Raw genomic sequence first — 72,089 nt, forward strand, 5'->3', positions numbered from 1 at the left:
ATGGTTTCCCAGGAAGACCTGGTACCCGAAAAATCACTTTGCCTTGCCCGGGAATCGAACCCGGGACCCTCTGGTCAGCAGTCCAACGCTCTACCCACTGGACTACCGCGACCCACGATATGTTTATTAGAATCGGAATTTGATAAGAGAGAGGAAGAACAGAGACGATTCAGCGAAGAAATTTATTTCCAGGATTAAGGCTTTATTTAAATGCGTATAAGATTAGGGTAAAATGCTTGAATTCAAGAAAATAATAATTATATCGGCCTATGACCGTAAAGGAATCAGACCTGGTCTCGTATCATTGCAAATGGTCACGGCGTATGGCGGTTGTGGTACAAGAGCTCCTATCTATTGCTATGAGTAGTATTTTATTTAGGGGAGGCGACCGACAGCTGAGGTCAAATGCGTCATTAGGGATGGATAAGAAATGGATGATTGTTGGAGAGAAACCTGGCATTGGCATTAGCCTACTAGGCACCAAGGGGTCTGCAGCTTAAAGTCCCATCCGATGGACGGCTCACTCAAAGTGCCCTCCACAAAGCACCTCCAGTAGGGATCGAGATACCACCGAAAAATATTCAACACCGCCGGGATTTGAACCCAGGTCCCCTGAGTGAGAAGCCAGCACGATAGCCATCGCACCATCTCGATCAAACAGTATTCCTCTTTTTCGAAAACCCCCGCAATCTGTTAAATCCATGGGACATTTCTAATGAAATTTTATTTTCATGTCTAACGGTGGAGAACTGGTGAATTCCACCCCGAAAAATTGGGAAATGCTGCCGGTGATATCCGAAAATAAACTTTATTTTAAATGCTGATAAATGCTTCATATTAAATGAGTTTCAATACGGCCATCAAACAATTCCACAAAGTGAAGCCTGAAAGTGTTAAATATATAGCTGAGAAATGCATTAAAAAATAACACAACGCTTTTGTGCCTGACGTAATATCAGGTGGTGGAGGAGTCACGTAAATTAATCTCTGAAAGTGTAACTGACACTTCGCGTAACAAGTAAGTATCATAACATAAAATATCTCATGCACATTAATTTCACCATGCATTTTGTATTCTTTAGTTTAAAAACCCCGTTCCGTGAACTGCAGGTCCCGATGAAACTAAACTGTAAAGCGAAAAATTCCTACCTTTAAATGAGAAATAATGATTTTAAAAACACTAAAAATGGAAATAAAGGGAGAAGAAACAAGAACTCTTCAAATCTAGCGAGTGGATACAAGAAATTCTACAAGTAGTCCAGTCTGTGAGGTCGCAGCTATGTATAGATGCTACAGGCCAATTAGTAAGGTCCGACGCAAGGCTATGCAGACGGATTTCACCATGAACTTTAACTAAAATATGCATCAGTTAAATGTTTGGTGGTCGAAATACTATCCTCTCCCAATTGGTTCCAAAGTGGTCTCGCGGGAGGAGGGGGAGAGGGGGCCCACGGAGTGATTTATGGGAGGGTAAGGCCAGTGGCACTCATTTATTGACTGTCGGGGGATTGAAGCCAGGGCCCGAGAAGTGGCAACGCCTGGGGCCAGAAATACTCAGTTATTCATTCCAGGAAGCAAGTGTGTATTATTATGTATGTGCAACAAAAACCTAACTATTACTCCGCTGACCGGTATCTTACCCACGGATGAAGTTTTCATGGTCATTTAACACATACACACAAACACTGGTATAAATTCTTGTAGGCCTTTAATCAGAATACGTATTTGATGGGAAATGTATGCCACAAGTCCTTAAGACAGTAGCCAATAGGTATACCAAGTTGTGTAGTAGACAGGGAAGCACTTTTTTGCGCAATCATAACAGAAACTGGGAAGCTTGATTTATATGTGGTAAATTCCAAAGAAACTGCGGGAGATGCCGCAACAGTAACTTTTAACGGAGTCATCCGCTAATGTGCATTTATATGTGGTAGACATGTCAGAAAATAATGGAATGTTAGCGAGCACAGGGTTCACTTCGGATAGCTAACCCTAAAATTATAATAGTGTTTATATTTATATAAACAAAATAAACGTTTCAAAAGAAAATGTGGCCTGGTAAATGTAGAAAGAGGTAGCAATATTTAGATTTTTAAGAAATGGAATCAGCGAATGTAGAAATTGATTGAAATGTATTTTCTTTCTCTAATGGCAGTTGGTAATCCTGAAAATTTCCCAAACTACTTGAGTCATTTTTATTTGGATTTCCAGGAATTGCTAGAGAGATTGCGTCACGCAAATTACGGGGGCAAGTGCACTCGCATTCGAGAAATACCGAGTCTCCGCTCAGACTAGTTAAGCTCGACACACCGCGTTAACTGCCTCTTATCTAATTCACGGGAATATTGAAAAGCGCCCGGGTAATGAAACATCGAGGGCATCATAAATGAGAAGATTAGCGAGAGATAAAAGGCCATTGTCAATAAGAGCTGGGCAAACAGGATTTAGAAAATATGAACTCCTTCTCTGTCATCCGGGCCCATCAAGTTTTAAGATAACGTAGGGGTTTTACCCACGCCTACGAAAAATTCCCTTAACCGAACTCACTTCGTAGCACCTCAAACAATCCCTGGGTACGGAAATTTTGGGACTTTGGCCTTGATGAGATGACGGCGAGTAATTCATGCAAATTGTGAAAATATATTAATTCCGCGTGGGGGACATGAAAGGATAATTGATAAGGTTGATGCTCCATCAGGAAAAGGTTAATTTTCCCATCATCAATTCATAAGCGCGACGATTCGCGAGTAAATTCGTAATAATGAATTAATAGAGTGTTTAATTTGCACAGTTATGCTTAGTTTTAGGCGAGGACAACAGAGTTTTGATCAGCTTACCAAAATAAAAATATAAATATTTTCTCAGGACATGATAGTAGGTTTTGCCAAATTGTAGATATTACGTTGTGCAGGGATGAAGACACACGCCTGGATGTATATTCTGCAGGCACAATTTACCGTGAGAGTGTCCTTTTAAGTGTTACTATTTTATTTGTGTTCTATTTTCCCAATATTATACTGCTGGTGTGAGTCTTTCCGTATATGTATATATATATATATATATATATATATATATATATATATATATATATATATACAGGTATGTATCCTCTCCCCGGACTATAACCTTGACGTAGTGGAAGGGCTTGTGCGTTCCGATGACCCCTAGCGCTGTGCTGGCGGGAGTAATAATAATTGCTCCTGGAAGGGACACACATGCCAGATTGGTCGAAGGTTAGGACCCAGACGAAAGGTAGTCCACGCAGCGTATGTTCCTCAATGAGCGGCTGCAATGGCGTCTGACCCCAGTGGGGCGGCCAGTAAGTGATGGTGTCACGTTAAAAACACTATTGAGGAAGGCAACGGGAAACCACCTCAATTATCATTCCCAAGAAAAATATGATGCACAATAGAGATATTTTGAGTCCTGGCAACCACGGGGCTCGGCCCAATCGGCCGTGTGTCGTGCCCGGCAGCGGGGGAGGCAAGGCTTCCGCGGTCGTCATCCCACGAAACCCTTGCAAGGGAAAACCGACAGCAGCAGGAAAGAAGACGCAGGAGAAGAAGACCACATTAGTTCAAATTGGAACATAGAATGTAATGACAAGGATGAGGACGGGGAAATTGGAGAATGTTAAGCGAGAGATGGAAAGGGGAAATATAAATAATTTAGATCTATGCAAGGTGAGTTGGAAGTATAGCGAGGATTACTGGAGTGATAAGCATAGAATAATATACAGCGGCGGGGACGAGAGCCAACAAGGGGTTGCCATAGTATTAAATGAAGAGGTAGGAGGAAGCGTATTCAACATAGAGCAGGTAACGGATAGAATACTACCAGTAGAGATAAAAGCAGAACCGACGAACTTGGTTATTATTCAGGTATACATGCCACCGAGCAACCATAAAGAAGAAGAGGTCGATAGGATATACGATCAGTTAGAGGACATAATCGCGTGTGTTCCTGCAGGGAAACATTTCATAGTAATGGGGGATTGGAATGCAACGGTAGGCGAAGGAGGAGATGGTTATGAGGTGGGGGATTATGGTTTAGGCAAGAGGAATGACCGCGGGGAGAAAGCAGTTGAGTTCTGCAGGAGACAGGGGTTAGGCATAACCAACACTTGGTTTAGACACCACAAAAGACGCAGGTATACATGGAAAATGCCAGGTGACTCAGGAAGATATCAGCTAGATTATATCCTGGTTAGACACAGGTTTAGGAACAGTGTGATAAATTCACACAGCTTCCCGGGAGCGGATGCGGACTCTGACCACAATTTAGTTGTTATGAAATGAAGCATCCGTTTCAAAAAGATAAGGCAGAGGCGGAGAGTTAGAAAATGGTATGTAGAAGCATTAAATGGTTTGAAAAGGAAGGAATACAAACAGGCGGTAGAGGAAATCATGGAGAATGGTAAAGAGATAAGTACTATCGAAGAAAAATGGGAATGTATCAAGAAAGGGTTGTCTAAAACCGCAAAAGACACTATTGGAACCGTTAACGCGAAAAGGACTAGGAAACCATGGAACACGGATGAGATGATTACAAGGATGGATGAGAGGAGCAAATGGAAGAATGTACACACGGCGTTAGGAAAAATGAAGTACAAAGAGTTAAATAATTAACTGAGGCGGGCAACAAATAAAGCAAAAGAAGCATGGTGGAAGACGCAGTGTGAGGATATGGAATGGTTGCAGAGGAAGGGTGAAATTGGTGCGCTCAACGGCAAGGTTAAATCTTTATCGGGAAGTAAGAAAAGAAGATCTATGCTGACAGTTAGAGATAAGGAGGGTAAGATAATAGTTGATACAGGAAATATTCAAGAGAGATGCCCACTGTCCTTTCCTTTCCTTGTGTATTGTCTATTTCTCCTTTGGTGGGTGAAACAGCCCCCTGACGCCATCTCTTGGCTGAAAGAATCGGGGCGCTTGGCGACATATTAGACCCACGGATCTCAGGGTAAATTGACTATCCTCGATAGCTCAAGTGGTTAAGAGCATCCGCCCGGCAAGTGGAAAGATCCGGTGTTCGAGTCCCGGTTGAGGAAATATTTTTACTCTTGTGATCCGTTCGATTCCGCCTTCCCCACCTCTATTGTGTTCGTCCTTTATATGTGTTCCTATCCCTTTTCCTTATATCTGTTTCTGTATATATGAGTATATATATATATATATATATATATATATATATATATATATATATATATATATATATATATATGTGTGTGTGTGTGTGTGTGTGTGTGTGCGATGGACCGCACCTTTTAAAATGCCTACTATATCTGCTAGCTTGCGCACTTACAGTTAACGATCATCCGGTATCACTTTGTGGCTTTTCTTCACCGTTCCTGGGGTCGTCACGTCATTTGGTCGACCAATGCGATGCTCTTCTTTACAGCTCGTACGGCCTCGTTTAAACACTGCTACCGAATATTTTACTGTTGTATACGAAGGAGCAGTCTCACCCAGAGTAGAATTCAGTTCAGCTTTAATATTGGTTGGGCTTAGGCCTTTTTAATAAAAGTATTTTAGCACATTACGATGACCAATTTTCTCCATTTACACAAATTCACTGAAAACGTTTGCCATTGATGGCTGCCAAACAAATACGAAACAAGTTAGCCTCTTCAAACTTGAAACATATGCTTTATAGATTACATACTTTATAATACAGTGATATTTTTTTAAACAACTACCCCCATCTTTAGGTCAGTCCAAGTACTTCTGGGACCACCCTCGTACATATTCGAGGTCTGTTCAAAAAGTATCGCGACTTTTGTGTTTTTTTTCCAATATTATTTATTTATTCCTGAATATCTATTTTTTCCCCTTCAAAGTAATCCTTATTAGATATTATACACTTGTGCCAAAGTTTTTTCCAGAGCTCGCAGCACTTCAAAAATTCTTTTTTATTTTCATCGGCTTCTCCTTCTTTATCTCGGCAATCGTAGCGTAGCGTCGTCCTTTCATGGTCCTCTTCAGTTTCGGGAATAAGAGAAAGCCACTGGGGGCCACATCTGAATAATACGGTGGCTTTGGCATCATTAGTGTGTTGTTTTTGGCAAAAAACTCGCGCACAAGTAACGGTGTATGAACAGGGGCGTTTTCATGGTGCAAAAGCCAATTTTTGTTCTTCCACAAATCCGGGCGTTTATGGTGGATTGCTTCGCGCAAGCTGCGCATAACTTGTAGGTAATATTCCTTATTTACCGTTCTACCCTGTGGCCAGGACTTATGATGCACCATGCCCCTGTAGTTGAAGAAAACTGTAAGCAAAGCTTTAACATTCGACCGAACTTGGCGCACTTTTTAAGATCTTGGCTCGTGCTGCACCTTCAATTGGGATGATTAAGATTTAGTTTCTACGTCATAACCATAAACCCACGATTCGTCACCAGTTATGGCCTTCTGGAGTAAAGTTGGGTCGTCGCGGACAGTGTCATTAGCAATGTTAATGCGTTACTGTTTTTGGCCGAAATTGAGCAATTTTGGTACGAATTTCGCGGCGACCCGTGTGAATGGCATGAGCCAATCGATATGTTTAGGTCCTCAGCATCTTCCCTAACGGTGATTTGACGATTGGCCAATACTATTTTCTTCACTTTATCAATGTTTTCGTCTGTTGTTGACGTGCTCGGGCGTCCGGCATGTTTTTCGTCCTTCACATCTTCTCGGCTCTCTGAGAACATTTTGTACCACCGATAAACGTTGCTTCGGGCTAAGGTAGCCTCGCCACAGCCAACATTCGGAATGCGTCCGCGCCGTTAATTTCATTTTTCACCCAAATTTTGATACCGATTCTTTAATCCATTTTTTGGAACAGGCAAAAATCAAAGACAAGCCAAAACACGTCCAAGCAAAACAGAAGCAAAAGCAATGAATTGTTTTCCCACAATTCCGGAGATTTTTTTAGCATTGCTTCTCGTAAACGGCGCAAATCTTCAAGGTTATACTCCTTATTGACTGTACAACCTTGCGGTATATATATATATATATATATATATATATATATATATATATATATATATATATATATATATATATATTATATATATATATATATATATATATATATATATATATATATATATATGTGTGTGTGTGTGTATACATATGTGCATATAATTTTTTAATTGCTATTTTGATGAAAGGGAAGACTTAGAAGTAAGCACACACCAAAATAATAATGTCACTAGTAAAGGACTGTCTTTGTTTTAGCTTTTATCTATACGTATAATGATGGAATAATAGTAAGAATTTTGAATTAACAAACAAGAAATATGCATGTGAAATTCTACTTCTATAAGTCATCTATTTATTAATTTAGAAAGACTATCCTAGCATAATATCCATCACCATCGCAATGGCCGCCTTATTAATCTTGTAGAAGGCATCCCAACATGTAACTGAGCTTAAAACCACCGAGTAGGTTAACTGGGGCACAGGGTGAAGGTCTTGTGCTATCTGACAATTGAGTGAGTGCGCATTAGTCACCCAAGTAATCCCAAATACTTGGGTGACTTGAAAGGTTGCCGAAAATATCTTAGAAAATTTTCTATATTTTTCTTTATTATTGAAACAATTTGTTCCAATGAATCCGAAAGACTCGCGGGATATTTAATTCGGCATCTAACTGACAAAATAACAGGAACTATTTTCTTCACTTCTTCATATTTTTCCATTTTTGTTATTATTCATTGAATGCTTCGTCAGGGTTGTGCCACATCGATTTACTTAATATTATTTTCCCCAAGGGAAGTTCAATCTGACGGTCGAAAACAAATATTTGGCATCGTTAACTACAATGTCCTTGGCAAAATTCTTCTTCGACGTGCTAAACTTAGCATTGTTTCGAAAATATTTCCTGTGCTCCTTAAAATTCTCTGTCATCGAATGAACCATTGAAGCTAATAATCAATCCTTGGTTTTTACATGTATGCATCTGCATGTATCGCCCGGAATGTTTACTTTTAAGCCGATTGCGCAGTGGAATTTGGAAGGTTTGGCAGGTGCGACCCATACCATTGAGCACGTAACTCAATATTTTTTAAAAATATTAATTGAAAAACGCATTATAGTAAAAGAGTATTCTAGCAGATAAAAATAGTTTAAGTATGGATAAGATTTGTTGTGATGAGATGATATTCATGACCGCGTCATGACAGTTAATTTTCCACCATTCTGTAAATTTCCAATCTTTTAGCGATTCGATCCTTTAAAACATTTTTCCTAGATGTCCAACGAAAACCTTATTTCAGGCCAAGTTTCCGTTATTCCAGTCGGAAGAAAAAAATGTAAACCGTATCGTTCGAAGAACGCCATCGCGGTGACGACAGATGCACGCACTCCTGGGAGAGGCAGCAGAAATGATTCCTTAGTTTCCACGGGGTGGAATGAGAGGGCAGCTCTCAGGGTGGCATCCGCACAGAGAGCAGAAAGGCCAGCGGGTTGACCTGGATGCATGCTCCCGTTTCGATGTTTTGCTCGATATGTCTCCCGTTTTATTCTAATTGTAAGCTCTTGGGAAATGGGAAAGCTAAACACATTAGCGGTGCATTTTCGTTCCGCCGAGGAGCAAAAAGAAGGGTTCCACATTTGCGATAATGAGAAGAAAGTGATGACGTGGAAATACTGCAACACGAATGGGAGGTCTATTGACAAAATGATGAAACACGGACGGAATGGCGTTTTTGATTTTGTAGCTATTACATCAATTAGTAAAGACATTACATTACTCGATGCCCGTAAGGTAATTTTCCTCTTAGTGGTACAGTGACTGAAAAAACAGCATTATTTTGCATTCATAAACTGGTAAAGGATCTCTATTCTCAAAAGAGATTCCCGGAAGTAGACGCATTTTCAGTTGCCAATCGACCCAATTAGAATCCTGTGAACTAACTGGTTTCAACTGAAAATCCCTAATGGCGTTCATGTCGCATCCTGCGCCGTAAACCACACGTGATTCTAAGCCCACCAACTATTTAAAATCATGTTTTGAAATATTAAAAGCCATGTTCACCACAGTCGGATTAAATGTGACAGAGTTCAGAATTACTAACCTCTCTGATAAGTTTTGGTAACTTTGGTACCCTCTGTATTAGGACAAAAGTTGATACAGATTCTAAAATATTAAAATAAGTATGCATTCCAAAGCATTAAATTATTAACGTCATTTTTATTTAAAACAACTTTAACAAGAAAAATCCTCGACAAGTTATCGGAAAACAAGGTTGAATATGTATTTTTCAACTCCGTGAAATCATAAATGGAAAACTGTCGGTTCAACGGAAACAAACATATCATAACAAAAGAGGCTGGAAACTAACTGAAAATATTTTATTGATGATTAAATATTGAATTTTTCAAGAGATATCGATGTATTCAAAAAATCTATGCATGCCAGTGCTTTCAGTTTTCATATTATTGTCGTGAAATTGTACCCACTCCTATTAAGACATTTTATATAGAAAATAATGAAACAAAGTACCTTTATTCGGAGATTGTTAGAGCTTCCGCGCCTTTCAACGACTGCAGCCTCCCAGTGAGGCTGGGAGATCGGCAGCATTCATCGGTGGCTGTTGCAGGACGACGCATTTCAGAGTAATAAGGGAAATCGTTTTTGTGGAATCAAGCGTGATGGTGTGGAAGGCATACATTATCGATTCGTGGAAAATAACAATTAACTATTCAGGAGACAAAGTAACGTCGTAACCTAGATCGAAATATATTTCAATAAGCGGAATAGAGCATTATTATTTGCTACGAAAGGAAATCTTAATAAATTATGGGACGGCGACGTTCGAATAAAAATATGTAAATTTTTCTCAGGCTCATAAATTCATGATTATCTATGATTTGGCTTTTAATGAGAATCGTTAAGGTTATCTTTGTCTTAAGGTAGAGGTGAAGTATTTTCATTCCATTTTAAAACTTATATGGGAATTTATGAAATTGTGTGCTCGATTTATGAGTTTTTCAGAATCTTTGTCACTTCATCACTTTCCCATTACCATTCCATTAATTCTTTGCCAGAGATATATAAATTAGTAATTTCTACGCAAAAGGAGAAAAGAATAAATGAAGGTTCAGAAGACCGTAATGAAACTGAACTGTGCTGCTAGAAGAATGTCTTTTTAAAAAGACAGAAAAAGGAAGACGATTCGCATAGAGGGCAGACGGTAGAAATTAAACGTGAACAAAGAGAATTTTAATTCAGGAATAGAGTTGACGAGAAATTCTCTTCCTTAGGCTGTATTTTTAAAGCACGCATTTAGTTTTATTCTATTTGAGAAAAATAACATTGAAAAGAAGATATATGTATAATATTGATGAAAAAATAAGTATGTTGAAGCTTGTGGACGGAATTGCTTTAGTGCCAGAAAAGAAAGCTAAACTGATGAGGATATAATTCCAATATGAAGGAGGAAATGCATAATCTCCTTAAAATAAACAAAAACAGAAAACTAATCAACTAATAAACTAATCAAACAATAAACTAATCTCACGCAGTCCAGCCCGAGAACTACCTCTGCAAACAAATTTAAAGTTAAGATGAGGAAAATTGCGAAATTTATGAAGATAAATGCCGAATAAAATGAGGAAAGAACACATTATAACGAACTGCCTAATTTCGTTACTTGGGTGGCAGAATTTCCAGAAATTAGGGAAAGATGAAGTTAGAGAATTCTTTCTATCAGAAGAAACAACTAATAATGGCAAACAAAATGCGCTAGTCTGTAGATAGGAAACATTAATTTATTATGTCTTCCAAGGTCGGGAGATCAGGAGGATAGCAAGAGGAGAAGACATTAGGAACAACGGAAATATGGTGACACTAAGGATGTAGAAATTCACATGAATGGTTGGAGGGACTAATGAAGTAGCACCTTGAAGAGAGAGTAAAGACAAAAGAGCATGACGCAAGTGACACAGTTAGAGAAGGAAGGGAAGGAAAGAGATTGAAAGCAAAGAGGACTCGTGCGTATGCACAATCGCTTTAAAAAGCCAATTTTGAAATCTGGCGGTGCTGAGAGCAGCGAGGAAAGGAAGAGACTCAGAAGATAGAATGATTAAAAGAGCTGCGATCAAATGATTGATGACCTATGATGAGGACTTTACGTTTGTTTTTCAATTTCACTGATTCAACAGGAAGAGAGACGCCGTCCTAGGAGTCAACGAGGTTAATAATTTGCCGAATTCCTAACTGAATAAAAGAACAAATTAAATTGTAAACTATGATTTCCCCCCAGAGTTTTCATTCAAAAGGAATAAATTAACTGTTTAGACATTGCGCGTCGCTAAAATTGTGTCATTTCCTAATCGTGGAAAAAACAACAATTGATAAGGGAACATTTCGTTTCGAACCAAATAATATGCCAACTGAATTGATGAAATCCAGAAGTTTTTACTGTAAAATACCTTCAACTTAGAGCAGCGATTCATCACATAACGAGCAGTATTTTATGAAGAGTGAGTTCAGTGCTCTCAGGGGAAAAGTTTTTCCTACTTCGTTAACATGACCGGATTTTCCCACATTTCAGTTGCAGGTGAAATTTGGTAACACCGAAAATAAATTTAGGCAGGGAGTCGCTCAGAACCGAACTTTCACACCAGTAAAACAAATAATCGACCAAAAATATTAAATCCCTCGCAATTATTTTTCCTCCGAGGCGACACCACAATGAGCAAGCATTTTTAATACTCTGCGCCCTGAGACTTGGGGCCGCTTCCCCTCCGCCCCTCTCGCCCCGGCTCATTCAAGCAAAAAATACGAGAAACTCGAGACAATGGCATGAACGAGTGTAAGGCCGCAAAGACGAGCGCGGAGGGGGGGGGCAGGGAGGAGCGAAGGGGTCGGCGGAAGGGGGAGACGGGGGAAACAGGGGCGTCAACATTGTCACTCCCTCGGAGGAGGGGGACGGCGGGGGAAAACGCACGCAGGGAAAGAAGACGCGAGGGTGAAAAAAAAGAAGAGCGAAACCCGAGCATTAATTTCAGAGTACAAAGAAAATAAGACGCTACACCTCTGAAATCTCAATGCCTTCTTTATTTTCTCTCACACAAGGGTTCCTTTTTTTCAATTCCCCCATTGTTTCTTCCTTTCGGAGCAGCACCCGTCCCCCCCCTTCACTCCCCCTTCTCCCCCCTTCGCTCCCCCCCGCCCACTAAATCCCACGGCGTCCGCCGCAGAATGGAAACCGCCCACGTGTTCCTCATCGCAACTCAATTGTTCTTTGACGGGGGCCGCATACAGACTCGCTCGAAGGGCAGGTGGAGGCCGTGTCGTTGGGGCTGGAGGGGAAGGGGGCGAGAGAGGGAGGGAGGGGCGAATTTGCCTCGGACTCATTCCACACACGCCTCTGTCGCCCGCCCCATCTCACGACTCCCAAAGACAAGCTTTATTCAATCATATTCGACCGCACCGCGTGCTCATACCCTTGGAAAAACCCACTGGAGCCCAGCCACTCACCACTGGGGGGGCGGCGTTTCCCTCCGCTCCCCCACCCCCCTCCATTGGCGATCGCTAGAGGTACGGAGGGTGTTGGGGGGGTGGGGGGGGCGATCTCTTTCGCAGCCGCTCCGAGTGCTCGATCCATTGGGGAAGGTCGCGCATTTGAGCTCCGATGGGAACGAGATTGCATGTGTCCCTCGCACTCGGTCTACCTGCTAGGTACCTGTATTCTTAAAACCCATTGACTACGAATGAATCAGTAAATGAAATGAGAATGATAAAAACTTTTACGTTTTGATGTGTTATTTACATCAAATGCCAAAGCGTTATGATGGGTTAATCTCCATACTGTGAAAATTCATCGATAAATTAAGAATCAACATCTAAAACCAGAAAAATCTTCAGATTTATTTCGATAGCTTCATAATATCAACTACAGAAAAAATTGCGATCTTTATGATCAAAACCACTCAAATCAACCTTTAGAGTCGTCGCTGTGTTTTATTATTCTGCCGCTGCTACCATACAGGTTCCTGTTTCCCAGCTGTGTATTCCTTCACTCTCTCAGCACGACCGAATTCTTTGCGAACTAAGGACTCTGGCATAATTCTTGGTTGCAGTTGTTTAAAAGTATTCATATCGGCCTGGTTTCCATGATCAACATATCGACCCTCCGTCGATACGTGCATGTAGCCAACCGGCTGGTGCCAAGGCAAGGAAGAACGGCTCGAATTCCTTCACCACAGCGCCCCATTCACCACTCATGAGAAGCAAAAGTATTCTTAGGCCATCGCAATCATTATATCCAATATTTTAGCATTAACTGAAATGCGAATGTGCTCATTTCATGCCAATCACCCTGCCTAATATATCACCGGGCAAGGCGATTCGGGGAATAGCCACTGTTTTGGCGACCTACTCGACTTCGCTCTCATATCAACGCAATTCCACCCCTCTGCCCACCCCGCCCTGCCCTAATCCCCGCCCTGCCCTCATCCCCGCCCGGCACTCCTCCCGCCACCTTCGCCCTTCACCGCCCTGGAGGGAGTCGTCCCTCGACCCATTTACACGGATTCCCAACTACACGCAGGGGGGGACGGTCGCCTCCTCCCCCTCCGCCCACCGCTAATCGACGACATGTGCACCATTGTGGAAGAAGCTAAACGAACCTAGAAGTCTTACCACCATGAATGTGCATCTATCATTGTCAGTTAGACGCATATCAGTATTTCATATGTGTTGTCCTATTTCATCCAGGTATGTGCGTATATTTCAAAAGACTTGACGTCCGGAGGAGATCCGTTTTTTGACTAAATGAACGATAAGGATTTTTCGCAGGACACGCGTATTCCATACTCTTCCGGGGTTTTCTTGCCGCTATCGCCACGTATAAGGAACAACTTTGGAAAATTCAAGATTCCCATTTTAATTCCAAATGTACATTAATTAATGACGAAACCCCTAGCTGAAGTAATCGGCATAAATGCCAACGATGTCTACCACCGAAGTGTAAAAAAATTACAACTGGCAGGTTATTTCAATTATTCTGGTTTCTGAGCGGTAATTTAGTAAGAATTAAGAGCAAGGATGACTGCGAAGGCCACAGAATTTTAACGATAAATCTCGGATAACAAATTCAAAGTATTTGGCGAATCATAACTACTTTTTGGGAACAATTTTATAAATTATTAGAATTCATTATATTCAATATAGAAAATTCTTTCGAAAAAATGTAAACAGAAGCAAACATTGGATCCAGTTGAAAACAATAGTTGCGTTGTGGCTTCTGTATAATAACTGTGTAAATACAAAAATATGCATGTGACTTTACACAGTATCCTATTAGCCATAAAATGAGCCTTTATTTCCTTCAAAATATGTAAATGTACCTTCAAATAATATAAAATTATGTAAAAAAGTATGTCAAGAGTATGTATGTAAAAAAGTATGTCAAGAGAAAACAGAAATTTTTAGTATGTTAAAGATGCATGCATGGCATTAAAATAAATTAACGTGCTAATGGCCTACTAACTATTTTCGTTTTCCAATTAGGTGGAAATGAAAATAATCTATGATCATTATGATACGATAGAGTATGTAATGTGACTCTCGACCTGACCACCCGTAGTATAATTTATTTCTTTGATATAATCATCATTATATAATTAATATTGATCTATGAAATTCAATGTTAAGTGCGTTCTTCATTATATACATAGGCAGTCGGAAAAGTTTCCGCCTCAGAAAATTTCAGAAAAAATGTCTTGTATCTTCGTTAGGTCAGAAACTTTTCAGACCATCCTCGTACATAGTCTAAGCATGGTAGTTAGTTTTCATAATCTAAAGTAGCCGTTCATATAATTCACAGAAAATATATCAAAGATAAGATGGTATTACCATCTTCACAGAACGAAACCGTGATGAAAAGTTAATACGTCAGCTCGTGTGAACGTGCTAACTGTTAGGAGATGAAATGCTTCTTCCAATTGCGGCAATGAGTACTCATCGAATAGTTCTGCACGAAGTATTTACACGTTCAGTTACATCATACAATTTTTGCGAATTTCTTCGAACATTTCCACAGAATTTGACTCAAAGCATACACTTTGCAATTTCACAAAAACTATTTAATCAGGCGACAGGGGTTACAACGCGTAGCGTCACCGTCAGTTCAATGATCACCTGATGAGGATCAACTCTAATCGAGAATCCTAATCAAATACTTTATTTGGAAGTTCAAAGTGTATTCTTTAAGTCATGGATCGCGTCCAGAGGAAGCGCTGGAAACTACATACATCGTATTTGCAGAATCTGAAGTAAAACAATCAATCGGAGTCATGGGTAGTGCTTGATCATGCAAGCTTCCATAAAAGAAAGGAATTACGCAATCTCGCTGGTCAGACAAGCTGTATCCTTACTTCATATCCAATTTCTCCAGCGATGAACCTCAATGGAGTAGTGCTCCCAAAAATTAAATCCTGTGCAAGGAATGGTTTGACTAATTCTTCAAATAAGGCCACTTAGGTGAGATGATTACTTATTCTGTTCCAACAATTATTCCTGAAGCCTTGAAGAATTATTTTCTGACTAAGTATTAGCCATTAAGTAAGTAGGACGGTACCCCCTTTACTGCAATAGAAGAAGCATCATACGTGGTCTGACCAATAAATACGCGAACCCAGGCCATAAAAACTTTTTTGCCCTCAAAAGTACTCTCTATTCGTTGCTATGGACTTATTCCATCTTTTTTCCACCATTTAAAACACCCTTGGAAATCCTCGGCAGTTAGGCTTTTTAGTTTTCTCGTCGTTTTTTGCTTTCTTTTGCCCACATCTTCCTAGTGATGTCCCCTCATCACATTTGTACATTTTGGGAATAGGAAAAAGTCGCAGGGTGCGAGATCTGGCGAATAAGGAGTATGATCAAGGATGGTGATTGGATTTTTTGCCAGAAACTCACGATCAATCAATGCTAAATGTGCAGGTGCATTGTCATGGCGAAGGATCTATCCATCGTCTTGAGTCAAATTTGGTCGCCTACGATATCTCAAACGCTTGAGAACTGTAGGATGGTAGAACTCAGCATTTACTGTTTGTCCTTCAGGAAGAAATTCATAATGAACAACCGACATCAAAGAAAACTAGGCGCGTGACTTTGATTTTCGATTAGCTTTTTCTTGATATTTTGGATTGATTTAATCCACTTGAAAACGGATGCTTTCTTCAGAGCATTATCATCGTAAACAGCTGCAGCCAACATTTCAGTAATTTATTTTTAACTTTTACAGCACTTCACCAAAAAACTTGATGTTGATTCGTTGCTCCGTGAGTTCGTCAATTTTCATTTTCGGAAAACAGTAAAAACAATATATTCTATTGTTTCAGGCTTCACTTCATGGAAGTATTTAATATCCATACTAAAAAGAAAGACTTGTACTTTTCCACAGATTTTATTATAAGGTACAACGCGTTTCACCGACTTGCGGCATCATCGCCGCAAGTCGATGAAACGCGTTGTACCTTATAATAATATCTGTGGAAAAGTACAAGTCTTTCTTTTTAGTATGGATAATAAAAACAAAGACAACAGAAACTAACATAACTGGCACCATACGCACAGCTCGACGATCCGCCAAGCACAGACACGGCTCATAGGGTCTCAGGCAACTAGCGCCGCTAGTGGGCGTCCGCCAGGTTGCACCAGTTCGCGCATATATTGCACAGACCGCGCATGTGAAATGGAGAACATGTGTAAAATATTATTTATGATAAATAAGCATGTTATGTTATTTGAAATTGTTTTATATTCATATGTTAATGCACATATACGTATACTAAAGTTTGCCATCGAAATGATACATTTGGATGGCATATATTTTGTTGTCGAAGAATTTGAGTCGCGAGAGGGTGACTTTGAATAACAATAAGGTGAACGTCTTTCGCAAAATGGGGAATTTGGAGTGCAAAATAAGTATCAAATATCTACATGATGGTATCAGTCATAACAGAGGGATTTTTTCCTAAAAACGCTTAATAAAAACCTTTTGTTACTACTAAACCAGCCACAAATAATATTAAAGATATTTATTTAATTTAAACTTAAGCTAATATCACTCTTCGGCTGACTCCCTTGCATGGCGCACGAGCCATTAGTTTAATTGGGAGAAATGTTGCCCCCCCCCCACTTGCGCATTTGAAGCCACTCACCCCTCCTGCCGCAGTCTAATCCCCGTCCCGCCACACTCCCCTCCCGGCTTTCCCAAACACCCACCCACACACGCACGCATGCACACACACTCGCGATCGCGCGCATTACCCCCATCCAAATTAGTACAGTGGTTAGCGAGAATCAAAGGCGCGGCACTAACTGAATCAGTCGTATTCAAATGCGCTACATTCGATGAACGCAGCGAGAGCCTGGAAGAGAGGCATTCGATAAGCAGCGGAGCCCATTTGCATCTGAATCAAGGGTGGGTGATGCTTCGTTGCGGGCTCTAGTGATAATATGGCAAAGGATGGGCTCGGAATAAAATGATCTAAAGATAACCAAGAGATCACGGAAACTTCGCATTAGAAGACAACGACTTACCTCCTGAGGAGCAAATGACGGATGCTGTTACGAAATATCGATCATCCGTACAGTGACTATTCAATGCATTTGAGGATTTATAGAAGTTAAAGAAACAAAGACGTAAATGAAATTCGTCAAATTTTAATAATTTTTTTAGTGGTAAAATATCCTTTGCTGTCTTTAATATTTTCATCATTAAATAACAGTGAATAAAAATGAGAGCATGAATTACTAGCAAAGATACAAGTATTTCAACATAAACAACTGAGATTTATCCATTTCTGCTTATCCATTGGGATTAAAATCTTAGGAAAACACTTGCGTATAGTTGATTCTCCAAGCAACCAAGTGCTTTAATACCTGCGTGGTGATCGTGACCATCAATTAATCTGATTTACACGAGTCACGTTAATCAAATTTTCCATCCTTAGGGTGTATTCTAAGCTGACGTCGAATTATGGCAGGTGATGGAACGAAATTTAAAAATTCATTTTGTTGGTCGATCGATTGTTAAAGAAGACGCTGTATGGATGTATTCAACTGCGAAGAGAAATCCTTGCAGAAGGTATTAGTTTAATTTAAGATTTACAACTTCGATATAGACTTCAATAATCACAGTCTACGATAAGCCAAAGATACGCCTAGTTGGTTTCCTGGGACTAAGAACCACAGCAAAGATTCATCAATGGAATGAATCCATATCCAGAAATTCACACGAATTGAATTTTGCTAAAAATTCCCCAAGGCATCGCTGAATTTGAAACAGATACCTTCCATCCAATATTCAATTTGCGTAAATATGTCTAACTATTCAAGGCTAACTTTTATCAATACTAAAATATTTCATAAAATTGAAAGAGTTCAAAATAGTCCTGTGTATGCGAGAACACCATTGTTAACTCAATTTCAGTAGAGAGGGAAAAATTAAACTTGCATTAACTTAAGCATGTCCATGAAAATTTAAATAATTATTCTTACCTCGTGAGAGTGCAGAAATGAATGACTATGTGTCTATCGTCATAAGCTGTTGCCACGTGAGTAAAAACGGGGCCATTCGTCTATTGGAGGTTTTAGCATCTTAAAAACTTCCCCACAAAACCCTTAAAAATTTTGGAAACGAGGACATTTCTTAATTAATTATTGTAAATGGCAGTAATGATTCTTTTAAAATGGTTTAAAATTCATTTTCTTTAATCAATGATGATAGTGATTCATTATTTTAGATTTTCAGCGATGATTTTGATCAGGGGACAGAGGGGAAATTCCTTTTCCGCCTGTAATTTCCCAGGACGATCTTGTACCCGAAATATCACCCAGCTTAAGCGAGGCCGAGGGTACCCAGAGGCGTGTCCGGAAATCAAACCCGGGTCCTACGGCTGGCAATCCAGCGCTCCATTCACTGAGCTATCACTCTACGCTTTTCAATTAAAAGATGAAATTAAACAGATGCATCGGTGTAGTCATAAGCTAGTGCATCCATGGACACAGGTTTGGGAAAAATCACTAACTAAGGAGCTTTTGCAAACAGATTTTATATTTCGGTCAGCGAGAGCAAATTTATGATGTTGTGAGATGCTATCTTGAAAAGTAAAACGTCCTTAAATCTAATATGTTTTCCTTAAATTCCGAGTGCCTACTACGAAAATAATAGGGTAAGTGCTTGCAGAAGAAGAAAAAGCTAAATTCTTTTAGATTGTGCAAAGGGTAGATAATTTAAGTAATTCACATGACTTACATTGACTGGCTTTCTCTTCAAAATCGAGAGAAATTTCTTTTGGCAATGAATCCTTAGTTCGACGAACAATTACATCGAAACCCCATTCATGTGATCCCACACCAGGATCTATTCGATTCCTTAAACCTCATCGGCGTGAAACCCTAGGACCATCCACTGGCCCACCGCGTAATCCGACGAAGTGAATTTCAACCCCGAGATGGATAAAAAAATATCGAATATGCCGTCATCTTAAAGAAATCTCCAGATCCTATGGAAGGAAAAATGATTTCAGGCGAATGGTTGGGTGGGAGGGAGGAAGGGGGTGTGGAGAAGCAAGAGAGGCGCCCCCCCCCCCCCATTCGGGCACCAGCTCACCATTCCGAGGGCGCTCTCAAGAAGAGTTTAGGGCACGCGGAGGATGAGCGCCAAGATTTTCTCGATTGTTAATGAGGCTGTCCAGAGAACACTTGAGGATCGTAAGAGATGGACTACGAAGGCATCCCTTTGATGATCTGGTTCGGGGACGAAATGCTGTAATGTCGGGGAAAAACCCGCCCCGCGATTTCCCGGGATTAGCCACGGGACGAACGATAGCCTAGTCCGGTCGCGTAACGAAATATCGAAGTTGGGCCCCCGGAAACGCTTCGTTTCCGAGTCTCAAGCGCCCCCTTTCGCCGGGGCGACGTGAGGGCGGAGGCGACGGGTGAACGTGAGGCCAGAGTATGCAAATGCTGCGAGGGCCGCCCTCTCGTCCCCCGCTCCCCTCCCTGCCACCCCTATGCACGAACGTCGCCGACCACACACGTTCACGCAAGAACATCCGCCCTTATATCCCTGCCTCAAGTCTTCTTTATCATTTATTCAGTCACAGATTTTGAGAATTTCACCGATCGAAGATTTCATATTATTGACATTCTTTCAAATTTTGGATAAATTGTATTGCAGGAAATAAAAATTTTAACGTCGCGATAAAATTATATCGCCAAAAGAACATTATTGATAATTTCAGCATCAACTGAATAATTGGAGCTTCAATGATAAATAAGCTTTCATTCGCATGTTGGTGACCTTCAAATATAGAGAAATACGAAATCACCAAAAAGAGAAATTGTTGAAACATTTACTAAATACCTGTTATGCTCAATATTTGTCAAACAGACGCATTCAATATAAGCAATATCCCAAAGAATGACGCTTTACTTTCCTTCACTCGTAAAAATAGGGTAATCATACGGTTCACAGGATGGCATGGGTATGTTACGAGCAAAAATGTATTAAACAAAATATTCATCAAGTACATCTTCCAAAAAATGTGATCGCTACAATGGAGAAATTGACTTATTTAACGCTGGCGATGATTCTCAGCTTCCCTATTGATTAGGTAAATAAATACTTACATCCATCATTCACATGAATGGGCATCAGCTGTCTCTATCTGGAGGAACGGTTCCCGACCACTGCAGGGGCTAGTCATTCATTAATTGACGTGAGACTACTTCCATGAACCAATAATCCCTTGATGATCGATACAACTTCTGAATCCGCATCCCATCAATCGCAAAATACCTGCTCCCTCGTCCGCTGGCTGAGGGCAGGCCTACATAATCCGTGCGGCTGGAATACCTTGGAATAAGTCGAGAGGGGAATACGATCGGGGGGGGGGGCGTGCCATGGAGGGAGGGGGTGGCATCTTCCGATCGATCTCATAACCTGGGGTGTCCCCGCGGCCCCCGTCGCACGCCACGGCCGGAAAGCGTCCGGGGGCTGGAGAGTCGGCGTGGGGGCGGCTTCGGGGGCAACGGAGTGCGATGATTTTGTGGGCGGAGAAAAGATGATGAGTGGGGAGGAGAGAGATGCGGAAGGGAAGCATACGATTTAAACGACATAAAAGTATAAACTTGTGACTGGGGTTCGGGTTCCTCACGAGGATTTCCGAGGAATTAACAGAGCGCGGAAGCCGTGGATTTTATTTTTTAGTAATTGGCGAAGCAGGGATTGGGCATTGGGATTATGGGTTCCAAGTTGATAGGAATTTCGAGTCTTTCTCGTCAGGAGAAAGAGAGGTGGTGAGGGGGTGGTGGAGTTAAGGGAATAAAAGGGAGGGTTGGGAAGGGGTGGGGAGGATTTAAAGGAATGTGGAGGGGGTTGGCAGGGGGGTGGGGTGGAGTTAAGGGAATTGGGGGGAGGGGAAAGGCGTCTGCATGGCACAAAGACTTCATCAAGGCAAAGAACTTCATGTGCGTGCGTGCGTGTGTGTGTGTGTGCGTGTGTGAGGGTCCCCGAAGGGCCTCGAGGCCGCACCTCAAAGTTGCTCTGTGGATGACGCTGCGCTGAGAGCTGTGGATGTGCTACATGTAAGCCCTCTCAAAAAAAGCATTTGGATTCTCCGCGAAATATCCTTTAATCACGACACACTTGGACTAAAAATGTCAGAATAACACGATTCACGTCGTGACGGCACCGTAAGCAAAGCAGCTGAAAAGACAAACTTTCGTGGCACCAGAAAGAAAAAGTTTCTGTCACTTGCTCAGCTATGAGGATCCAATTACTTCGGATTAACGTTTAATGAAGGGATTAGGGGCGCTTTATAGAAGTTTTTTACTCTGCCAAACCAGATAATGTACTTCTATTTAACAAATCGAGGAAATATTTCAAGATCAGTGGGTGGAACAGAGAGACTCCCTTTACACTAAGGAAAAAGGTAAAGGCTACACCATGTGAGGACTACAGGACAATAAGTTTGATATTCCACGCAGCTAAAGTTGTTCTCAGGATCATAAACAAAAGGATAGAGAGTAGGGCAAATGATTACTTAGGGGATGATCAGTTTGGGTTTAGGAAGGGCAGAGGTACGCGTGATGCCATTGCATTAATGAGATTATTAATCGAGAGGAATATAGAATACAACCAGGAGGTATTTGCCTGTTTCGTAGATTTCGAAAAAGCGTTTGATAGAGTGAATTGGGAAAAACTAATGAGTATATTGCAGAAGATAGGAATGGATTGGAGGGAAAGGAGGCTAATCCGCAACCTGTACATGTCTCAGACTGCTCAGGTGCGGGTGGGGAACGGGGAGTCCGAAAAAAGCGTTTGATAGAGTGAATTGGGAAAAACTAATGTTGATATTGAAGAAAATAGGAATAGATTGGAGAGACAGGAGGCTAATCCGCAACCGGTACATGTCTCAGACTGCACAGGCGCGAGTGGGGGACGGGGAGTCCGGTTGGGCAGTGTTGGGAAGAGGTGTAAGCAGGGTTGCCCATTATCACCGTTGCTGTTCAGCCTGTATGCAGAGGAAATGATCAAAGAGGCATGGAAAGAGCTGGAAGTAGGAACTGGAGGTAGGAATGAAAGTAGGAGGGGAATTCGTAAAATAGTTACGTTTGCTGATGACCAAGCTTTAGTTTGTCAGTCAGCCAAAGGGTTGCAAGCATTACTGAGTGAAATGGAAATTCAGTGCGACAGGTATGGGATGAGAATCAATATCAATAAAACAAAGGTTATGCGATTTTCTAGAAAGAAAAAGGCTAACCTAAACATTAAAATAGGAGGGCAAAAACTAGACCAGGTAGACCAGTTTACGTATCTCGGTAGTGTTTTGGACCAACACGGTCAAAGTAGTAGGGACGTAAGGAGAAGAATTGCGCTAGGCAAAGAGGCTTTCACAAGGAGGATGGAGTTGATGACAGGGACGTTGAGTAAGGATGTTAAGAAAAGACTCGTAAAAACTTTGATACGGAGCGTAGCTATGTACGGCGTGATCATTGAAGCAGGAGGATAGACGTAGACTGGAGGCTTTTGAAATGTGAGTGTGAACACGAATGGAGAAGATGAAATGGGCCGAGAAGAAAACAAATGAGGAAGTACTTGGTATGGTGGGCGAAGAGAGGGGTTTGTGGGGAGGAAAAGTGGATGAAGGGGGTATTGACTGGCAGCGGGATGTTGAAGACTGTAATTGAGGGGAGAATGTTAGGAAACGAGGAAAGGGCAGGAATAGGGGATAGAGATGTTGGACGGGATGAAGGGAGGAAGGAAGTACTCAGAGATGAAGAGGGAGGTAATTTATGTAGAGTAGTTTGCTGGATTGTATTTTTTTGGGAATCACAATATATTTATTTGGTAGTAGTGTCCATCCAATGACCTACCTTTACCGGTATATTACCTAATAATAAATAATAATATATTTGAACGGCACAATAAAACACAAAAACAAAATACGTAACACGTAAAAGGACACTCACATTTCAGAAAGTTTAAGCTTTCGCCCTTCTTCAGGTCAGACCCAGATGTATGTAATCATATATACGATATATGGATATATATATACTGTATATATATATATATATATATATATATATATATATATATATATATATATATTGCCTGATTCCTCCTTCCCCACTTCTCTTGTGCTCGTCCTTTATGTGTGTTCCTATCCCTTTTCCTTATATCTACTTCTACGTAAATGAGTATTTGTTCGCCGTTTGGCGGGATTTCATGTTTGAATGTGTGTGTGTGAAAATATATATATATATATATATATATATATATATATATATAATATATATATATATATATATATATATATATATATATACACACATATAAATCCACACACACATATATGCATAATAGAGAGGAAAAAATTAAACACGATAAAAATTGAAGCAGCTTCAAACGATGACAAATGACTGGACGCCATGACCAAGTGACTTGCGTTTTGATGCCTGCTGATCAAGCACGAAATAGCAAAATTCCTGAAAAATACTAGCAGTGTGTTCAATGAGTATTCATTCAGTGGGACACAACGCCCCAGTTGATTGAAAAAGGTAATTATTGTATACTAAAGCAGTTTCTATAAAATAAATTAGAAATGAATTTGAAAATTACGAAGGGATAGTACAATGAAATAAATAAATATGATACATTCAAATTGAAGAATTGAGAAGGAATACAAATTGGATTCCAAATAGGCCGATTCTTTGTGTAGTATAATATGCTCACGCTGAAACATATGGCGAAATAGAATGTGATAAGCGGAAAATACTCTAGATCACCCTTATAGATCTACGATACACGTAACTCAGTAATTACCAGGAAACTATGGGTTGCCAGGAAACAGGGAGAAGTCAACAAAATACTACACATGAGGGTCAAGGAGGCTCTTTAGAAAAAAATGATGCATCTAATCGGTGGCGTACTCCAAACCCAGGATCCCAGGGCTTAAACCAGGATTTTAACCTTACCCTATCATATTTAGGATCTATCTGAACTCCTCGATGAAAAAAAAGACGAGAAAAGGTGGGCCAGCAGTATTGTGGATGGAAAAAGGCCCAATTTACGCAACTAAATCCGCAAATGATTACTTAGTCTCTGCATTAAACAGAAGATCAGATATATGCTAAACAAACTAGCATCAAACTATATGGGGCTAGATATAAACAATGTATACATATATGTATATATATTTTATGTATATATATATAACCGTGTTTGTGTGTTTATTATATATATATATATATATATATATATATATATATATATATATATATATATATTATCTTTTCCTTTCCTTATACCTGTTTCTATATAAATGAGTATTTATTCGCCGTTTGGCGGGATTTCGTGTTTGAATGTATATATATTATAAACACACAAACACGGTTATAGTAGAAAAATGAGAGAGTAAAACGGAGCGATAAAAATGGTTTCGAACACGAGTATTTGGAGTAATAATTATCAAAGAAGGTGAAGGTCATCATCATGCATACCGAAGACTAAAAATATAAGTTTGGCTGAGGGCGGATAGTATTCTTTACAACCTCAAGTCTTGCGTGGACTTCCTCTTTCAACCTTTATTTATCTTTTCTTCAGATCTTCATATTTCCTACCTGCTCACGTGCCGTCTAAAAAGTCTCCCATCTCCCGCTTACCTTACATTCTCCCTAGTATATTACGATTTTTAACACCCTGCTACCCCTCATCGCTTCCCCTACCCTCTAACGCTATCCTCATCAAATTTCATCTGATAACTAGTTCTAATCTTCAACCATTTGATAATATGTGGAAAACGATCAATGATGGGTATCATTCGATTTCATTTTCAAATTATTTGAAGTCAAGATACTGACAAGGAACAAGGGCAGATATAGCAAAACAGAATAAATACACAACTACATGAGGGTTTTTAATAAATTCAAGGCCTTTTCAATAAAGAATAGATCAAATCATTTAACTCGCATGATTCATTTGCAAAAATTTTATATTATGCTATATTGTTAGCTTAGTGTTTCATGTACATGAGGTACAAGTTTCCTTCATTTGACTCCAGCATTGTGTCAGTGGCAGCAGCTGCAATGAAAGATGTTCACCCCGCCGACGGCAACGTTGGAGGCAATGAACACGGTACATGATGGAGGCAGCACGCGACGCCGCTTTGAAATTAGGACTTAATTTGGAGAAATGATTTGACTTTGGTTTTTGACGACGATGATTTACAGATTCAAACTTTAGTCGCCTGATTTGCGCGCAGCGGAAATCAGTTTTCAAATAAGACGATCACGCGAAAAATAGAGCCCTTTACGATTTATAAGTTATGATTTAGTCGAAGTCTAGATTGTCAGGCTTGAGATTTAGATTTTTTAAATTTTCCCATTGCGAATGACCGTTAGTAAGTTGGAAGGTTTTGAACTGAAACATGGATATTAAGGCTAATACGGCTAGTTTGGTTTAATTCCTGCATAAATAATTTTGGAACTAACATCCGCTGGTGGAAGTGGTTCGGAAGGGAAGAGGCCCTCATTAGCCCGTGACGAGAAAAAGTCGGCCGGCCTATTCGTGCGTGAAAAGTTGGAGGACATGCTACGCTCCCTATTAATTAGACAATTCACAGAACACGCAAGTGTTGAGCGAAAGTAGAGCGATAAGGAGACTCTACTTTTGATTTAGTCCTGACAATAGAAATATTTCTTCGTGGCCCATCATCCCACAGTGTGTCAAGTTATTGCAGGCTAGCAGATTTTGGAGATTCATTCCTTCATTATAGCACAGCTAGGTTTAAAATTTTTAAAAGAAAAGAAAATTTCTAAGGACATGGGGCACGCGTTGCCGTTCTTACGGAAGTAAACTTCAAAACGTCTGCAGCAATTTCAGGCATTTTAAAGCGGCATGCATGCACATCATATGGCATATATTTCATATCAAAACCAATTTATTTAGTCACAAAATTCTAAATCGAAAAAATATTCGTATTCCTAACAATTTTATTTAATTATATTAAAAGATACCTAAGAAGATTTTGGTTTTAGTTCAAATGTGAATATTAGAAGGACTTTGAAAGGGTTGGTTCCAGTTTACAATTCAAGAGGTGAAACAGTACATAATTCTTCATGGAATTTGTAAAAATCTTCATAGGGAAAGTAAAAGCATGATATAGACGTTGACTACGCTGGACATAAATTCTCATGGAATATATTTAACTCGCATGAAAGTAAATTTAAGTGGATTTATATTCTGCTCAAGTATAAGAACTCGAAAATAATAATATAAACATCATAAAGTTTTTCTACGTGCATATTTTATTTAAAACGCCTGATTTCTCATTTAAATTAAAGTTCAATATTGTGATAAAGGTCCTCTTCAGAGTTGTTAAAATAATTTTTAAGGAAAAATCCTTTCCGTGGGCCCCCATAAAACAAAAGCAGACAGTGCTGAGATAAAGAGTGTAAATGGGCACTGAAGAATATCATTTTTCCAGCGACTTTTACTTGTCATTTCACAGTGATTCAACATGGATTTAAGGAAGAGGTTTCTTCTCTATTTATTAAGGAATAATTTATAGCAATACAAATTGATAATTCAACTTACACGTATATATTTTGTTTTTCAATTCGTACTAGAATATGAAAAGGGCGATCTGTATTATGGTTTTGATCGCTCCTCTCTACGTTTCAGCACTAATTTACATAAATTTATTTATTAATAAACAAATGGAAAGTAGCCTTCAATTAATTCTTGCACATACTATGGGATGAGGGGCCACGAAATAATGTCTTGTCTTGACTAGATAAAAAAAAACGACGTCCCCTTATAGTTCTCCTTCTGTTCAACACTCTGACGTGCTGCGGGTTGTTTAAACGCAAGGGAGCAAGGCATATCCTGCTTTTCACGAAAAGATAGAGCAGCCAAACCTTTTCTCGCCACGGGCTGATTTGAACCTCTACCCTTGTGAACCACTTCCGCTGATGGATTTTAGTTCTAATACTATTTATGCAAGACTACAGCCAAACCAGCCACATTAGCCTTAATGTACATGCACATTTTTCAGCTAAAAATCATCGTACTTACAAACATTCTTAATGGGCAGTATACAGTGTCCAAATGTATTAGTTGACACCCTGAATGGATTAATCCTTAGTATATTTTCAAAAATTCACAGTCCTCACGATCAAACGGGGAGGTGATGAAAAGACACAATGTACTCATATGTACTCTCTCGTACAGTCGGTCTGCGAACAAGACTGACCATCGAGACTTCGGATATAGCGGTCACTTGTGAAAGAGCTCTAGTATTTGTCGCGTGATCGTCTTGAAAGTTAATCTTCGCCGCGGACAAACCAGACAACCAAGGTTTGAACCAGCAGACTAGTTTGAATCTGCATAGCATATTGGCAAAATACCAACCGCAAAAAACAGTAGCCATTTCGTTAAAATACTTCCCTCTATGTGCGTAGCAAATACACGTATCATGAACAACAATTTGAACTACCCGAAAGCAAAATGCTATGGAATGTCAATAATTACCAATTACCTAAAAGAGTTGGTGGCACCAACTGCCAAACGCCGTCGCGGTGAATGGCAGAGCATGATTCAGAAGTGTCAAGTCTCAGGTAATAAGTTCACTTATCAATGTGCATGAAATGAAAATCTCATCAAAAGCCATCTCGCCATTATTCCATCATTTACTCAATAAGTTCAAGAGGAATGACACACATTCGCCCAGGCTTTCTTTTTCGGTTTAATTTTTACATGATTATTTAGTTTGTAAATAACTACGCGGAGCCACTCAGTCGCGGCCAGCTTCCCACTAAAAAAAATCGCCCAATGTGCAGTGAGCTCGGAAGCCGTGGTGGAGTGCGCAGTCGTTTGCTTGACCTCGCAACCAACGGCACGCTTGTCGATTTGTTGCGGTGTGCACGGGGCTTTCCTGATCGTATGATCGATATGTTTAAAACGCCTCCCTGTGACTTAAAGATCCAAAATTAATATACATGAAATAGCCCAGTGTAAATTGGCCCTGAGAGGGTAGTTTTAGAAAAATCACTTTTAGGATAAAAATCAGTCACGGTGTCAAAATATCCCTTTCACCTGTATTTATTGCCAATTGATTTCGCATACCGATGTAGTCTTCCTTTTCAATGAGTGCGTAGTACTTGTAAATCGAAAAAAAAGCACGGTACTTTTCCGTTCAGGAAACCTCTTGAAAACTTTCTTTCATGCTTCAGTCTCGAGGGCTTTCTGCAAACTTTCTCGGGGAGATTTTCAGGAGGAAAAGAAAGATCGTTCTGACTGCCCTCACTTGGAATATTCAATCGCTAAAAAAGAGGAATATAGAAAAGTCAAACGAGAATGTAAAGGATCGCTCTTCCCCTCCCTTCCCCCTTCCATTTACCAGTAAGTCGTTCGTGAGCGGTGACCGAAAACAGTGGTGGGTGTGACATCTTTGAAAGTACTTCCCTATCCGGCCCGCTCCCTGAGCTCGGAAGGAGGAAAATGCGGCGGCGTGTGCCCGCGCGCGGTGGGGTGGGGCGGGAGGACTGGAGGTGCGGGGGAGGCACAAGGGGACGCCGCGAAAGACGAGCCTGGGGCGTGGGCGAGGGAGAGGGTACACCTGTTGCCACGGCCGGAAGAAGGCGGGGGCGGAGGGGGGGGGGGCGGAGCGGGGTGAGGAGATGGGGGGTACCGGGGTTTCGGAGCCGGGGACGAGGGGGGCCCGCCGCCAATGGAAAGCGACGATGCGCCCCCGCGGTCTCCCCCATTGGCTGTCGCGAGTTTACAGGTGAAAGAAGTCGGGAGGGAACGTCCCCTCCCCACCTCCCGAGACCTCATTTACTCCGACGTGGCTCTCTCGAAGAGGGGTGGGGGTCGGTGGGGCGGGGTGCGGGGAGGGGCGTCTCACCGGTATAACCGTGCTCGTGGTCAGCGACGGTGATCCTTTGGTGTCGTCTGGCGTGCAGAGCGGGACCGAGCGTCGAGTGGACGGACGTCGCATGGCTGCTCTTCCGGTCTCGAGGACTCCGAGGGTGTCGCCCGTGCACCACTGCCCGAATCGGCGCTGCTCTGGGGAGATGGGGCGGAGGATGGCGCGCGCCGCGGCGATGCTGTCGCTCTGCTCGACCCTCGTCGGCGTCGCCTCGGCAGGTGGGTATCCTCCCCCCCCCCCAGGGGTGGCTAGTATCTATGCTCCGGGAGTCAATGACAATGAGAGCAAAAATAACCAGATCCGTGGTTTGAAGCATAGTTTTCCTCCTCGCTTAACTCTCTTCTCTAGCTGGAGCACTTACAGTCGAATCCTCCACCTCCTCCACTCCAGCAGAGTCAAATACATTAGAGGTGCAAATTCTAAATACACGCTAATCGAACAAATCTAAAATGAAGGACTCCCATTAAAGACTACTCGGTGCTATCCTTAGCGGTGGAAAACTCTGCATAAAAAATATTTACTCACGGAAAATCTTTGCGTATAGATATCCGAATGCACATAACTTTCTTATCAATTGCGAATGGCTATTGTTACTATCCTGCTTTTTATTTTTAATGCAAAGTGGTGTTTTAGGATAATCTATATACGAAGTGAAATACACGATTACTTTACATGCACGATTGTGCTTGATAATAAAGCATTCAATCAGGAAACATTAATTTTAACGACCTAAAAATAATAGCTTTACAATAAAATTATAAATATATCTCTTTCAGTGGCCAGTTAAAAAATATATTCCCACTACGGCTATGCTCCTCCATCAAGTTTATCAGTCTGTCAGTAATGGAAAATAAACAAGCGATGTTTTCATAATTCGCATCTAATCTTGCCTTCGACGACTAATAAATAATCGTATTGAGCAGATTTAAAGAAGTTGGAGGCTATTTCAATTGATGATTAAATCAGCAGAATATTAGATTACATTCTTAAAACTAAAATGAAAGGCAGAATAAATGTGAATTTACTTTGCGGCACAATTCAGTTGATTTTCCATATATTTCCTAAATATCACGGAGAAGCATTCATATTCCATAAAAAGTTTTGATGATAGAAACGAATGACATTTCTAAATTCACTTCCCAGATTCGCTCCAAACGATCGACGAAGTACGGCTGAAATCCCCTCTAAATGCTGAAGACTCTTGTTAACAGCATAATCTAAGAAAAAAAACAACGAACTTCAAAAATGTTAATAAATGATTTGCCCCCATTTAGTTGCGTTTTATTTCATTGACGCCCGCCGAAGTATCCTCCGTTGAGAAAATTGGATCTGTGTGTATTTAATTTCTGTTAATAATTGATAGATATTCTTATGTATGCGAAATCAATGATGAATAATCAATCAAGAAAATTTCAAATGCTGTACAAATTTACGAAAAGATAGTAACGCCTTTATAATAATCAGGAAAGATTTATTTATTTTGAAAATGTTAAGTAATCATCCTAAAGTAATGAAATTCTGGTGAGAATTTCGAAAAACAGGCCATATTTTTTGGTTGTGTTTAATACACAAATTTTGCGTGCAAAATTTAAAAATGTTAGAGGTGTGAATACAATTGGCATACATGGTTGTTGAGATATCTGTAGGTAATAGTATGACTTACTTGCAATGCACCGACAATTTAGTGGTAAACATGCAACTCATTGGTTCTGTGAAATTTTTAATTTGATTAAAGTTATTCAATTTTATCCAGAAAGAGAATCTCGTTTCATTTATGTCAGGGGACTAAAAATGTGAAATTCTCTGGAATTATATCGAAAATGACATGAGTGGACATACAATCTCGTCACTGATACCATTACGCACTGCAAGCCAACGGGTATGGTTTTCTGGAAATCCGAACTATTCTACACATCTCAATGTTATTTGGTTGAGACGCAATTATGGCGAAAGAGAAAAAAGGCTTATGTCTCCCTGAAATCGCTACAGAATATGAAATTGGCATTTCAAAAACCTCCAAGCTCTAGAAAGAAAACCACTTGTTGATTGTTGAACGAAATGAAATTTTTATAACGACACAATCAGATTTGTATTAAGTCATTCACTATTGCATTAGCATGGGTCTCCACAAGAAAAGCTAGTGAATACTGGTGATTATGAGGAAACGGTTTCCCTTACCTTGTTAACTAATAATTGGCACGTTCCCAAAATTAATTTTCATAAAGGAGATGTAAATAGTTTACCAGTGCAAAGTATGCATTTTCGAGGGTACAGAGAGGCTGTTGTATGCCTTTCAAAAATTGAGGTGTGGCAAACGTAAGTTCATCAGCAGAGTAGAAAGGTTAAAAAATGGCACACTGTTCCAGAGTCTGATGTGGAATTAAATTAGAACATCTTTTCGTGTAAAATACGTGGCGAGAATTCTCACGCCAGAGAAAAGAAAGCTTTGGGTATGAAAATGCGATTAAAAATGCCTACATAAGCCTGAGTATTTTAAAAATATCAAGTGATCTTTACAACTTAATTAATATACAATGAAAAATATTGACAATTTTCGCATTATACGTATGTGTCAGTAGAAAGTTATCGTTTATCGATTTTCCGAAATTTTGCCAGCAGAGTAATTCTAAGAAAGCAAGAGAAAGGAAGTTGGTATACCGAAAGATAAAGTAAACGACGAGTATTTTTTCGAAACGTGCGCCCAGGTTACTGAGCTGTGAAATATTTTAGTGTTTGAAAATAGGTGTCTATTTATTAAAATTATATTCTTAAAAGCCATAATTTACCTACGGTAATTATTTTTATACAATGAAAATAATTTTGTTAAACACTTATATTTCACTAAATATTTCCAGTGCAGAAATAACATTTTCAACCCGAAAGACGCCGTTTCTTTGGGAAGTATTTATTTATTATGCAGCGTTGTCCCATTGCAGTAATAATTATAGCCCTTCGAGACTTTCTTCAGCGTAAGTCATGGTTTAGAATATACCGCGAATATTCCAGTGGTCTCCGTCCGTCGCATAATTTAAAATGTTTAAATATAATTTATCTTTATTTAATTTTAATTTATTCAATTAAATTCATTCAATTTTAGAGTTAAGTATTGGACAAAATGTTTATATTTAAAATAAGTTGTGAGGAAATAAGGAGAAGAATTGCATTAGGCCAAGAAGCTTTCAAAAGGAGGAGAAAGTTGATGACAGGGACTTTGAGTAAACATGTTTGAAAGGTTCGTGAAAACCTTGATATGGAGGGTAGTTTTGTGGGGAAGAAGGTGGATTGCTTGGAGAAATCCAAAGGGGGCAGGAAAGATGGATGCAGAGCATTCAGATTGAGGATGGGGTGTTGCAGATTATCATAGAGGGGACAGTGTTGAGCAAAAGAGGAGGGGCAAGGATAGGGATGTTGGGCGGGACGAATAGAGGAAGGATGTATACGGAGATGAAGTGGTGCTTGTTGTAAAGTGGGATGCTGTTTTGTTAGGAGATATTTATTTGTTAGTTGCGTCCATCCTAAACCTACCGTAGATTACAGAAAATAATAATTATTATTATTTTCACACCAAAGAATTAAAAACCCTATTCCTTGAAAATATTTTTAATTCGTACTCTTATAGAATGATTCAAATTTAAATGTCCTAAAAATATTTAAAACGCCAACTAATTTAAATTTTAAAATTGTTATAATGTGACCCAAAAATTTTAGTTTAATTGCAAAATAGAATATTTCTGAAATTGATTGACTGTCTATCACTCTTAAGGATTTTTAATCAGCAAGTTGCATTTTAATGCAACATAGCGGATGACTCCGTTAAAAGTTACTGTTGCGGCATCTCCCGCAGTTTCTTTGGAATTTAGCAAGTTGCATGTTTTTTTTAGAAATTTGTGAATTTTTCTTATGTGAAAAAATAGTCATCCTACAGCCTACCGTTTTAACGGTAGATAATGATTGCTAGGCCATCGGGTAAGGACTTATTTCTAGACGCACGGGGAGAGACTGATGTATTATTCAATATTTCAGAACCATATTTAAATAAATATTTCCCACATTTAACTATTTTCCGCGAAATTCGAAAATTAATTCGGGCGTGAGTCCGAAAGCTGTTGATGTGGGAATTAATTTCGGACAATAAACGTATGGAACTTAGAATTGTGCATTTGAGAACGCTGAATGACCAAAATTAGATCAACAGACAAATTAGATCTCTTTTCACTTTATGCAATATTTTAATAATATCAAAAATAGCAAAATGAATAATATTTAATTTTTTTCAAAAACGTAATCGGCTTCTTATTAATGTAATAGAATTATGCTTTAATAACTGTCAAGATTTCGGATCCCGCCAAGAATATGGGTATTGCACTGTCACACATTCGATTTTCCATGAATTAGTTTGCATTGTAGTAAAATGATATACCTTAGATCACCAGAGGAGCCTTAAAAACTTAGTAACCACAACAACTATATAGTATACAAACTGAAAGTCCGAATCGTCAAAATGTTTCTACGTGTACTATATATGTACAGGTATACAGGTATATATACACACACACAATTTGTTATCATAAGATTTGAGATGATTCAATAAATGATCCAATCGATTTAGCATAGGAGTTATTTCATGAACTTCAGTGTTTTAAGGGTTAAAATAAAGAGGCAGTGGCGTAATGGGATGAATGCTAGGCAGCTGATACCTTCACGCCTAAATTATAATTTAAGCGCTTTGCCTATTCAATCAAGGAAATGAATTTCATATTTTAACGGTGAAAATAAATTTTAATTAAAATATACATATATTATCTTTATAATCACAAGATTTGATTTTAGTTAACAATTGTGCCAATTTACATCGCACAAGATGCAATAAAAACAATAAAACTTGATTTCAAGTCACGGACATTCTTTGATAATAGAAGCTTTGTCTTCATCTAAACCCGCGGTGTATCCGGCAAAACCCAATGCCTCCCGAATGAGCTCTGCTCAAAGTTCAGCTGATCGTAGACCAATTACTAGAATCACGTCCAAAGTTCCGGCAAGAGGAGATCTTTTTCTTCCTTTAGCATTTTCAAAATCATACTTGGCGTTTTATTATTATTACGATGTCTACACAAGAGCTCCGTTTAAATAAATCCATAAAGTGTATGTCGTGATTTATGCTTTCGAAAAAGAATGAATGACGCATAGAAAATCTAATCAGAAAGAGAAGAAAGTATACTGGAGGAGAATGGAGAAGATTAAATTGGTAAGGAAAACAAACGAAGATTTGACAGTCATGGTAGGAAATGAGAGTATATTGTTTGCAGCGAATTCGAGAACGCAAGATAAGTGGCCGTCCGAGATATTATGATGTAATGGTGCATTGGAGATTGGAAAATGGCAGAATGTTGAGTAAGCGAGGCTGAGAGAGGATATCACTAGTTATTTGGGTGGAATGAAGGGGGAAAGAGAAGAGGCGGAGATGAAATGTCGTCTTTTAAACGCTGGCAGCAAGAGTATTTAGTTTAAAGGAGCTTAGAAGTGTTTAGTCCCAAAGAGAACGAAGACTATTTCTGAAGATATTTCTAGGTCCATAAAATATACCTCTGGCCGTTACTTAATATCTTCAATGAAGCTTTATAACTTTCTTGTGTATCCATAGTGGAGGGCTGTTTCTAATTATTAAATACAAGTATTCTGAACATATTAACAGAGATCACTGAATAATTAAACTTGGTATTTTTTTCACGAAAACTTTATTTTACTACTTCCGGTTTTGACGCATAGAGCCTGAAACCATCGAATTCATATTTACAGAGATTTACTATTTAATGCCACTACTTTTATAGAAATTGATACAAATTTCAAAAAAATGTATACTAATAAAACGCAAAGCAAATAAAAATCGTTAAAAATGCCTTTAAATTAGGTAATCGATGTTACATTGAATGTAATTAGCAAGTGCCTCCTGCTTTGGGTAGCGGAACATGTTCTTCCCAATGCAGTCACTCCACTCACTCCACAAAGTCTACAATGTTTATGGCAACATTGTAATCGCGCGAAGTTCCTTTTAAATTAATGAGATCCTAACATTCCATCGGGGTGGGAAGTTTGCTCATCGATATCTAAGCCCCAAATGTGTCCGACATTTGCTAATGGATTCATTTTACACCAATATTCCGACGACTGCTACAACCGCTGGCAGCGGACAAAAGCACTCTCCTCCACCCCCCCTTCCTTCCAATTGATCTTCGTCGAAAAGATTAGCAAGCAAATTTGCTCTGAGTTATTAAGTCGTAATTAGGTATGTGAGGAACCCCGAAGGTCGAAATCATGTTGATTAGGCGACATTTTAGATATTTTTCATGTTTCATTTAAAATGATTACTGTAATAACGGTTATCTCAATTTACGGCTCGGTTGCTTGATAACACAGCATGTTGAGACTCTAAGTAGATTGGTATTTTAAAATAAAGTGCTTTTATTAAAATCTGTGTGTATGAGCAATTAAAATATTTTTTTAGGATTTATAATTATTCTGTTTTATTTGCACAAATATTGGACCTAAGTATCCTACCTTCAACCAAAACAAATACTTTTCTCATTTATGGAAATCTGTTTAAGGTCAGTTTACTCGGGCTTATTTTACTGTAGGTGAATTCCAGGATTCATCCATTTCGTAAGCTGACTTCATTACTCGGAATATCTAACAAGTGCCTAGCGGCAGGTTTATGACGCAACGTTTAAATGAATCTCTATAAAGGATAACTTAATGCACCGCTTCAATTTACTTTCTGGGCTATGTGAATTTAATTACGATGGCAATTATTTGTAAATATAACTTTTGGTGAAAGCAAGGGTTTTTTAAACAACTGCCTCATATAAATCACCGAATTTTGAAATAAGGAATACATTTCTGGAACATTGCGCGTAGTTCAAAAGTCTCGCGGCTGAAAGCACTTAGCGGAAAGCACTCAGTGAATAGCAGTGGCCCAAAGCCCAGCCTTGAGAGCAGAGTGGTTGACATAAAATATGAGAAATTCTCTGAGAAAATATGAGCGCATTCAATAACAGCTGATTAGGTTGAGGCGCCGTTGGAGAGTGGTACTTATTCCAGAAGAAAGGAGAGGGAAGAAATATTAGGACAACTACGAACGTACCTCAAAAATATACCATACGCATTAAAATTTTCCGGCCAACAAGGTCTGAGGCATCGCCTGCCATGACCCATCCTGTCTTAGCAAATCGCTTTTTGAAACCTAGTAGCTGGCATTTGTAAAATCGGCAATTTAACCCAAAATATAATTTTATGGATAACATTAAAAAAGACATCAAAAGAATAAGAATGAAATTGTAGCTGTATCTTGACACTTGAGAATGTACTATTTTTCCATCAATGAAATGATTGACTTTCGAAAAAATCATAATAATTACAAATTTTCATGATGAATACATTTTCTTTACTTCAGAGCACCAACACCTCTACCGTGACATAAAGAGTGGAATTAACGAAGGTTTTAGCAGAAGCTGCTGAGAAATACATTGTTCGTTGAATAAATAAATTTATTTATAGGTGACTGCCGAATCAGAGAGAAATTTCGGTATACATTTTAAATAAATTGTGAATAATGCGTATGTTTAATGCATAAAACACGATGAACACCCTTTAAGCGAGTAATTTGCAGCCCAAAAGTGTATCAGGTTCAGCGATTAGTGTCATCCCTCTTTTCCATGGTCGTTTTCGATAGCAGTTCAACCGTCGAAAACGCCGAAAATGATTTGCTCACATTGCCATCAACAGGCACGCTGATGAGTTCCATCCACCGAAGGGGGAGGATCAATCTACACACCTTGACGTGACCCTTATGGAGAGGAATAGCAGACAAAGTTTGACGGACCAATAATCATCGCACATTAATTACTCTATAATGAAAGCACTTGACACACATTCTCTAGTTTTCAGCTAATCAAGGTAAAGAAAAGTTAAGGGCCTATGCATTTACAATCACAATTAAAAATCAAATAAATATTCGAGGCTCGCATTCTCTCTGTTCAAATGCCACTCTCAAATCCGAAAGATTCATAATGCACGCAGTTGTAGGTCCCACCATAGTTTAAAATTTGATTTTTTTTTAAGTCTACATCACGTTAGCGAAGAACTTTGGTTTAATTAAATCTGCAACTGATGCGAAGACCCCGAGTGATAAAATATTACAGAAATTGCCAAAACGGAGCGAAAACATTTTATTATCACCCTAAACTTTCCCACTCTACGATTTCAAACTGGGAGCCATTTACAGTAAAGAAAGTAATTTTTTTAAATAAATATCATTCAAACAAGTTTACTGAGTAAGATGCTGGGTCAAAAATCTAGAGGATTAAGATTGTGTTAAGATTTAAACTTGCTAGCATGAAATGGTGCGGTGTTTTCCCCACCATTTGGTCACAGGTAACATGCAAACTTTAATTTGACGCACTCAAAAAGAAAGGAATTAATGATTTTAAAATTGTGACATTTAATTTGTAATTTGTGCATAACACGAAAATAATCGCAACGAGTCTTCCCCGTGATTCCAGATTTGTCAAAGCTTCCAAAGTACTGTAAACCGGAAAGCGTATGGCCAAAGAGCCCGCGGACACGCCCACCCTTCCGCCAATTCATTCCCTCTCCCATTTCCAGTAAATCCCCGACTTTGGCGAACGGTATGAATGAAACTGCACAAGTTTTAATGGACCGGAGGGGTATGCGGTTTGCCGGCGGCGATGCTATCGCGCTTACGAGTGTGTCGGGAAGGGACATGGCCGGAGTGGGAGTGAGCGATACTATCTGGATAACGATGGATGCGAAAAGTGAGCAAAATCGACGGGTTGTTATTAGATTCCTGCGGGCGAGCAGAGAGAGAGAGTAATGGTGGGAGGAGGATAGGGCGGAGGGAAGGGCCCGCAGGCTCGAAGCCAGTATCACAAGAGGAAGATAGCGAGGGAGTGAAGGCCCAAGGGTTGTTTTCCCCCCACACTCAACCCATTGATCCCCGACCCCCCGTTCTTAAGTCAGGGTTTCTTTAACGTCCAAAGCGCTAACATTTTTTCTCCTTTCTCCCAAACAATAAGGTTTTTACGCCAGCATTCAAATCATCAGTAAACCTTTAAATGAATAAACGCTTCACCCTTACTTATCTATCGCCTTCCGACTGACATCGTTTCCAGGTAAAGCAGTACCCTTGCTTACGCTCTGCCCTCAGATTTTATTCTGGAGCTAAAAAGAGAAGTCAATGCGACCAACGCAGCGGGATAAATTTTCTAAGAAAAAGGACGAGTATGTTGAATATTAATCATTGTAGGGAGGCGTGATTGCATATCTCTCACGAAAAGTCTCAGGACCACAATAGCGCATTGAGAATTGATATACTATTCTACCAAATTCCAAAGAAACTGCGGGAAATGCCGCGACAGTAACTTTTAACGGAGTCATCCGCTAATGTGCATTTCAATACAACAATTTGAGAGTGTAAAAATCATTCGCATTGACCGGGATTTGAACCCGGATCCCTCAATGTCTGATCGAGTGCTTTAGCCAGTTAAGCTATCGAGGCGTCCGGACATTGAGGGATCCGGGTTCGAATCCCGGTCAAGGCGAATGATTTTTACACTCTCAAGTTGTTGCATTGATATTATTATGCTTCAATTTTTGTCCAAATGGTATTTTATGATATCACCGTTAAATAATGCATGTTAAAGAAGAGAATAAATGTAAGAAAACTATCCTAGATTTTTTAATTTTTAACTAATGTGTGATGCATAACTTTTCCTAACTAGTGTCGACAGCATTAATAGCGAAATAAAAATATATATTCCAATATCTTAAAAATCAGCAAAAACAATCCATAAATTAGAGTATAGTTTCTAGGAAATTGGTTGATACTCGAAAGGCTAAGGTCATAGTTATTCGCAGATTGCTGTCGATTTAAAATGTCTCTTCTTCCCATGAACGATTAGAGAGAAGAATAATTGCATTCAAAGTCGCCCTCAAGGGTAATCAGCGAATCGAGTTCATAGCAATTCTTCATACGACTACTACATATGTGTGCTCGGGAAGAAAGGAGTCTTGAAATAAATCGGCAAGGGTTTAACGGAGCTAAATAATGCGTTTCAGTTAGCTCGATGAACAAGCATGTTAATTAAGAACCAAGCTCAGCTACTGCAAGGGCCATTTGATTGCTTGGGTTTAATGTCTCCATCCATCTAGTAGTTTCATCTTGGGATGGACAAAAGCCAAGTAAAAATACTGCAAAAATAAAAACATGAAAAAAATTGTGCCGCAAAAAAAGCAGGGACAAAGAAAAAGTGAACACATTCACCCCAGAATGAAACTTGATGAATGATAACAACGCAACGCCCACCGTAGGACTATTTAGACTGGTTGCATGAAGTTCGAAGAAATCTGAATTTTGGCCATATACACCCATACATCACTCCTTTGGTCTAGTGCACTGTGATTGGCCGGTTGCGTTCCTGTCCTATCAGCTGCCTTCTGACTGACTGACCGACCACATATTTTTATATAACAGGCGTTTCCAAGTTCAGGGAAGTTTGCAGCAACGTATTTTTCCAATGAAACTGTTGTCTCAGCGATATGAACCAACACGTACGAAATCCAGGACGACGTGAGTCTTCAACTGCATCACACCGCGGAAGCTCTCCCGAGGAAACTCATTTAAAGCTTAGACTAAAAGAATAAATAAGATATAGGTCCTAGATGTGAATTTGTTTTTACTCCGAGTCAAATATTATGTCAATTCCTCACCAACCAAAAGTTGGTAGTATTACTTTTATTTTATTACAAGCAGTAATTAAATATGATTGCTGAATTCCCAAGAGCTCAACTTTGCGGGGCATGTATCACTTCATCGTTTAACGCATTTTTCACTTACATCAATCTCATTTGGCAAAACACATACGTACGGTGTATAATTTTCATTTGAAAATAAATATTCATTTGTAAAAAAATACTCTCATTAAATTGAAATATAAAAAGACTAAATTCCTTCGATTGGAGTTAGATTTAATTTTTCCTCATACTTTATCTACCACCAGAGAAATATTTCATACATTTTACAAGCTTTAAAATCTTTAAACCATTGAAATGGAAGTTTCTCATATGGACCAATGCTAAATAATGAATAATAAAAAAGGCCAACGACATAAACGTTTTGATTAACTGCACAATGTATTACCTATGATCTGATTTCCTCGCCGATTATAAAACTAGTGAAGCTTTATCCACTCTCTGGATAATTCCCCATTGAGGAACATGCCACTCCTCATCGCCCAGCGCGCTTCCTCGCAATCCCCGATCAGATAAGGCCCATATGTGTGCGGGAGCAATCCCTAAATTATAATTGCATCGCTGGCATCTTTTCGCACAGTCCACCTATCCCAACAGCAGCGATTACATTCTGTGTGATTTAGAAATTAAAGAACAAATATAATCTTGGCTATAAGCTTTGGACGCACTTAAAGAACACCTTTAAAATATTTATTAAGCTCCACGATGTTGGACTTTCAGTCTCTTACGCGAGAAAATACCAAACTAAGAATGTCTTAAAATCGAATAAATAGAATATCTACCAAGACAAACAACTAACGTAACAAACGGGTACATCCATCCCAAACGCTAACTCACTCATTTTGAGAGTCTTTCAAATGTTAAAATTTAATTTTTTCCATGCAGTTGCAAAAGTTGCGAAGGTCATGTGTATGAAAAATTACATAAAAGTACCCAAAGGTAAACTACATTTTGGTGATCAAGGATAAAAATCATAGAAGCAGTTTCATTTAATAACGTCGGTGGAATGCAAACGCGCAAATGATTGCATTTCAGTAATTAGCGAGAAGATTTCTAGAAGAAAAATAATTAAAATTACGCAGTTAGATTCAGTATGTTACTTAAACCCCGCACACACAATTACTTTTGAGGCCTAAACTTTCGAGCTATTTGGACATACATAAAGCATGCTAATTGAGCATATGTTGACCTGATTAACTTGGTGCTATCCGTGGATTGTTACTTACGGCTATCTGATAGATAAAAGGTGCATTTTTTTGTTTTTTATACTATTCCATTGCCATAAGATGTAAGTAACCTTGACGCTCTCCTTGCTCTCTCCTTCTGCTAATTTTTCTCTCACGCCAAAATTAAATGGAAGATGAAATAACAATTTTATGCGACTTTGCAACGCAAAAGTGACTCCCTTGATTGTTGATTAGCCCTTCGTCTATTGTTAGACCAATCTGTCTCGATAATCGAGGCCTACTTTGCCAGCGTATTTTTCATTTGTATGAATTAGTATGACTTTGAGTGAATTTGTATAATTGACGACTTAATTATTGGCTAATGCAATACTGATTTCACTTGCAAGTTTTCTAAATTCCTATCGGATGTTGGAAACAATTTGCGTATTTCACTAAGTAATCGTAAAAAGTGAGTGTATTGTCCCCAACTCTGCAGCCCACCCAAAGTTATCGGTAAAGGGATTATGCAATGGAACATCAGTCTGCATCGAATGGTATTTGTTTCTTGACTCCCTAGAATGTCCAGTGTGCGCACTCACGGGCATCTTAGGCAAACATGCGTCCTCAGAAGGAAGAGTCAATGCCAATAGTAATTTAAATTAAATAGCCAGGACCACTGTAAAACGGTAAAGGCACAAGTAATTCTAGGGCGCTGAATGACCACCAACTGGCCTGACTACTGGAGAAGGGTTTCGTTTTGTTTCCACTTCTGAACAAGCAGTCGGGTCGGCGACATAGTAGCCGACGCATAAACAGCAGGGAAGAGTGAAATTGGGCTAAAACATGACAAAAAGGTGGAAATAAGTGACCACATGCAAAAATTAGTCAAAAAAATCTCATGAAAAGGATTTCTCCATGATTATGAAACGCTCTTCAACGTGAATTTGAGTTGAAAACATGATTGAATACATTAAGGTGCTATTTCCGCGGCCTAAACCGAGAGAAAACATCAGCTTACCATCTAATTGTTCGAGAGAAGAAGTGTTTTCTGGGTGACCGCAGGCACCACGTTCGCACCCTCTCAACCACATCATGTCAACGAGTGAATTTCGCTCGTCAGTGCGAGGGGAGCGCCACCCTCGCCTTTCATGCCCACCTGTGCCTTAATTATTGCGAAAAAATGCAATAATGACCGCATCTCACGCACCGCATGATGAGCAAAGTCTTCAATGGCAAATGTTAAATCACCTGACCGAGCGAACGTTGTGATGCCCAAACCATACATAATAAAACGACAATGTCTCCTACCAACTGTAATTTTGTTATTTCTCTCACCGATGATCATCGACTTGCTGCAATTTTAAGAAAATTTAAAACTGAATTTCTCTACTAATCAGTGCAAATTGCTGTAATTACTTTTTCTTTCCTATCTAAAGGAATTACCTCACTTCTCTACATTATAATTTCAAGACTAGCTCGCCTAATATCCATCACCTGTTTACACCCGACCAGTTGACATACTTTACAAATATGATACAGAAGGTAATAAACACTGGATAGCTAATGGCTCCTTTCAAATTCTATTTTCTGGAAAATCAATCCTTCAAAATTCAGAAAGAGTTCGACATCACATCACTAACAAGAAGAATATGCTCAATAAACTTTTCCGATTACGTGATTCTTTGGTCAACTCTTCAGCCGGATGGAGGGCTGAAATGCTGTTCTTTAAGGAGTATGGACTTTTGCGTAAATGATTCAAAATTTTCTTTCTAGCTTAAACAACAAGTTAAAATTTTATAACTGTCACTGTGGGGCTCAGTTTGATAAATATCCTATGAGGTGTGAAGTCTGGGCGTGAGTTTGGTGGAGGGCAGCAATCCCTGTGCCTACTCACCCACAAATTCGTGGTGTTCGGAGGAAAAGGGCACCGCTTGGATTACAGGCCGGCGTGTCTCAGAACATCACTCAGGACTCGAACCCCGCAGGGTGTGGGTAGTAGGCCGAAGGCTCCACACTCTGGACTATTTATAACCTCCGACTAAAAATTGAAATGGAATTGAGTGCCAATAGGTCAATATAATCCGAGAGAGTGACTCGGTGGACCCCTTCGATGCCCTCCACTAGGGGTGCCCCTCAAAAGGCGTGGTGCTAAAAGCACGCCGTTGCCGGGCACGACGCCAGTGGAGGGCATTCAATGAGCGAGATTTTCCCTTACTTTGAAGGCGTGTACGTGTTCCCGGCAGCCTCGGTGGTGGGTGCCGACGGAACCAAGAGGGCCGGCAGCAGCAGAGTGCGGGAGGTGCCGTTCCTCTACGGCGGCGACCCGGCGGATGCGATGCGGACGGGCGGCCAGCTGGTGGACAAGAGGGCGGTAAGAGCCATTCCACCCCTCACTCTACGCATCCTCTTCGACACACAAGGGGCTTTCGCAATAGATCCCGAGCGCTTTCGATGGTCACCATTGCCATTTAAAATCCACAGCATATCCCACACCGCTCCGTCTGGTGCCGTCACATAACAGACTTCAATCCACGGACCATTTTGAAAGACTAAAGAGAAAGGCAGTGGCTGGAGCGGCGTGTAAGATTTTGTAGATTATTAAATTACGCCACGGCATGCGATTTACCGTACATATATGCACCTATAATCATGGTTAAACAGAAATTCACCGTTTTAATAATTATATTTTTTAGGTTTTAGTGCACGATTTGCAGGGTTTAGTCGCTGGTTGTGGAGTTAATCTCTGTGGGGCGGAGGGAATATTTCCTGAGAAGGGCACCGACTCTCTTTTCTCTGGGGTCGTCTGGAGTAATCGAAATGATTTCTATTTTACATTCGAGGCTACCAAAATAACAGTTGAACCTATTTTGGTAACGAAGTGTTATGAAGTAAATGCACACATAATCATTTCTTCCACGTTAAATTCAAGTTATAAACGACATAAATCATGTCCTTAGAAACTCATTTTCATCGGTAGCGCTATAAATATCACATCAAATGTTTCTTGATGGACAACGTCCATAAAATTAATCTTGAAAACGCTCTATGAGGTTAAAATTTGACTAACCAGTATCTTTTACATCAAATGCAACGGCAAACATTGCGAAACCCCACGTGGGTGTATCTGATACCCATTGTGTGAAGAAAACAGTGATAACCAGGGGGAAATTCTATGGAGAAACCCCAAGATTTAAAACAGCTCTTCAAATATTTTTGCATTAAAAATACCAATATTAACTTATGGTTACGAAAAATGTTTTATTGAACGCATGAAGAACTGAATATTTTAATTTTGCTAATGATTGATTCTGTTCTTGCATTGTATACTCGAGAAATAGTCTTGTTCAGAGATTTTCAGATTACTACACGAAAATACGGATGATATTGTTGTCCTCTTAAAGCTGCATTTGAAGTAGGACTGGAGTTATCCGAATAAGTAAGTTTATTAGAAGAGCGACGTCATCTGATAGCCATGCACGGGATTAACCGGGTGGCCTTAAGACGAATATCTGAATATTCGCAAATTATAGATGGAGCAGCTTTCTGGAGCGTGGAAAATCACTCTGTTCTTCTGGGTAATGGCAATACATCCTTAAACTTAAAAGCATAATTTACGATGAAATTCATCGGCCACTTATGAAAACAAAATAAACTTTTTTTGTATTTTCACTGTGTGATTCTACACCAACCAACCTGAAATTTACATTTACAAACAGATCTTTGGTCTAAACTTTGAGAGGGTATTTAAATTTCCTTTGGCATAGGAATTGTATCTTGAAACTTGAAACTTGAAACTTTTCCATGGATTGGCAATGGTTTGAAAAATTGAGCGCAGACAACTCATTCAATATTTTTAGAAGTTAGCTATAATTAAGGACACATTATTTAAATTTTCAAGTTTTATAAAAATGTATCTTAAATAATCGTAGGGAATAACATCCGCAATGCAACAGCTACAAAAACCATCACTCATCTTGAAGCTAAAGGCAGACCATTAGACAATTAGCGAAATGAATCAAAATGTGCATAAATTTACTTGTATTAAGGTAAACTCGAACTAAAAAATCGCAAAACAATGTATCTTAAATATTTCATGTTATCATTAGTATAAATGCTTACATTTTAATTACGGAGATCAATATCATGGGCCTACATGTAGCGTCACTTCTGGAAAGTGGATTTTGGCCAAAATCTAAACGGTTCTCTTGAAAAAATTATGTAAAAGATAAAATTTCTGTTAAAAGGTTGATAATTGTCAATTCACTGTGCTCCTAAATTTATGCGCTACATTTGATGAATTAATAAAAAAGTTAACACACAAGATCAGAGAAAATTGCCTGAATGAGGTCAGGGGAGCTCAAGTGTACAATTCTAGAGTATCTTTTAATGATTGATTTAAATGGTTCAATGCTTTACGCCATACCACCAATATATAATGTAAAAATGACTCTTAAATTAATTAGGCAAGTTGCACGTTGGCATTACACATATACAGTAAATGCCTTAAAAATTGCCACGTGAGTTCCAAATGTTGAAACCTTTTGTCGTTAGAGATGAATAAATATTATGAAGGTTAACTTTCATATTTTAAATCATTTCCTATTATTAACACTAATTAACAACATGACAGAACATACTGCTCCAGTAGAGTAATCGAATAAATTTTACTAGGCTTAGTTAATGGTAAATTGCTCATTCTGACTGAATGCTTCGTATTATTTATGTTGCGACTTTTATTAAATTAAGTCCAAATACATTCAACATATTTTACTAGACTGATACATACAATGTAATGCGCATACATTTTGCGCATTTAAATATGAGTCATTATAGATCAATGAACGAGTCTTTTCTATGTCTTTTAATTTTCACTTTTCTTCGTAGTAATAAGCCACTTCACGGCCGGACGGATCTCTTCCTCCGCTAAGTTATTTTAGTATCCCTTTATCCGCTTCACGGTCTTGCTGTCACCCGCTTCCTCTCGCCCAAGTGCAATTTTCCGCTGTGGGAAATTGGGCGACCCTCGCCTCCGTTTCCCCGTTTTGTACCGCTCTATGCTCAGAGTGCGCCGGTGGGCAGTTAGTGCTGTTAGTGAAGTACTTTTTTTTCTTTTGTAAAACGCCCTTCCCTGTCGGCTTTCCTTTCTTGTTAGATTAAGAATTCATATTTTATTCCTAGTTTTAAGTCTCTCCTTCTCACAAACCACACTTCCACCTCAGCCATGCTTCATTCTTTCAATGCCATGCGTTTCTTATGTCCAATGACCGGTAAAGGTGGGATTTCATTCACCGGGACGGTTTATACTTGCCCGCTTGGGCAGTCATTGACCGTTTGTGTGAACGAACTTTCGATAATGCTCTTAAAACATGTCAAAAAACGGTCTTGATAATTTTCGTGCACAGATTTAAGCTTAACTCATCTTCCTGTAAACTCTGTAGAAACAATCATGATACCAAATCCAAGTGAAAATGAAAACGATTTGGCGATGCATATGATTAAATACTTTGTTTGATGGAGCAAAAGCAGTAAGAGCTATAAAGAAAAAGTTGCTATGTGTACAGCTAATGTATGGTAACACTTCTTACGTTAATTAATTTGTAAATACTAAAGCTAAGATTGATTTGAGGCATTTGTCTCCACTCCAAGTACATTCTGTTTTAATGGGCGCTAATATTTCTCACCTCTCTTTCTTTCATGATCCGGTCCAATTCCAGTCAAACTTGGGAAGTCGGGTAAGTAGTGGCTTTCCTTTTCAAATTACATGAAAATAATTAGCTTTTTCGCATGAACTCTCGAGGCATTGTCATACCATTTCACACACATAATTTTACAGTGACGCCCAACACAATACGCCATCCAAGTCGGCGGCTGGACTCGTACTTTGCACAACTGGCTTAGCATGCGAAATAGTGTCCCATCTTGCTAGTCCGAATGCTTTCTTTCGTTCGCATGGCATTAAAAATTGTATAGTTTTTGGATTGCCTATAAATCCTTCAGGAAAGTATGGGAAGAAGAGTTTCATGGGCTCGTGCGCTGCATTTTTTAGGGAGGAATCCTGAAATATACCTTGGTTGAATTGTAAAAATTCCTGTTTTGAAAAAGCTTAAGGCAACAGTGATGATTTGGCATCCAGGATCAGTATTTTGACTCTTCTTAGGGATTTGGTAGTCCTTAGGATCATCAACAATAGGACTTAGAAGAGGTCAAATAATACTATAGAGGAGAAGGCGAGAGCGAGTTTTTAAAGGAGGGAGGTGAGAGGCAGTAATGAGGTCACCCACACAAAGGAATATGGATTATATCAATGATAAGCTAGTAATTATGCACAAAAATGTGCGTATTGCATAAATTAAGAGAAGGTAGGAGGGATGGGTGACTTCCCCGTAAACTAAAACCGACACTCATACATCAAACTTCACGAGAGTGGGTGGCGGAAGGAGAATCAGAATGGACAGTAATAGCCAGGGGGGTTCACAAGGTTTTCACTATCATCCACACTTTCCAACGTATTCACGGAGGGAGTGATGAAAGAGCCACTGGATCATTTGGGGACGAGAATAAAATTAACTGAATTGAGTAAATCATCGAATTAGCTTTCTTAGCAGATTATCGATAGTTAAACCCTCAACCAATTCGTTGCAAACTAAAGAAGTTGGAACAATTCACCTATACAGTAGGGAGGTAGGTTTCACATGAAAATGGGCAAGGTCCTCCTGCCTTCAGTAAGGAGCAGAACTGCTTAAGGACTGAAGAAGAACTGCTTAAGGCAAAGAAGCTCTTATTAAGAGAAGGAAGTTGATGAGAAGGGCCTGGTAAAGATACGAAAATATTGGTGAAAACTTCGGTATGAAGCGTAGTTTTGTAGGTGTCTAAACATTGCCTGTTGTGGCAAGAGGATGAGCGAAGACTGAGGCTTTTGAGAAATAGGAGCTGAAAAAAATGAATTGCTTGGAAGAGAAAATAGCAAAAGTCCCGGGAATTGCACTTGAAGAAAGAGGGTTGCTCGGAGAAATTCAAAGAATGCATGAAGATGTGAATGCAGGAAATATTTAGTGGCAATGGAACGTTGAAGATTGCGATAGAAGGGATAGTGCGATTGGGTGAGCGAGGCCGTAGAGGAAGGATAAGAACACGCCTGTTAAACGAAACTAGGGAAGCTAGAAAGCACGTAGAGTTGAATGGCTCAGTGCAATGTAGTTTTCCGATGTCTGCTTTTGTGTTAGTAGGATTTTAGGAGTGATTAGTTTGAAGATCGATCGATCGATCCAACCTGACCGCTAGACTAATGTTAATGCTATCACATCTGGAGCTGACTCGAAAAATCTCACCAAGACGACAACATCAAACCCCAACTCAATTTAGACTGAATTGTCCCATTACTCATCTCGAACATCGAATTTCGATGGAAGTGAAGTCTCGATTAAAAATAATTCTATATTTTTAGCCTACATGGTACTTTGCAAGTCACAGCAAGTGTGTGTGTGGCTAAGGGATGATCACACACCGGATATCAAATATCAACAATTAAGTTTTTATTAATTTTTGGTTACGGCATATTTCTGTATAATAATGCAAATAATGAAGTCCATGATAACTAAAGACGCATGCATTACGGTGACTAAGTGAGGTACACTCTCAACGCATGGGAGAGGAGATTAGGTAACCAGAAGGACAACAATTAAAGCTATCTCAGGTAATAAAAACACACAAGGCTACTAGGAGTGGCAAAATAAAAATCATTTTCCACCCTACTTTGGACGAATAGCGTAAATTCTGATCCCTTATAGTTCGTGGAAAAAAATATATCTTAAACCTATCTGTTCTATACTTGATCTCTCTAATTTACTGACATGATTTCTCCCACCGTAGCATAATGGGAGTAATACTACATTTTCAACACCATCGCTGAAGAGATATCCTTCCGCTTTATGCAAGACGTTTTGTGGAAATTCAACCTTCGCTCCTTGAGTGATTAACAACGTAGCTGCTCTGATAATTTTTATATTCTCCTCAGTTTATCATAACAACGTTTTACAAATACATAGTCCTCTACGCTGCGAGCGATTCAATCGACAATGATTCCCACTTCATGAGGTTCCCATATACTAACAGCATATTCTACACGAGGCCTGAACAGCGAGAGATATGTCGCTGGTCAGGCCTCGTTAGAAGTATATAGAAGTATTTAATCGAGGTTTAGTAGATGCCTTAATATATAACATTAAGACATCTGCTAAAACAACTTTATCCTCAGGACTACGGATATGTTTGTAAACCACTGGGTCGTCGGAAAATAAGTATGTATGTCACTATTAAACACGGAGTTAATGCCGTTAACCTAAAGGAGGAATAAAAGAGATCCGATGGCACTTCCGTGGGGAACACCTGAGCTTATAGGCTACCATTCAAAAAGTCTTTAAACCAGGCCAGGATGTTTTGATCAATACCATAGGCTTCTAATTTTGTAGTAGTTCACCATGAGGTACTCTGTCGAAAGATTTTCCAAATCTAGAAAATTGCTCTCTCTTGAACTAAATATATCGCGGCCAAAAGGCGCAGGTTTTCTCGTAGGATTTCCCCTTTCGGAAACCGTGCTGGTTTTTCATCAATAACTCTTGACTAGCAAACTTCATCGAACCTATAAATATATCTTCCATGACCATGCATGGAATGAATGGTGAAGGAATTAGGTTCGTAATTTCTCGGTCCCTCCCAGCACCCGTTTTTAAATAAATATTTTTCAGTTGTGGTTTTCCAATCACTCGGAACCCTGTTTTCACAAGGGACCTCTTAAATATAATTTATAAAGAGGACTCAATTTCCACCGCCCTCAGTGGGGAAACTCATTCTTAGAATCTGGCTGAAAATTGCCCCAATTTTTATTTCTGGTTGAATAATGCTGTGATAGGTGTGCCCATAACTGCGTGTGTGGTGCTCATAGAAGTGACCCGAAGTCGAAATCAAGCACCTAAGTATGAGTCATCCTCACCGTCCGTTCATCCATCACAGTTTTCGACGGCCCTCAAACAAAAAAAGGTGAAGCTAAGAGAGAGAGAGAGAGAGAGGGAGGGGGGGTAGTAGGAGTAGTGGGGTTGTATTGTTCTATATAGACGATTTTATGAAATAGATAAAGGGAAGATATGGGAAATCTCGCACAGTCCTCCTTTTTCACATCCAGCCTTCCAGTATCTCGTTGATTAAGGGATCGTACTTACTTAGTCAAAAAGATATGTCATAACATGGCGGTGGTCGGTCTCGAGTTACTGTATAAATATATTAACAACGCTCGCTTGAATGGCATTTTTCGATGGCAGAATTATTATCCATTCGTTGGATCTTATAATGGAAAACTTCATGCTTCCGTGACTTAGCACGACTCCTTTTATTTTTTCCCCTATGTCAATAAAGGTTAAACGAAATAGATCCAAACTTAATTACTCAAAAGTGACAAGGGCGAATGAGTAACCAGCAGTTTAGAAAAGGTCAACTTATTACATTTCTTCATCCAAAGTTTTTTACCATGACCCCGCCAAATGTCTCCCATAGCTTGCCAAATCAAATCCGCCAACCGATGCCTTACACTGAAATATCATATTATGGAATAAAGCGTTTGCTGAAAAACGGGTACCTGGAAGGTGTCTCCGGGGACCTCTCGCAAGGTCTTCGTCACGGCTGATTGGATCTCTTCTATGGACGAAAAACGGCTTCATTTCAGGGCTGCCTCAATCTAAGGGGACAAAAAGAAGTCTGCTGGGGCGACGTCAGGACTAAAGGGGGGATGGGGCAGCGTTGGCACGTGGTGTTTGGCCAGGAACTCGCGGACTCGTAGCACGCTGTGGAAAACACCTTGGGCACGAGCTTGGCGCACACTTTTCTCATCGCTAAATCTTCAATAACTAACAATTCAGAAACACAACAGAAGACGACAAGTTCAGTTCATTGGCAACCATCTTGATACTCAATTGACGGTCAGAGTCCAACAATAGTCGAACACGAGCCACATTGTTTTCGGTTTTGCAGGTTGACGGCCGCCCAGAGGGCGTTGTTCGTCGTGAACCTCTTCCCGGCTCTCCTTAAACGCCTTTAACCACCTCGAAACTTGTGATTAGGACAGAGCGGTGTCCCCGTAAGCCTCACGAATCATTTTGTTAGTCTCCTCAAGAGATTTTTTTAGAGGATTACAATAACTGACATACTGCCCCTTCCACAGGTTGGAGAGACCTGAAACCGGTCTCGCGGCAAAGCTTCCTGTACCCCCCACTCATTCCAAGTAGTTCGATCCCACTCCGACCAATAGGAGCGGCACGGGAAACTCAATCGCATTACTTTCTGAACGCACCCTGTTAATTGCTAGTTTGGCAATGGACACTTCTACAGCCAAGAGTTATTCACGAAAAACCAGCACGGTTTCAAAAGGGTAGATCCTGCGTGACACAACTTACCCTTTTTGTTCGTGATATTTTTGGTTCGGAAGAAAATGACATGCGAGTGGACGCGGTTTTTCTAGGTTTTGAAAAATCTTTCGACAGAGTACCTCTAAATGAACTAATCACCAAAGCCTATTGCGCAGATCAAAATATCCTGGATTAGATTACAGACTTTTTGAACGGTCGCGTACAAAGAGTAGCCATAGATGGCGTTCGCTGAAATTCCGAATAGGTCATTTCAGTTCCGAAGTCATTTCAGGTGTTCCCTTAAGTTGGTGTGTTATCGGTTCACTTTTCTTTCTTCTTTAAGTTGACGACATTACCCCCGTGGTTTTACGCTAACATAATTTTCTTTGCCGAGGACGCAGTTATTTACAGAAATATCCGTAATCCTGAGAACAAAGTAGCTTCAGCAGATGACTCGAGTACTACACAACATTGTTGCGACACTTTGAAATTAAAATTAAGCTTAAAAGAGCGCGTAGTGTGAGCTTTTCGAATTGAAGTATTTCCCACCTATTTTAAGAGAACTCAACCGCAACTTCACGGAGGGGACAATGGGATGCCATGATGAAAGAATGTTTCGTCGAACGGGACCGTTCCATCATTTTCGTCTTTTCTCGAAAAGTGTCGGGAAATCATAGATGTCCAGCCATCGATCGCCGATCCTCCCCTCTTCCACGAGTCCTCAAGAGTCATCGCCGCCCCCAACATCGGGCGGGCGGGCGCCTCCCCCGACTCACCCCGACCGCGGGCGACGGCAACTTTTCAGCGATTGGGGCGAGGGATTGCCCCCTCTTCCCCTTTTGCAAACTTTTCTCAGCGGCCGCGGAAATCAACTCCCTCGAGGATCGCGCCCCGCCGGCCGTTCCCTTTTGACCACCCTGCCTCCGTAACCCCCTCCATCGACTCTGGTAATCGCATCACGAGCGGGGGAGGAGGAGACAGGCGAGGGGGAAAAGGTTGAGTTCGCGCGTCTTGCGGGGGGGCGGGGCGGAGAGTGACCCGATGCGGACCGGGGGGAGGGGCGGGGAGGGGGGGCGAGAGAGGACTGCTCTTGGAGCGCCCATTTTTGACGGAAAGAAAACCGCTCCGAGGAGAGGGAATGCGGGGGCAGGAAAGCGAGCGAGCTCGATAAAAACTAAATGCCAGCTGCCTGGGGGCTCTCAAGACGTATCTTCCAGGGAGAAGGAAAAGGAAGAGCCCTGCTCCTCCGTCCTTTGTCCTCTCGCCCCAGTTTATGATTCAAATTATCATATCCTATCATCTTGCCTTCCGGCCGCCGGAAGGGAGGGCCAGGTGAGATTAGACTGGCAGATCCACTTTCGAGTCTGTGAGTTTTTCTACCGGAACTACAATAAAAAGGAGTCATTGAACTTAATGCTTGATCTGCGTGAAGGAAGAACTGGGAAGAGGTGCCACTTTTTCCGGCGAAGATTCTATGCACAAAGGGAGCCCCCTTCTTAATATATATATATATGTGTACAGCAAAGTTAAATTGTTATCGGGAAGTAAGAAAGGAAGAGCTATGCTAGCAGTTAGAGATAAGGCGGGTAAGGTAATAGTTGACGCAGGAAAGATCCAAGAGAGATGGAAGGAGTATATAGAAGAACTGTATAGTAAAGAACTCAGACCAACACAGTTAGACATTGAAAAAGAAAATGACGTAGAGGAAGACAGCTTAGGTCCAGGCATACTAGACAATGAGATAGAAAGGGCATTAAGGGAGATGAAACTAAATAAGGCCGTGGGGGTAGATAACATTCCCGTGGAACTTTTAAAATGCTTAGGAAAATGTGGGAGGAAGAGGCTATATGGGCTGATCCGTAGCATTTATGAGGAGGGAATCTGGCCGGAAGACTTTGTGAGAGCAGTTTTAGTTCCGATTCCGAAAAAGGTAAAGGCCACGGCATGTGAGGACTATAGGACAATTAGTTTGATATCCCACGCAGCTAAAGTTGTTCTCAGGATCATAAACAAAAGGATAGAGAATAGGGCCAATGATTACTTAGGGGATGACCAGTTTGGGTTTAGGAAGGGGAGAGGTACGCGTGATGCCATTGCAGTAATGAGATTATTAATCGAGAGGAATATAGAACACAACCAGGATGTATTTGCCTGCTTCGTAGATTTCGAAAAAGCGTTTGATAGAGTGAATTGGGAAAAAATAATGAGTATATTGCAGAAAATAGGAATAGATTGGAGGGAAAGGAGGCTAATCCGCAACCTGTACATGTCTCAGACTGCTCACGTGCGGGTGGGAAACGGGGAGTCAGGATGGGCAGTGTTAGGAAGGGGTGTAAGGCAGGGTTGCCCATTATCACCGTTGCTGTTCAACCTGTATGCAGAGGAAATGATCAAAGAGGCATGGGAAGAACTAGAGGTAGGAATGAAAGTGGGCGGGGAATTCGTAAAATCAGTTAGGTTTGCTGATGACCAAGCTTTAGTTTGTCAGTCAGCCAAGGGCCTGCAAGCATTGCTGAGTGAATTGGAAATTCAGTGCGACAGGTATGGGATGAGAATCAACATTAATAAAACAAAGGTTATGCGATTTTCTAGAAAGAAAAAGGGCAAGCTTAACATTAAAATAGGAGGGCAAAAACTAGAGCAGGTAGAGCAGTTTACGTATCTCGGTAGTGTTTTGGACCAACACGGTCAAAGTAGTAGGGACGTAAGGAGAAGAATTGCGCTAGGCAAAGAGGCTTTCACGAGGAGGAGGGAGTTGATGACGGGGACTTTGAGTAAGGATGTTAAGAAAAGACTCGTAAAAACTTTGATATGGAGCGTAGCTATGTACGGCGCGGAAACGTGGTCATTGAAGCAGGAGGATAGACGTAGACTGGAGGCTTTTGAAATGTGGGTGTGGAGAAGAATGGAGAAGGTGAAATGGACAGAGAAGAAAACAAATGAGGAAGTACTTGGTATGGTGGGCGAAGTGAGGGGTTTGTTGGGAGCAATCCTATGGAGGCAGGAAAAGTGGATGAAGGGGGTGTTGACCGGCAGTGGGATGTTGAAGACTGTGATAGAGGGTAGAATGTTGGGCAAAAGAGGAAAGGGAAGGAACAGGATAGGGATGTTGGACGGGATGAAGGGCGGAAGAAAGTACTCAGAGATGAAGAGGGACCTGGTGTAGAGTAGAATTTAGGGTTGTGTTTTGTTAGTAGTCACAAAATATTTGTTTGGTAGTTGTGTCCATCGAAAAACCTACCTTAACCGGTAGATTACCTTATAAAAAATATGTGTACACACACACACACACACACATATATATATATATATATATATATATATATATATACATACACACACACACGCACACACACAGATATATATATATATATATATATATATATATATATATATATATATATATATATATATGTATATATATATATATATATATATATATATATATATATATATATATATGTATATCTTCGAAATGGAACGCTCTTCGGCGACGCACAAATATATAAAACACAGGTATAGATTTTTAAAACATAGAAACACAAAGAAAGGACACTCGTATATATAGTTTCAACGTTTCGACGGCACAACCGTCGTCATCAGAATCAGATTCTCATATATATATATATATATATATATATATATATATATATAATATACTAAAAGAGGTATTAGAAGTAGGAGGCATATTAGGTAGGAATGAAATGTGAGGGGAGTTCATAAAATCATTCAGATATCCGAATGACCAAGCTTAGTTTGTCAGTCAGCCAAGGGGCGGTAAACGCTATGAATTCATAGGAAAGTCAGTGCGATAGGCAAAAGGGTGGCAAGATAAAGGCTACATTGCGACGCATTTGCCTGTCTCGTAGATTTCGAAAAATCGTTTGATAGAGTGAATTGGGATAAACTCTTGAGTATATTGCAGTAAATAGGAATAAATTGGAGGGACAGAAGGCTAATCCGCAACCTGTACATGTCTCAGACTGCTCAGGTGCGGGTGGGAAACGGGGAGTCCGGTTGGGCAGTGCTAGGAAGAGGTGTAAGGGAGGGTTGCCCATTATCACCGTTGCTGTTCAATCTGTATGTAGAGGAAATGATTAAAGAGGCATGGAAAGAGCTGGAAGTAGGAATGAATGATAGCCGTTTTGGGCTTAGTACTGGGTGAACCATCCATCCATTTCCATCACCTACTAAACCGACCTTCGGGTTGATTACTGTGTGTATGTTATATATATATATATATATATATATATATATATATATATATATACACACACATAAAGTTAGCACTAGTGGACAAAGACAAAAACACAGAAACACACAAAAAAAGAAAAGAAGCTCAATATATTTCGCATTTTCGGTGATCTACGCCACCTTTCTCAAGGAAGAGAAAGACAGGACTGAGGAAAAGAAAAGGCCATTTATATGCCATCCAAGAATTCACAGGAGGGAATAGAAGAATTATATGAACAAATGGGAGGGGTTTGGAAACGGAAAGCCGCGGGAGAAAGATTGATAAGAGTTCTGTAACGAGCGAAAGCTGCCAGAGGCGAAAACCCTGTTTGAACGACATCGGAGGAGAAGATACACATGGATGATAGCGGGGACGGGGCAAGGTGCTAAATAGACGACTTCCTTGTCAGAACTAGATACCAGAAATAAGTTAATCAATGCAAGGGCTACCCCACAACCAGGTGTTCATGGGCAGCCGACTGCGTCACAAGAAGATGAATACAATCACACAGGGCGCCAGAAGTAATACAACGATACTGGAGAAAAACCCAGCAAGAGTGCAGAGCGATCATCGACCAGAAATTAGAAGGAATAAAAATGAGAATGGCATAGAACAAGGAAACGGACAAGTGGAACGATGGAAGAGAATATAGGATGTAAAACCCAAAGTAGCAGATGAACAACCCGTGAATAAGGCGCCGAAATCGAAGCGGCCATCGATAACGGCTGATTCAACAGAGAACTCATAGAGATAAGAAGAAAATAAAAGAATCTAAAAACGAAGCAAAATAAATATTTCATATAAAGTTGAGGGACCACGTCATACGGAAACGCAAGAATGGCAAGTAAGAAGAGTGGATAGAAAGCTGCGGTGAGGAAAAATGGCAACCGAAGTAGGGAAACATCGAAACTGCTTATGCGCGGGCAAGAGGCAATTCGAGGAAAGGAAAACAAATTCCCCAACAGCCGAGATGCTAATGGAAGATGGAGACATTGGGAAGAGATGGAAGGAATAAATGGGAGTGCTCTACCAAGGGCTCTAACCACTGGAAAGTGAAAGGGAAAATCTGGATATTCGCGTAAGAAGACGAACGGGACCCGTATATACCGAGGAGCAAATTCAACATGGCCGTGAAAGACCGAAATAATATTAGGCACCAGGAGTTTACAAATTAAACAGAAGAATAAGGCCCTCGGGGTCAAAGCGAAGGAAAACCTCTTTGAATAATCAAAGTGGCAACTAACAACTACCAGAACACTTTGAGAAGTGTTAGCAACACCTAAGAAACAATGAACAGATAAATTCGAAGACCACCGAACACTGAGCCTGATGTCGCATGCATCGAAAGTACTTACTCCAATGATTAGCCATGAGTATTGTGATGGTTTTTTTTATCACAGTACAAGACAACCCCGTGACCTCAATTGACTGTTTGCACTACAATGGCCATCATCGCAACGATTTAGAATTTTGGTCAAGCATATACATATTTGTGTATGAAATAAAAGCTGTGGTTGATATTGAGAGTAAGTCCATAATATTTCTGCTAATTATTGAAACTTTGCTTTACCGCAAAATAGCCAGCCATACATCAGTTTCCAGCGTTAATATCATTGGGTGCCTCACGACGCCATTACACGAGAAAATGGAAGTAATTTAAAAACAATACCCCGTAGATCATGTCACTATGATCATTTGTCTCAATTATAAAATATATACCTATTAGGTTAATTTATTTCGGAGTCATTAATAAAAAATAATGAAATAGAAATTGATTTTTAACAAGCCACCGTAGGCTTTAAACTCTGTCCTATCGGTTATGAGTGCTGATGACGCAACACCATCGCAATATAGGTCCGAAGACTGAAACTTTGGCGAAATTATAGTCTAAATGCAATCGCATGGGATGACAGACTGTGCAGGGAGGTGAAATGATATTTCTCATTTATACGATGAAAACGTTATCATTTAATGCTTATTAAGTTCCAAACTAATCGCTCCACGGAAGAGTTTAAAAAAAGCCTTGAAATCAATTTAACCGAAAGAATTCATAGGCTCGGCGGCGTCAGGTGCCACCCCGTGTCTGGGTAACGAAACCAGGGGCCGGCAGGGGGTGGGATATTGCGGAAAGAGGGGTGCTCCAACTTAGCGCCCGAAACAGGAAATTGCCGCACTCCCCCGACCATTGTCCTCGGGGCGGAAACGGTGGTCCCACCGCGGGCCGCGGTTAGCTCGAGCTCGGCGCCTCCGTCACTCGAAAGTTGAAGATGAGAGGGGCGTCAAATCGATGCTCGAGTTGCTCGGGTTCTGGTAGAGAGGGGAAACAGAGGGGAGGAGAATAGTAAACCAGTATAGCATTCCTTATCCCCGACGAGCCCTAAAATATTAAATTAAGAGGAATAGTTTCTCCTTCACCAGAATTTCAACGATCATTAGGAAAAGAGAGCATAAATCATTACCGCTGCGTTCAAGGAATACGCAGTTAATTGTTTTTATGCAATCTTGAATGTTTCGCTAGTTTGGTTATTTTAAATCTAACGGTGCTCGTAAGCTAACACAAAGGTCGCGGCCTCGATTTACACTTATAACGGAAGGGAATTGCAGAAAAATGAATGATTTGTAAAACTTCAGGCTTTACGATAATAGCCTCGGTGGCGCCCCCATCCCGACTGCCCATTAGGATTATCAAGGAAATAGTTACAACTGCTCCCTGTTAAATATTTCTCCATGAAAATGTTTCAATTTATTTCCTTCCCCAATATAAAGGTATAAAAACTTGTGTGTGTGCATTTATATGTATATAAATATATATATATACATATAAAGTATATAAGTAATTATATATATAGTAATTATATATATAGTACAAATTCAAACACGAAATCCCGCGCACAAATTCAAACACGAAATCCCGCCAAACGGCGAACAAATACTCATCCATAAAGAAATACAATAGATATAAGGAAAAGGGATTATATATATATATATATATATATATATATATATATTTATATATATATATATATATATATATATATATATAAGTGTAAATTACGTTTCCTCGATAGCTCAAGTGGTTAAGAGCCTTCGCCCAGCAAGTGGAATGATCCGGAGTTCAAATCCCGGTCTATGAAATATTTTTACATTCGTGATCTGCTTGATTCCGCCTTCCCCACCTCTCCTGTGTTCGTCCTTCATGTGTGTTCCAATCCCTTTTCCTTATATCTGTTTCTATATATATTAGTATGTTTATATGTTTATATTTATATATATATATATACATATATATACATATATATATATATATATATATATATATATATATATATATATATATATATACATTCAAACACGAAATCCCGCCAAACGGCGAATAAATACTCATATATACAGAAACATATATAAGGAAAAGGGATAGGAACACGTATAAAGGACGAACACAATAGAGGTGGGGAAGGCGGAATCGAACGGATCACAAGAGTAAAAATATTTCCTCAACCGGGACTCGAACACCGGATCTTTCCACTTGCCGGGCGGATGCTCTTAACCACTTGAGCTATGATATAAATTATTTTATTCGGCTCAGAATATTACAGAGTTTGTTAGCATTATGCATAATATCAGGTCACAGATTATGGGTACATCATGTTTTTCTTTAGTATAAGTGTATACATGGATAAATACATGATACATATACCCCACATACATATCCACTTGTACATACATACGCACACATACACATCCACACGCACATACATAAGCATATGCATACAGACGCATACTCGTACATTTGACCATTAACATTTAGAAAGAAAAAAAGAAAGGAAGACAAGGTCCACAGATATTAGGAGGGAGATTTTAGCTAGCAATGGAAAATTATGTATTGTAAGAAATTATCAATGGCAGGGTTGAAATTATCGATTCAATCAGTCATTCAGAAAAAAAACTCTTCAACGATGGACGAAATGTGTCCGGCACCGGGTGGCTACCGGACATCACTTCCCAGAGTTCTGATCGTGGCTAGCGTCGCTCCGGTCGCGACTCGACCCCGGGCGACGAGTGCTTCGCCGTTTCCTGGGACGCCTCGTCCAACGGGTCGACGAGCGAGGACGCGGCATTTCACTACATCCCTCCCCCCCGGCCTCGTCCGAAGAGGAAGAGCCAGCCGTGGTCCCCACGAAGACCGGGTAACTCGGCAGCGTTCCACAGGGGGCCTTCTTCGAAGGAGCACCGCTGGGGGCCGCCAAGGGGCAGGAGGTACCCTCGGGGAGGGTCGGAGTGGCGGGCTGGGGCTCATCTGCGGAAGGGTTGTGGTCGGGAAAAATCAGGGGCGATAGTTGCTTGTGGTCCGTATCTTGAGAAGCGCTGGGAAGATCGTCGACACCTTGGCTGTCCTTAATGGGGAAAGAAGATGGGGTATGTGGGATTTTTGACTTTGGGAAACTTGTATGCGGGTCGACTTCCGGGGTCGGTGACGCTTCCTTTACAGTCAATGATAAAGGGGTCGAGGGATGAGCTGTTGGGGACGGGAAAACATCGCAATCAGATGCATCCTCCTCACCTGTCACCAGAGGTTCTCCGGGTGTTTGAAACCCGTGATGCAAGGATCGCGTAGCGAGGGCGTCGATGGCGTGAGCGGGGGGAGGGGGGGCGAAAGACCATCCCTCCTCATTTGACGAGCTCACGGAGACGGGGGCTGGAGGTCGTGTGATATTAGGCGAGGTGGTAGGTACGAGAGCCATTTTTAGATCCGTATTCGAGTCCAGGAGCTTGGGTTTGTCAGCCCTCTTCTTTTTCGGTTCCCTTTCCTCCGTTGACGATTTTCGCTCCCGCTGACATTTCCCTCCAATTGAAGGGAGATGCGGGGGACCGACGGGAGCAGCCGGGGCCGCACCCTCGATGAGTAGAAGCGACCGCGCTCTCTCCTCCACAGCCACTTCGGGCTCGTCCATCTCCACGGCGGCGTTAGGGTTGGAGGGCATCGTCATTGCCTCCACATAGCTCTTACCTCCCTGGTTCCGAGGGCAGGTCTTGCGCTCGTGACCTTCTTGGTTACAGCGGGCGCAAGTGCGGCGCTGACCCTCATAGATGATGATGGCCCGGTTGCCGCCGATGTGGAGGTACGAGGGGATATTTCTCTCGACCGTCATCCGCACAACCCTGGTGCCAGTAAGCACCCGCGCCATATTTTCTCCCTCCCACCTGTTCTCCCACGAGCGATGTATTTTACCAAAGCGTTGGAGCTCGCCTGTTATGTCTTCCAATGGGGTCTCCACGGGGAGACAAAGAACCCTGACATTACACGGGCTGCCGGAAGTCTCGTCAATTGTTATTGTCGTCCTCTGGTCACTTAAAGACGGAAACGGTAGTTTCCGCGGAATATTGTCTAAAATCCTTGTCATTGTACCTTCGGTTGCCAACTTCAGGAATATCAAATGGCGATTGTATCCAAATTGGATCGCCACTATCTCTTCGGGTGTGAGGCCCAGCGACTCTAACGTGAAGAGGTGGACCTCCAACGGGGTAGGGGGCTTCGCCTTCTCGTCAACTTGCAAGGCGAGCGTGTTTAAGCGGCGCACAGCCATTTGAAGAAATCAAATTCAGCACACTAGCATGAAGAAGGAAAGCGCAACAAAAAAAAAACGAGCACTTTAAAGGGAAATAAAACACTCACGAACGCTCCCTCCCCGCCACACGCACCCGGCGGTAGCAAACAAAAGGAGCCTAAGCTCTACACCAGGAGTCAAGGTCAGTCTAGATCCACTAAACAAAACAAAAGTACGGCCTTCCCGGCGGAAGAAGTCGAGAGTCAAACTGCACGCTTCTTGATGAACTAGGCGGTCAACCGCCGCTCGAAACAAAACACGATCGGAACCTCGATTTCCGAGAGAGTCCGGCAGTGCCGCTCTCCAAACCCCGGCGGCCGAAGCCTCGGACGCCGGCGATTTTAGACACTCGGTGAACACAGGCACGTCCTGCTGTCAAGGCAGCTATCGAGGATATGTAATTTACCCTGAGATCCGTGGGTCTTATATGTCGCCAAGCGCCCCGATTCTTTAGCCAAGAGATGGCGTCAGGGGGCTGTTTCACCCACCAAAGGAGAAATAGACAATACACAAGAGGAAAGGTCAGTGGTTAGAATTCATACAACATCATAGAGAAAAGGAACAGTGCGTTTCGTGGCACGCATAGCCAGAAGAAAGAGATGAGCCACATTGGCCAAATACACATTCAAACACGAAATCCCGCCAAACGGCGAATAAATACTCATACATACAGAAACATATATAAGGAAAAGGGATAGGAACACGTATAAAGGACGAACACAATAGAGGTGGGGAAGGCGGAATCGAACGGATCACAAGAGTAAAAATATTTCCTCAACCGGGACTCGAACACCGGATCTTTCCACTTGCCGGGCGGATGTGACCACCGTGTGGCGCTCCCATCGTTCCGATTTGAGTTCTGTTTTTTTTGTTAAATTGGTACATCTGTTGTTGATATTCCCTTTAAATCTTAGTGTCATAACTTGACATTTGCAAAAGTTACGGTCGGTTTTCGGTATGTCCATCAGTGCTTCCTGCGATTTTTCCATTACTTCCTCTCGGCTGCTAAAACGCGTTCCCCGTAATGGTTTTTTAACTCGATTGAACAGAAAGAAGTCACAGGGAGCCAAATCAGGTGAATTCGGTGGCTGTTGGATGGTATTTGTTGCATTTTTCGTCAAAAAATTACGAATAATGATAGCACTGTGCGACGGTGCGTTATCATGGTGCAAAATCCACGAGTTTTCTGCCCACATTTCTGGTCTCTTTCGGCGAATTGCTTCACGCAAACGTCTCATAACGCCCAAATAATACTCTTTGTTTACTGTCTGGCCTTCTGGCAAAAATTCATGATGCACTACACCGTTGTAATCCATGAAAACCGTCAGCATTGCCTTCTTTTTTGACTGAAAACGACGTGGTTTTTTTGGTCTCGGCTCATTTGGTGAACGCCATTCACTTGCCTGATGTCTGGATTGCGTGTCGTACTCATAAACCCACGTCTCGTCTCCAGTAATGATCCTTTTGATGAATGTGGGATCGGATTCAGCCTCGCAAATCATGTCTTTTGCGACGTCAACACGGTCTCTTTTTTGCATGAAATTGAGGTCTTTTGGAACCAACTTTGCTGCTACACGACGGAAACCCAAATCATTAACCACAATGTCTTGGGCGGATCCATAGGCAATGTTCAAGTCCTCCGCTATTTCTCTGATGGTTAATTTGCGGTTATTGACCAACATTTCTTTTACTTTATCAATTTTTTCACCGACTTTCGATGTCGATGGTCTGCCACTGCGTTCATCATCTTCGATTGACTCACGACCACTTCTGAACCGCTCGTGCCACTGGTAAACGACCGTTTTTTTTAGAGAATCGTTGCCGAAACACTTTTCCAACATTTCCAACGTCCGTGCGCCACTAAATCCGTTTTTTACGCAAAATTTAATACAAGTTCGTTGTTGCAAATTTAAATCCATTTCTGAAATTGTAAAAAATCGCCAACACACACAGAGATAGATGTACTCTTGGCTACGTAACTTTTGCAAATGTCAAGTTATGACACTAAGATTTAAAGGGAATATCAGCAACAGATGTACCAATTTAACAAAAAAACAGAACTCAAATCGGAACGATGGGAGCGCCACACGGTGGTTATTCCGGGAACTTTTTGATCAAGGTAGTATTATGAGTCCTGGCAACCACGGGGCTCGGCCCAATCGGCCGTGTGTCGTGCCCGGCAGCGGGGGAGGCAAGGCTTCCGCGGTCGTCATCCCACGAAATCCTTGCAAGGGAAAACCAGCAGCAGCAGGATAGAAGACGCAGGAGAAGAAGACCAAATTAGTTAGAATAGGAACGTGGAATGTTAGGACAATGATGAGGACAGGGAAATTGGAGAATGTTAAGCGAGAGATGGAAAGGGGAAATATAGATATTTTAGGTCTATGCGAGATGAGATGGAAGGATAGCGGGGATTACTGGAGTGATAAGTATAGAATAATATACAGCGGTGGGGACGAGAGCCAACGAGGGGTTGCCACAGTGTTAAATGAAGAGGTAGGAAGAAGCGTAGTCAACATAGAGCAGGTAACGGATAGAATACTACTAGTGGAGATAAAAGCAGAACCGACGAACTTAGTTATTATTTAAGTATACATGCCACCGAACAACCATAAGGAAGAAGAGGTCGATAAGATGGATACACGGTCAGTTATAGGGTATAATCGCGTGTGTTCCTGCAGGGAAACAAATGGTAGTGATAGGGGATTGGAATGTGACGATAGGCGAAAAAAGAGATGATCATGAGGTGGGGGACTACGGTTTAGGCACGAGGAATGATAGCGGGGAGAAAGCAGTGTAGTTCTGCAGGAGACAGGGGTTAGTCATCACCAACACTTGGTTTAGACACCACAAAAGACGCAGGTATACATGGAACATTCCAGGTGACTCAGGAAGATATTAGCTTGATTATATCCTGGTTAGGCACAGGTTTAGGAACAGAGTGATAAATTCGCACAGCTTCCCGGGAGCGGATGCGGACTCTGACCACAATTTAGTTGTTATGAAATGTAGCGTACGTTTCAAAAAGATAAGGCAGGGGCGGCGAGTTAGAAAATGGTATGTAGAAGCATTAAATGGGTTGAAAAGGAAGGAATACAAACAGGCGGTAGAGAAAATCATGGAGGATGGTAAAGGGCTAAGTACTAATGAAGAAAAATGGGAAATGATCAAGAAAGGGTGGTCTAAAGCCGCAAAAGACACTATTGGAACCGTTAACGCTAAAAGGACTAGGAAACCATGGATCACGGATGAGATGATTACAAAGATGGATGAGCGGCGAAAATGGAAGAATATAAATACAGAATTAGGCAAAATGAAGTACAAAGAATTGAGCAATAAATTTAGGCGGGTAACAAATAAAGCAAAAGAAGCATGGTGGAAGACAGTGCGAGGATATGGAAAGTCTGCAGAGGAAGGGTGAAATCGGTGCGCTGAACAGCAAAGTTAAATCGTTATCGGGAAGTAAGAAAGGAAGAGCTATGCTAGCAGTTAGAGATAAGGCGGGTAAGGTAATAGTTGACGCAGGAAAGATCCAAGAGAGATGGAAGGAGTATATATAAAGAACTGTATAGTAAAGAACTCAGACCAACAAAGTTAGACATTGAAAAAGAATATGACGTAGAGGAAGACAGCTTAGGTCCAGGCATACCAGACAATGAGATAGAAAGGGCATTAAGGGAGATGAAACTAAATAAGGCCGTGGGGGTAGATAACATTCCCGTGGAACTTTTAAAATGCTTAGGAAAATGTGGGAGGAAGAGGCTATAAGGGCTGATCCGTAGTATTTATGAGGAGGGAATCTGGCCGGAAGACTTTGTGAGATCAGTTTTAGTTTCTATTCCGAAAAAGGTAAAGGCCACGTCATGTGAGGACTATAGGACAATTAGTTTGATATCCCACGCAGCTAAAGTTGTTCTCAGGATCATAAATAAAAGGATAGAGAGTAGGGCAAATGATTACTTAGGGGATGATCAGTTTGGGTTTAGGAAGGGGAGAGGTACGCGTGATGCCATTGCAGTAATGAGATTATTAATCGAGAGGAATATAGAACACAACCAGGAGGTATTTGCCTGTTTCGTAGATTTCGAAAAATCTTTTGATAGAGTGAATTGGGAAAAACTAATGAGTATATTGCAGAAAATAGGAATAGATTGGTGAGAAAGGAGGCTTATCCGCAACCTGTACATGTCTCAGACTGCTCAGGTGCGGGTGGGAAACGGGGAGTCAGGATGGGCAGTGTTAGGAAGGGGTGTAAGGCAGGGTTGCCCATTATCACCGTTGCTGTTCAACCTGTATGCAGAGAAAATGATCAAAGAGGCATGGGAAGAACTGGACGTAGGAATGAAAGTGGGCGGGGAATTCGTGAAATCAGTTAGGTTTGCTGATGACCAAGCTTTAGTTTGTCAGTCAGCCAAGGGGCTGCAAGCATTGCTGAGTGAATTGGAAATTCAGTGTGACAGGTATGGGATGAGAATCAATATTAATCAAACAAAGGTTATGCGATTTTCTAGAAAGAAAAAGGCCAAGCTTAACATTAAAATAGGAGGGCAAAAACTAGAGCTGGTAGAACAGTTTACGTATCTCGGTAGTGTCTTGGACCAACACGGTCAAAGTAGTAGAGACGTAAGGAGAAGAATTGCGCTAGGCAAGAAGGAAGCTTTCACAAGGAGGAGGGAGTTGATGACAGGGACGTTGAGTATGGATATTAAGAAAAGACTCGTAAAAACTTTGATATGGAGCATGTACGGTGCGGAAACGTGGTCATTGGAGCAGGAGGATAGACGTAGATTGGAGGCTTTTTAAATGTGGGTGTGGAGAAGAATGGAGAAGGTGAAATGGACAGAGAAGAAAACAAATGAGGAAGTACTTGGTATGGTGGGCGAAGAGAGGGGTTTGTTGGGAGCAATCCTATGGAGGCAGGAAAAGTGGATGAAGGGGGTGTTGACCGGCAGTGGGATGTTGAAGACTGTGATAGAGGGGAGAATGTTGGGCAAAAGAGGAAAGGGAAGGAACAGGATAGGGATGTTGGACGGGATGAAGGGAGGAAGAAAGTACTCAGAGATGAAGAGGGACCTGATATAGAGTAGGATGATGGATTTTGTGTTTTGTTAGGAGTAATAAAATATTTGTTTGGTAGTTGTGTCCATCCAAAAACCTACCTTAACTGGTAGATTACCTTAAAAAAAAAATATATATATATATATATATATATATATATATATATATATATATATATATATATTATATGCTTTCGTAGACGTAACACGGAAGTGCCGAATAGTACAATACACAGTAACACACAATATAGAAACACAAAAAAAGAAGAACACTCACACGTTTTTTCTTGATATTTCGACGGAAACAATCCGTCTTCATCTGAAGATATAGAAGTAATGACTGCTGGAATCGTTGAGGTGAGGGGTGCGAGAGAAAGGGAAGGGGGCCAGGGGAAGGGGAGAACGGGAGGCGTAGGAGGGGTGAGAGGAATGGTTGGGGAAAGGAAAGGGAGAGAGAGGGGATGGAATTGACACAAAATCGGAAAATAGAACAACATGCTCACCGCAATTATTGCAACATAAGAGACTCATGTTTCAACCTACAAAGTATTGATAAAGACCACGTAAGTCAAAACAAAGGCCACGTACACCAAAACTCATTCGGAAAAACACAGTGTCCACCCCCCGATATGCTTTGTTTCCACAAAGTAACAATTTTAGGCCACTCCCATCAGTGAACGACATTGAGGCCCGGATGCTGATAGGCCATACAGATGTAAATGAATGCCATTTCAAGAGTTTTAAATTCTATAGGGTTATCGGATGTGGGAAGGGACACTAGGACGGAAACATTGTAACACTGGTTGAAAGGGGTATTATGATGGGAAGCATGTTTAGGGATGGGGAGACCCGCGGACGGGGAGGAGGAATTGCACGAGGCGCGGTGGTTATTAATCCTAATTTTAAGTGGTGTGGAACATTGGCCTATGTAAAAGGGCGGGCAGAGTTTACAGGTAAGAAGATAAACAACATTCTTGGAAGTGCAAGAGGAATAGGGGAAGGGCGGGAGAGAGTTAAATGGTGGGATGGAGTGTGGTGGAGTGGTGAAAATAAGGCAGGTTTTGCATCTTGCTCGATGACATGGAGTGGGTATGGCTCTGGGGGTGTGAGGGGATTTTGAGAGCGGCCTGGTGGATTTGAGGATATCTGCTAGGTTGGCGGGACGTTTGAAAGTGACAGAGGGGCATTTGGGAAGAAGGTTGGAGGAAGTGTTGTGATTTTTGAGGATGGGGGATAGGTCTTTGAGGATGAATTTGAGGGACTGAATGCCTGGGAAGTAGGTAGTACAGATTGAGAGAGGCTGGGAGTCTGTGGTTGAGGCAGGCTTTGGGGTTTAGGAATGTTTAAGTATATTTTTATGGAGGAGAGAATCAGGGTATCCTCGTTGGAGGAGGGAGTGGTGAAGGTTGTTAAGGTATTTGTTAAGGGATTCGGGATGGTTGCAAATGCGGTGACCGCGGATAGAGAGAGAGTAAGGGAGGGAGCGCTTGGTATGGGAGGGGTGACAACTGCTGTAATGAAGGTATTGCTGCTTATTAGTAGATTTGGTGTGAACAGAGGTAAGGAATTTGTTAATACTGAGGGAAATATTAACATCGAGGAAGGTAATCTGAGAGGACAAAATGGTCGAGGTGAAAGACAGAGATGAGGAATCATTGAGTTGGGAGATGAAGGAATTGAGGGAATATATGCTGTGTGGCCATAGTAGAAAGATGTCTTCAATGTATCGGAGCCACAGGAGGGGTTGCAGAGGATAGTTTGAAAGGAAATTCTCTTCCAGGACACCGAGGTGGAGGTTTGCATATGAAGGGCTGAATCTGCTACCCATGGCACAGCCCTTTATTTGGAGGTAATGGTTATTGTTGAAAGAAAAGGAGTTGCGGGTGAGAATGAAATTGGAAAGATCAATGAGAAAATCGGTACTGGGGATTTGAGGGGTAGGGCGTTTGGAGAGGAAGTAACGTAGGGAAGAAAGGCCTTCTTGGTGAGGAATGGAAGTGTATAGGGAGGTGACATCGATAGTAGCCATAGTAATATGGGTATCAGGAGGGAGGGAAGTTGAGTGAAGCAATCTGAGGAAGTGGTAGGTATCTTTTATAAACGAGGGTAGGGAGTGAACTAAAGGTTGGAGATAGTAGTCCACGAAGGCGGAAATTCTTTCGGTCGGAGAGCTACGAGAGGAGACTATAGGGCGGCCTGGGTTGTTGGGTTTGTGGATCTTAGGAAGGATGTAGAAGTAGAGGTGTGAGGCTGGGAAGGGGAAAGGAGGGAGATGTCCCAGGGGGAAAGATTCTCCTTAGGGCCGTTCTCTCGGAGGAAAGCGATTATTTCTTTTTGGAATGCGGGGTTAGGGTTTTTTTGTGTTTCTATATTGTGTTGCTGTGTGTTTTATATATATATATATATATATATATATATATATATATATATATATATATATATATATATATATATATATACACACACACACACTCGCATAGATGGATGCATAGTTAATAGGTAAAAAAATGTTATCATATATTATACCATTGAACACTTCTATTTAAAAGCCTTAACACCGAAACAGAACAAATCCGAGTGAGATGAAGTTCATGGCACATCTGCTCCTGTGTTAGCAACTGTTTACAATTGGGTTACTGAGTTTAAACATGACCAACCATCCTTGAATGATGATCACCGTCCTGGAGTGCAAGTGTTTTCCACCCAAAACAGTGGTAAAATTAACGACGTAGTTTTGAGTTATCGACAAATGAAAGTTCGCGAAATAGCAGAGACCACAGACATATGTGTCTCAAGGTACATTGTTTTCAATGTTGCACGAAAATTTGGGTGAGGAAAAAAAAACCTCGACAAGACGGGTGCCAAGTTTGCTCTCAGTGGAGAATAAACCAAATCCTGTGGTCGATTTTGAGGTTGGTTTCGCCATTTTCCGTCGCGTTCCGGATGAGTGTCTGTCTCAATGCATTTGCAACTGTGGATGAAACATTGATATACTCCAGAGACAAAGGCGCAATCGAAACAGTGGACATAAGAAGGCCATCCGGCTCAGAAGAAGGCGAAGAGGGTGAAATCGGTCGATTAGGTGATAATGGCCACGGTGTTTTGGGATGCACGCAGAATAAACTGAATCGATTTCTCACAGAAGGACAAACGGTTAATGGAGAGTATTATGCGTCGTTACTGTGCCGATTGAGCGAAGGGATCAAGAAATATGTCCTCATTTGGCAAAGGAAAACTTCTCAAGACAATGCACGGGTGCACACCTGCATTGTGCGCGATGGCGAAAATTATGGAATTAAAATTTTATTTATTTATTTATCGACTTAATTGGGCGAGGTTGAGACTAATAGTCCCTTCTTCCACCTAACTCTACATTACAGACATTATATTGAAGACAATCACATACAACCAAGCCCTAGATGGAGGGAAATCCACCTTTCGAGGCATTGCAACATACACCCTATGCACCAGATTTGGTCCAAATTTGTTATTTCCGAACTTAAAAAAACGGAAACGATTCAAGCCGAACTAGAAGGCCATGACCAAAACAGATGCCGATTTTAAGGACCTACAAATATCTTACTTTTTGGATGGCTTAAAAAATGGAGAAATACAGGGAAAAGTTTGATGAGCTAACAGGAGATTGTTGAATTTTTTTTTGAATCTACCCAAATTAACTTGTTTTTCTATTTTTTCCTAAGGACCTATTGAATGAGCCACATCGGTTGGTACATACTCATATGCATGCATGATCTGCTTTTGGAAAACTTGGTGGCAAAGGAATTAATTTTACACTTTCTGTTCACCCCAAATTTTGGAAATGGGAGATTTTATCAAAGACCTAATATATGCACACTGCAGCTCTTTGGGTGGTATCTGATTCAATCTACTTAGTATATAGTTTTAGTGCCACATGTTAGTATACTAGCGCCGGAATTACAGCTAGTAAATGGTGTATGCATTCTCTAATAAAGCATTTGGAATTTAGTGAACTGAACGCAATTTTTTATGATGGATTAGATTAGGTTAGATTTTTTATATTAACTGAAGGTTTGCAACCCACTGCATCACCAGAACAAGTGAAAAGCATGCATTTAAAATCAAAATTGACTAATTGATGACAACCAAGAGATTGGATTCAAGCACTGGTAGTCGCTCATAAACTTGAAAAGATTCAATAAATATTTCACAGCTTCTTTAGAAAATTAATATATCACCCAACAATAATCCTGATATCTTTTTTTTATTTTTCATGCTTGCCTAACAACGCTAATGGATGGATGCACAGTTGGTAGGTAAAAAATGTTATATATTATACATTGAAATTACTGAATAAAAATAATTGAATTTCCTTCATTTAATCAAATACTTATGAGTAATTCTTCTATTTCATGCCTCTGAAGATGTGCCAGGTAACAGTCCCTTCATTAATTACTTTGTCATTTGTTTGTTTCCATGCATGAATAACAATAGTATAATAGGAAAATTTACCTATTTCACTGAATAGTCATAACAAACAAGAAAATGAAAACTGATGCATGTTTCATATATTTCTAATCATACATTAATTTCATCTTTTCCCTCATCTTACCCCACTGAAGTTGGACAGTAGAGTAAGTATGAAAACATATTGATTCTGCATATTCAAATATGATTTTCTTAAGGATAATAAGTAATTAAGTAATTATTTGATGTTTTTCCATTTCATGTACCCCTGGGGATTCAACAGAATTGTGGAACAGTAAGTTAAACTTTGACCTTAGCATATATTTCATAGCACCTAAGTTCCTGAAGTATAATATGTTCACTTCTACCTGCCACCTTCATATCTACCATTTGGTATATGGGTGCTCCGTTATCAATTCCCTGGGAAACATGGAGACATTTCTGGGAGTCAGGAAGGGGAGACCATTAAGAGAAAAATGAAATTACCATATATGATGGCACGTAAGATAATCCAGAATATAAGATGCACCCTCATTTCAGTTAGCCAAACACATGAAAAAATAACCCTCAAGAAAGCACAGGTAATTTTTTTCAAACAAATCATTTCACTCAGTAAGAAGACCACACACTTTTGCTATGATCAGTTGTGATAAAATATGATCAAGTTCATTCGATATTTAACTAGCACCTCTTTCGACATCGCAGAAGCATGCAATATGATAGTAACTTCACTTAACAGTGATGAGCTCAATAATAAAAATCCCAACCACAACATTCTTCCACTGAATAATAAATATTAAATACAACCAAATATCTTGGGAGTCCAAACAGGTCACACAGACCATCTGGGGTAAATAAAACATTCAGTATTGAACATTAACCAATGGAGTCCGGACCCTTCATAAATAAGACGCAATAGAT

The 72,089-nt window shown here is 40.6% G+C and overlaps 1 protein-coding gene across 1 annotated transcript; it reads left to right on the forward strand.

Annotated features, from left to right (window-relative positions):
* Positions 1 to 29,467: 29,467 nt before the first annotated feature.
* On the forward strand, positions 29,468 to 56,711 carry LOC139694745 (uncharacterized). The gene is made up of 4 exons (XM_071593249.1): positions 29,468 to 29,659; positions 43,654 to 43,802; positions 47,146 to 47,163; positions 56,520 to 56,711. Exons 1-4 carry the CDS (start codon positions 29,509 to 29,511, stop codon positions 56,709 to 56,711), a joined length of 510 nt encoding a protein of 169 aa, XP_071449350.1. The 5' UTR covers positions 29,468 to 29,508.
* The last annotated feature ends 15,378 nt before the right edge of the window (positions 56,712 to 72,089 follow it).

This window comes from Hetaerina americana, unplaced genomic scaffold, assembly GCF_022747635.1.
Source record: "Hetaerina americana unplaced genomic scaffold, ioHetAmer1.1.p SCAF_54, whole genome shotgun sequence".
Lineage (NCBI taxonomy): Eukaryota > Metazoa > Arthropoda > Insecta > Odonata > Calopterygidae > Hetaerina > Hetaerina americana.

Bases quoted from the DNA above. Each gene is read 5' to 3' on its own strand.
- LOC139694745 (XM_071593249.1), top strand. From the start codon at position 29,509: ATGGCTGCTCTTCCGGTCTCGAGGACTCCGAGGGTGTCGCCCGTGCAC. The intron at 29,660-43,653 runs GTGGGTATCCTC...CTTACTTTGAAG, and splicing joins CGTCGGCGTCGCCTCGGCAG to GCGTGTACGTGTTCCCGGCA.